This window comes from Candoia aspera, chromosome 1, assembly GCF_035149785.1.
Source record: "Candoia aspera isolate rCanAsp1 chromosome 1, rCanAsp1.hap2, whole genome shotgun sequence".
In the NCBI taxonomy this organism is placed as follows: Eukaryota; Metazoa; Chordata; class Lepidosauria; order Squamata; family Boidae; genus Candoia; species Candoia aspera.
The window spans coordinates 210386694-210458782 of record NC_086153.1 but is presented as its reverse complement, the minus strand read 5'-3'; the positions used below and the strand labels follow the sequence as shown (position 1 = coordinate 210458782).

Here is a 72089-nt window from a genome sequence, read left to right as displayed (position 1 = left end):
TATACATGGACTTCACCAGATGGACAACACCGAAATCAGATTGATTACATCCTTTGCAGCCAAAGGTGGCGGACATCTGTACAGTCGGTAAAAACAAGGCCTGGAGCTGATTGTAGTTCCGATCACGAACTTCTTCTTGCACAATTTAGGATCAGACTCAAGAGATTAGGGAAGACCCACAGATCAGCTAGATATGAGCTCACTAATATTCCTAAGGAATATGCAGTGGAGGTGAAAAATAGATTTAAGGGATTGGACTTAGTAGATAGGGTCCCGGAAGAACTCTGGACAGAGGTTGGCAGCATTGTTCAGGAGGCGGCAACAAAATACATCCCAAAGAAAGAGAAAACCAAGAAGGCAAAATGGCTGTCTGCTGAGACACTAGAAGTAGCCCAAGAAAGAAGGAAAGCAAAAGGCAACAGTGATAGTGGGAGATATGCCGAATTGAATGCAAAATTCCAGAGGTTAGCCAGAAGAGATAAGGAATTATTTTTAAACAAGCAATGCGCAGAAGTGGAAGAAGACAATAGAATAGGAAGGACAAGAGACCTCTTCCAGAAAATTAGAAACATTGGAGGCAAATTCCAGGCAAAAATGGGCATGATCAAAAACAAAGATGGCAAGGACCTAACAGAAGAAGAAGAGATCAAGAAAAGGTGGCAAGAATATACAGAAGACCTGTATAGGAAGGATAACAATATCAGGGATAGCTTTCACGGTGTGGTCAGTGAGCTAGAGCCAGACATCCTGAAGAGTGAGGTTGAGTGGGCCTTAAGAAGCATTGCTAATAACAAGGCAGCAGGAGACGACGACATCCCAGCTGAACTGTTCAAAATCTTGCAAGATGATGCTGTCAAGGTAATGCATGCTATATGCCAGCAAATTTGGAAAACACAAGAATGGCCATCAGACTGGAAAAAATCAACTTATATCCCCATACCAAAAAAGGGAAACACTAAAGGATGTTCAAACTATCGAACAGTGGCACTCATTTCACATGCCAGTAAGGTAATGCTCAAGATCCTGCAAGGTAGACTTCAGCAGTTCATGGAGCGAGAATTGCCAGATGTACAAGCTGGGTTTAGAAAAGGCAGAGGAACTAGAGACCAAATCGCCAATATCCGCTGGATAATGGAAAAAGCCAGGGAGTTTCAGAAAAACATCTATTTCTGTTTTATTGACTATTCTAAAGCCTTTGACTGTGTGGACCATAACAAATTGTGGCAAGTTCTTAGCGGTATGGGGATACCAAGTCATCTTGTATGCCTCCTGAAGAATCTGTATAACGACCAAATAGCAACAGTAAGAACAGACCACGGAACAACGGACTGGTTTAAGATTGGGAAAGGAGTACGGCAGGGCTGTATACTCTCACCCTACCTATTCAACTTGTATGCAGAACACATCATGCGACAAGCTGGCCTTGAGGAATCCAAGGCTGGAGTTAAAATCTCTGGAAGAAACATTAACAATCTCAGATATGCAGATGATACCACTTTGATGGCTGAAAGTGAAGAGGAACTGAGGAGCCTTATGATGAAGGTGAAAGAAGAAAGTGCAAAAGCTGGCTTGCAGCTAAACCTCAAAAAAACCAAGATTATGGCAACCCGCTTGATTGATAACTGGCAAATAGAGGGAGAAAATGTAGAAGCAGTGAAAGACTTTGTATTCCTAGGTGCAAAGATTACTGCAGATGCTGACTGCAGTCAGGAAATCAGAAGACACTTAATCCTTGGGAGAAGAGCAATGACAAATCTCAATAAAATAGTTAAGAGCAGAGACATCACACTGACAACAAAGGTCCGCATAGTTAAAGCAATGGTGTTTCCCGTAGTAACATATGGCTGAGAGAGCTGGACCATAAGGAAGGCTGAGAGAAGGAAGATTGATGCTTTTGAACTGTGGTGTTGGAGGAAGATTCTGAGAGTGCCTTGGACTGCAAGAAGATCAGACCAGTCCATCCTCCAGGAAATAAAGCCTGACTGCTCACTTGAGGGAATGATATTAAAGGCAAAACTGAAATACTTTGGCCACATAATGAGAAGACAGGACACCCTGGAGAAGATGCTGATGCTAGGGAGAGTGGAGGGCAAAAGGAAGAGGGGCCGACCAAGGGCAAGGTGGATGGATGATATTCTAGAGGTGACGGACTCGTCCCTGGGGGAGCTGGGGGTGTTGACGACTGACAGGAAGCTCTGGCGTGGGCTGGTCCATGAAGTCACGAAGAGTCAGAAGCGACTAAACGAATAAACAACAACAAACATTATTATAACAAACAGGAATTTTAGCAGATAACACTATTGTAGGAAGAAAACCTTTCTTCTCCAGGACCCAAAACGGGCATACATTATTTTGTCTACCATCTTAACACTGTTTCTGACAGCTATATTATGGATTTGATGTAAGTGACCATTTGTGTTCATGCCCCAGCTCCCAAAGAAAGAAAACCAGATTGATTGCTGTAAGAGCTGATGAATTGGGACAGACTGGTTGGACAAGTTTAGCTTAGCAGGTTCCATTTTGTTAATCACATTATAAAAGAGCATGCCTTTTTTTCTTTCCACCTTCTTTCTTCAAGTATGTGTTAGACAGCAATTTGTGTAATAACATGCAGTCTGTCATTCTGGAGAAGTGAGACAGAGAATGTATTACCATAACACTGTCACATGGAAGGTCTTTATAACACTTCCAAAGTTGTTAATTCTTGTTTATTTAGAGACTCAAGTTACATAGAAACAAATGTAGGTTTACAGTTGCTATTGTTCATACTTTCTGAATTAAAAGCTTCATTCGTACATACATGTATACATCCATGCATACTTATCCAACTCAAAATTTAGCTGGTCAGACTAGATTTGAGCTCCAGAAGAATCGAGGCAGATGCCTAGCATGCCCAGTATCTTCTTTGGTGTGGTAGCTCCAAAGTACTACTGTTTCCACCCATTTTTATAACTTCCAGCATGACTTGATGGGTTGTAGCTTGTTACTTTTCGCTGGAAAAAGTTGCCTCATCTAGTTAACATGTGAACTGTCTCTTGTTCTGAGAACCACTCTGTGTTTTGAGAGCAGTCTCTTCTGTTCTCTTAGACAAGTCTTCATTCTGGCATTTTCTGACATGGTAAGTTAAAATCTTCTAGAACAAGTTCTTATAGCATTATGGACTCCTTTGAGTAGGTCTCATGTTCTCCATTTTTTATACATACCCACTGTGGTGTAGTGATTAAGATAGTAGACTTGGGTCAAGGAGATCCAAATTAAAGTCCTCTCTCAAGTCACTCTCATCCTAGCCTATCTCACAGGGTTGTTGTAGGGTAAAATTAATGGGAGATTTCTATGAAAGCCACCTTGAGTTCCTGGAGGAAAGGTGGGATACAAATCTAACAAACAGCATTCATACCTTCACATATACGTATATGTAGGTCTGTATGAAGCAGACAGCTACAGACCAATATACAGGATGTACCAAAAGTCAGGTCCTATGGATAATTTATTATATAAATTTCCTTAAATGTTGTAATTGATTGCCATTTTCTTCTAAACACTTCCTTAATAAAACACATTGTGGTTGTTCTATGGGGCCTGACTTTGATACATCCTGTATATTGATCTGTAGCTGTCTGTATATAATAAACTACAACTTGATATTAGTAACAATATGACAACAGTTGGACTTCAGTCACTTTTATATAACTTTTAGTAAATGCTAATGAATAATGAAAATACCAAATGCATTCAGGTATTGTACTAAGGAAGTAGACAGAGTCCTTAGGGCTTTGAGTTCTGCTCCCTGTGTTTTAGACCTACATAGGAGATGGCATACAATTGGATTCAAGTGGTGGTGAATGCATCTTTGAGGGACAGGATGTTACTGCTTGCTTTGAAGGAAGTGGTGGTTCACCGCTCTTCAAGAAACCACTGCTAGATTCAATGGTGCTGGACACTTTTTGTCCAGTCTCCAATCTTCCCTTTTTAGGGAGGTTTGTTGTTGAGAAGGTGATAGACTAGCAGTTCCAAAGGGCTCTGGAGGAATCTGGATTTCTTTCAGTCACATTTCAAGCCAGTTTATAGCGTTAAGGCAGCTGGTTGCACTTCTTGATAACCTGTGATGGGCTTAGGATAGGCATCCATCCTGGCCCTCCTTGATTTTTCAGTAGCCTTCAATACCCTCAATCATGGTATCCTTCTGGATTGGGAGGGGTTTGGGAGTGGCAGGCATGGTTTTTCAGTGGTTCTCCTTCCTCCAAGGCTGGTTCCAGGGTGTAATTCTCTCCCTGCACTTTCATAGATTTCTAGGTTGCTACCTTTATTCTAGGATCATAAAGCTTAATGTGATAGTAGAAAAGATCAAACTGCAGCAAAACTATGTACACATCAGGTATGCATTCTTATAGGAGTTTTACTAAACCAGGACTAATTGCCATCTGTGACATCTGTGAAAGAAACAGAAATGGGAGAGTGAATTTTGCAATTTCTATTAGAAATATACAGTTTCCACCTATTTGTCTACCTTATCTATGCTGAATGTGTACAATTGTAAATAAATTCAAATACTACAAGTAGCAGAAATACTCTAGTGACTTAATTGAAAAGGAAAGCCCAAGGCATGCACCAGATACTGAAAACCCATTATAGAGTTTATACATTATAAAAAGTATAACAGTATAATATATTTCAATGTATTTCTGCATGTAGTAGAAATATGTTGAAATATAAAATTGATTTTTCTTTTTACAAAATTGGTATAGAAAGTGATTTAGAACAGAAGAGGGCAATCTTTTGGAAGAGGAGTATAAATGTTTAACAAGTAGCTTCTATAAAGTCTTATAGCAGGTGGTAAAATCATGTTTATTTGATCAGAAGTGGCCTAATCTTTTCTACAATTTATTTATTCCTCATTTACTTAGAGAAAAACTTCATTTAACAATAGCAATGTATGAACAGATACTATAGGCTATAAATTATTTCTGTTTAAAATTGCATCTACAGAAGCTCTTACTGCTTAATCATAGAATGGTTGCCACAAGAATTACCAGTGGCATTTTTTTTTTCCTTTCATTTTCTATTATACAGGTTATTCAGTGATTTCTGGCATCTCTTATCTATTACTCCTTCTTTAGCCAAATTCTGTTAGTGGTTTGACTCCTTTCCTCATAAAGAAGAGTTCAGTTAACCATTTACTTTCATTCTTGGATTATTTATCACAGAGGATATAATTCATATCAGAATCTTTCTTTCTTTCTTTCTTTCTTTCTTTCTTTCTTTCTTTCTTTCTTTCTTTCTTTCTTTCTCCTTTTTGAAAGTATCTTACTTTCTTCCCCTATTACTTGCTTGCTGTTCAATATCCATGTAGTTCTTCAATTAAAATGTATTTTTTTCCACAACTAGTCATTCAGCAGAATCATTTTCATAGATGTATAAGGTATCTAAACTAGAGTAGTATTCTGTGACCTACTTCCTCAGTTATCTTTTTAAATCCAGAACTTAGAATGGAATAAGTTGCCAGTGCAGGGAGTTAATTTATATATTTTTTTCATAGAAGTGCTGAAATTGTTATAAATGCAGTATTTATCATTTAGTGCAATTATGTGTAATTTCCTTTGTTAAACAATTCATTTCTTTGACCCTTTTTTAATGGCTAAAGCAATGAATAACTTTCTACTCCTGGTATAAATAGGGAGAAAATTAGAGGAGACACATAGAGTGTTTATGCAAGGAAATGTATCATTTAGACAAGAGAATTAATATGGACCTAGATTACACAAGAGTTAGTTCTGTCTTGAGAGGTATGTATAATGTGTTCATAAAACAATGAAGAAAAACATCCGCTGAGCAGACTCTTTAAAAAGAAAGAAATCTGTAAGTTTCCATTGTGGTACACAATAGCCAAAGAATGTAGGGTAATCTATCCTAAGTACAGAATGCTGATTTTCTCAGAACTGGTGGCTACACAATTGTGTAACATTGTGGTTACACAATTGCAGTTGTACAGATTTCATGTACCAATGCTATCTATATACCAGCAACAGACATATTACTGCTTTATGGTGCTTAGGAACCACATAAATTCTTATAAGGAGAGATAAACTAATGTGTGGTTCAGATTGTACAAAATAACATGCATTACTACTATAGAACATATTATCTTTTTTTTTTTTAATCCATTCAATCTTGTCTGATTCTCAGACTGCCTGGACAAGTCCCTGCAGTTTTCTTGGCAAAATTTTTGGAAATGGTTTGCCATTGTCTTCTTCCTAGGGTTGAGAGACAGCGACTGGGCCAAGGTCACCCAACTGGCTTTGTGCCTAAGGCAGGACTAGAACCCTTGGTCTCCTGGTTTCTAGCCCAGTTAAAAAGTAAAACCTAATAGCCCCTCCAGAATGGACCAACATTCTATATAAAACAAGGCAATATATGGATAGTCACTTGCTTCTTGAAACTTTATTTTTTATTTATTACAGGAATGTTTCTACTACCCTTTACATATTTTCATGGCAGTTGTAATATTAATCAAATAACTGTAAGAGGAATTAAAACATGAAAACAATTCTCAACAAGTTCTACAAAAGAAAAGTATAAAATCATTAGCAGAGATAAAACTAATTACCATTTAATGAGCAATAAATCCTATTCTATCCATGGAAAGTCAAAATAGATCCTAAGGAAATGTACACAGTATTGGAGGCATTTAAGATTGCAACTTTAAATATTTGTGAAATTCTCTTGAAAGAGGATTCCACAAAAGTGGAGAAGGGATACTCTTTCTATGATTTCCTTGAATGGAGGAAGACTCTAAGCAGTGACATCTGCTGATGATCCTAGTACATTCAGCCTGCAGTGAGAATTCTCAATTCTCACTTTTTTTTCCCGTTCTCTCACCCCAACCCCCAACCACATTTTTTTGTGTTAGGAGAAATCAGTCTACTGTTCCTTTCCTCCAGGCAGAAAAAGACAGTCTTCTCTCTAGAATAAAGCATGAGTGATGTCTCACTTTTAAGTAAAAAGATAAGAATTGAATAATATCCACGTACTGATAAATCCCTAGATGACCATAGTAAGTTGGTTTGTGAAGACACTAAAAACATTTGGGACAAGAGGGAATCTTGCCAAATACTTCTTGTATAAGGAAATGAAAAATAATCCGTGAGTACCACATTTTAGAATTAGCTATCCAGATAAAAAGGAATCACTTGCCAGATGCAAGGCCAACATGTCTAGAGCTTATAGACATCTTCTATTTAAATGTGTGGATTTTATTATGTTACTTTGACTAAGGATTATTGGATTGATTATGTGCCATCAAGCTGGTGCCATCTCTTAGTGACCACATATATCATCTCTAGAATGATCTGTCCCCAACCTGGACTTTTGGGTCTTCTAATGGTGCACCCGTCACTATATATTTGTTCTGGTGGTCCTTTTTTAATCTTTCTATCTTTCCCAGTATTAATGAACTTCACAAGGGAGCTGGGTCTTTGCATAATGTATCTAAAATATAGTAAGTTGAGCCTGGTTATTTGTGCCTTGAATGAGAACTCTGGATTAGTTTGTTCCATGATCAATTTGTTTACTTTCCTGGCTATCCACAGTATTCTCAAAAGCCTTCTCCAATACCGAAGTTCAAAAGCATCAATAATTTTTCTGTCCTGCTTTTTCAAAGCCCAACTTTCTTTTCCACAAAGTGTAACAGGAAACTTCACTAAGAAGCATGGTTAAAACTATTATATTTGTGATTTTCAAAATCTGACTAAGCCAGGAGTCATACTTTATGAAAGTGAATTTTAAAAGTTAATTATGTATTGTGTGAAAAAAAAAAATCCTATATTCAGAAAGTTGTAAAAATTAAGAATAACAAGAGCAAACAGTTGGGAAAGGAAAGCCAATAGGAAATAGAAAATAGAAAGCACATGAGCTAATCCAGATACCTGTGAGATAATTTACTATTTTCAGAAACCATTCTTTGAATAGTTGTGGCTGTTTACTTCGGGTGGGGAAAATGGCAGACTGAACATGTCTGAAGGTGCGGAGACAACATTGAGGGTGGAATTGTGATTGGGTGAGGTACCCAGTCTTGTGCAGCTTCTCCGGGGAAAGGAGAAGACGAAGAGATTGCCCACATGTGCTCTGGATGGCCGCTCCTCAAAAGGAAGCCTGCAGGATCTGAAAGGACTCTGTAGGCACCTTGTAAGTAAGAGCAGCTGGGAGATGAGGAGGAGGATCAGACTTGCAACCTCAGCAGAGCCTTTTAAAGGACACTGGGTTGGACCAAACCACACTTCTTAAATCACTTTGGATTACAACTAGTTAAATGCTAAAAGAGGTCTTCAGAGTAGCAGTTTAACTGGACCATCCAGTGAGTGTTTCTACAGCCCATAATGTACTTAACAGAAAAAGAACAAGACTTAAAAAAAAATAACTTGCAACAAAAAGCACAGTAAGAATCTGGATTACAAAAGTTTCAAACATATAAAGGGTCCAGGGGAGGTTTTTGGACTTTGTTTACTTTAGGTTCCTGGGAATTAATGAAATAAATAGCACATACCTTCATGGGAAAGTTTTTTGTTATGGCTCACCAAGGAAAATGACTGGTCAGCTTTCTTAAACAAAAGGGACAAGGGGAGGAGGACTGAGACTACTTGATTTTAAACTGTATTTTGCTGCCTGCTGTTGGTTTGGATGAAGAAATTGCTGTTGTTAAGAAATAAAACTCTTATATTTAGAAGATCACGGTCTGAGGTTTGGGTGGCATGGTTACTTATGGTATGCTAAAGTTAAAGTAAATGTAGATTTTAAAAATCATTATATTAGGAATGCCATACTATGAATATCATATAGATACAAACCTTGGCTATGCCCAAAAATACCTTTTGTTGTCCTAAGCCCAAGAAACATTTACAGAAAAGAAACAGCAGGCAAAGACAAAGGGTTAACATGTGAAGACTTGGTAGCACAGGAAACTGGGGAGCTTAAGATGAAATCAAGAGAAGAATTGACTCCAGAGGGATTTAGTTTTCAATGGTTCTCATATTCACAGATTTAATACAGATAAAAAAAAAATATCAGGAATAAAATATGATAAAATGGAATTTGAAAATGAATTATGTACAAATGATGAATGTGTGCTAAATGTACAAACTTTTGCTAATATTTGAAATGGAGAAAGAGAAAGTTAAAGAATACATGGTAAATGGGCCAAGAATTTTGGTTATAATATTCAAATAGATGAATGGGAGAGAATGTGGTTAAATGTCTGAAATTCACATTGTCTTAAAATTTAAAAGAAAACTTTTTAAAAATAATGTACCATTGGTATATGACACCAGAGAAATTGTCCAGGATGTATAAAGGTACTTCTAATCACTTTTGGAAATGTAAAAAACATGAAGGGACATTTTATCATGCATGGTGGATTTGTGAAAAAGCTAACAGATACTGGATACAAATACATATGGTGACGCAGAGAGTTCTAAAAATTAACTTGCGGATGAAACCAGAACTTTTCTTATTAGGACTTATGGACAATCAATTAAAAAGGCTCGGGTTGATTGGTTTTATATATGGTAACTGCAGTGAGGCTATTGTATCCAGAAATAGTTAAATTCTTTTTTGATTAAGGAGGGAACTACAACTACTTTTATAAAAGACTGGAAACCCTTTATGGACTTTTTGCTGAAAATGGATAAACATGAACTGCTGATTTTGAGATTTACTGATTAAAAAGGTTTGTTTATGGAAGAAGTGAACTATGATGTGCAATATGGGAGGGTGAAGATGGTAATTGCTATATTTGTAACTGCTGCAAAGAAGATTGGAAGTCACTTCTTTAGATATTTTTTTTTCTTTCCTTTTTGTTATACTTCACTTTTTTCTTTTACCATTTTACAATTTCTTTCCTTTTCTACGTCTTCTTTTATGTTTGTGTAGTTTTTAAAACCTTTGTAAAATTTTCTTTTAATGTATATTTTTAAAACATAAATAGTTACAGATATTGTTCCTAAGTTAGGAGGCTTAGAAAGTGACCTCAGGAAAATAGAATATCTGTGTTGTCAGCTTTTAACAATTACCCCACTGATGATCAATAATAACTGATTTATTGTGGAGGATGGATTCTGGTCCAACTGTACAAAAATGTCTCTCTCCTTGTCAACTCTTTCAGGAGGAGCAGTGTTGGGGGGAGCGTCTATCTTACTTACGATAACTTGATAGAGTAGATGGTTCTGGTGAATCCAAACAAAATTCTACGTTCAGTTGACCAAATGAGGAAGCAAGTGAATATTATAGCCTGGGCAAAGAAATGCAGGAAAGCTTTGTGTAAGAGCAAGTGATTGGGAAGCCAGGAAAAGTTGTTTTCTTTCCTATGATTCAGATCACCAAAAGAAACTCTTGCTGATAAATATTGACTATTCACACCATTTTTTTAATTTAAAAGCAAAAGCAGTGCTTCACCTAAGATTGTAAAATTCTTACATAGATACTAATATTCTGCAGCTTAAATAACAAACTTATAAATTTTAGTGCTTTTAAGAATCTTGCTCTTGCTACTGATTTCTGCAATAATGCTCTAATTCAGTTGTCCCATACTGGTATATTGTTGTGTTCATATGTCTCTTTATCTTACATATATATACATACATACATACATACATACATACATACATACACACCTTTAAGAGGCCTACCTGTCCCTAAACAGCAGTCATTCTGTCAGAGCACACCATCTGTCAAACATTCCACTGAAAAAATATCTTGGATCCAGTATGAACTTCATATTTCTATAATAGATCTGGAATTTTTAGCAGCAGCTTCCTTGAGATTGTAAGATATTTTGAATAATTATTTTAAAGTGCAAAAATCATAAAATGGAAAGGCACTAGATGTATAAATGCAGAACATGGAATGAAGAATTCAGTTCAAATTTGACCATTCTGTACTGATCAATTTCCTGTTAATTATCTTAATTACTAACTTCATGAAATGGCTTTTATTTGTTAGATTTATATCCTCCACTTAGCTGCAGCTCTTTAATCTGTTTCCAGCTTAACCAGTGAAGGGCCTTAAGAGTTCATGTAACTAAGCTAGGGAGTATGCTACTCATTACTTGTATTTTTTGTATTTTTTCTTAGGGAGAAAAAAAAACTTGCATTGAATTTTGTGTATGACATAATAGGTTTTTTTCTACACTAACAACATTGAAAGGGAAAATAGTAATGCATGAAACACCTCTCATTTTTATTGTTACAGGTAGTCCTTGGGTTACGACCACTCATTCAGCGATTGTTCAAAGTTATGATAGCGCTGAATGAGGGAGACTTACCAGTCCTCAAAGTTGCAGCCATTGCAGAGTCCTGGTGGTCACGTGGTCACAATTCAGGCACTTGGCAACTGGCTTGCAGTTACAATGGTTCCAGCATCCCACGGTCACGTGATCACCATTTGCAACCTTCCCTGCTGATTTCCCACAAGCAAAGTCAGTGGGGAAGCTGGTAGGAGGCCACAAGTTGTTCCTGCAAGTCGCTCCCACTCCCACTGTTTTTTGCCTACTTGCCCACCCCTACTCCATAGCACCTGCCTGCAGCACCCACCCACCCACACTCTGTAGTGCCCACACTCCCTAGTGCCTGCCTGCAGCAGCTGCCCACCCACCCACACTCCGTAGTACCTGCCCACCTGCACACCATAGTGCCTGCCCGGGGCAGCCACAAACCCACCTGTACTCCCTAGCACCTGCCCACGGCATCTGCCGCCCTGCCCATAGTTCACCCCCAGGGCTCTTGCCTTAACCAGCCTGCTTGCCTGGATTCCTGCCTTTTGCCACGTTGTGGACATGCGAGGTTCTCACTTAATGACCCATGCAGTCCAGAAGAGTCTGAGAAGCACCGCACCTGTTGTTACAGGCAAGAGCAAATGCTTATCTAATGGACAGAAACTGAGACACGAGCGTAGCTGTTAGTCACCTGGTGCCAGAAGTGGAAGGAAAGAGCAGTGTCACTGAGATACATTTGCAGTTTCAATAACTGCAGAAAAAAATAGACTTACAAGTGAAACTATTTCCAGCAAGGAGAAAGGCTGGTAACGTTCATGGTTTAAGATACATTGGTGTTCCTCAAGATGGATCATTGTGGCTACAGCTTCTGGTATATCACTTGCTGTGGTTAAGCCTTCTCCATCCTGGTGCCTTCCATCTGTGTTAGGACTACAATTCCTATATGGTTTTTTAATGTCCTCCTAGAACAGAATATGATCATTTTCTTCTTCCACATCTATCCCAATGTATGGGGACTGTAATTGCAAAAATTTCCAGCCCCAGCAAATCTGGAGAGTGTCAGACTGAGAAAGGCTGTCCTTTTCATCTTTTTTTTTTTTTAGTTTTCACAAATATGTACATACAGTTGGCAAGAGCCATTGCAATATTACATGTGATACAGCAGATAATTTGATGCTCAATGGATGTTATAAATATTGGAGAAGGGGATAATTTTTCATATCTTGCCTGTCATGTCAGAAATAATTTATCCCTTGTTTTATTCCATCATTACATGCTGTACACCTGCAAAAAGATCCCAAGATAACAGTGTGCTTAATGGTTACTCTTGTTTGTCAGTTCCAACTGCTCATTTATTTTTAAAATTTATTAAACATTATTTTTATTCTGCCTTTAGTAATGGGGCCTTCCAAAGCTGCATGCATTATGAAGAAATACAATAAAGCAATAAAAGTAAAAATGTTACAGTATGATGTTCATTTATATAGTTGTTATATTTCACAAGATCCTCGCTGATATCCTACTATATCAGAATATTATTACAAAAATGTAAGATTCAGATATGCTGTTGGAAGATTAGGTATACTGCAGTTGATACATGAGATGCTACTTAAAAAGAATTATCATTGACCATTATAATAATAAGTATTAGTTTGATTTTGATAGAAGAATTGAGCACTGTTGTTTATAAATATAAAGTGGAAATAACTACCATCATGTTTATGAATCATGTCAATAGAGCACAACAGTTAGTGCCAGTAAAATGTCAAACCTACTTGGAAACAACCACAGCAGTACCTTTGTGAGTCCAAGAAGATTTTTCCAGATGAACCCCTACACTTACAAACAGTATGGTATAATGGTTAGAGGATAAGATTAGGGGAAGCCAGTATGAAATCTCAACTTGTTTATGAAGCTCACGTCATAAACAAAACTTTCATTTTGTGATTATCTGAATAAAAAAGGATAGAGACTTTCTATGGCATGTTGAGCTCTTTGGATGAATGGGGAATAGAAATGTAATTAAACGCACTGTTTTTTTTTTTCATTGAAATGTGACCCAAATCCTTAAATAATTCTTCTCACCACCCACCGCCCTTCAACAACAGTAAAGCATCCTATGGCACTTTAGAAAATAAAGTTATTTTCACATAAGCTTTTGTGTATTATGATCAACTCATCAGATGGTCACAGCAAAGTCCTCTGAGACATTCTTTATGTATGTAGAGTCAGAGGATAGAGTTAGATGCTACGAGAATCAGGAAAAAAAAGTCCCCAAAGTAGCTAGACAGTGGTTCTTTACAAACTGCAGAGAGTTCAGTGCTGTTTCAGAATGTTGCAGATCCACTAGACAATGCGTGACCCATTGGGTCATCCTTTCAGAGATACTTCCTTGCCAAGCCCTACATGGCATGGGTCCAGGTTACCTGAGGGACTGTCTCATCCCCATTACATCGACCCGTCCCACCTGGTCATGCAGACAGGGCATGCTACGGACCCTGTCTACAAGGGACAGCTGTCTGGCACGGTCCAGGAAGTGGGCCTTCTCTGCCATGGCCCCTGCCCTTTGGAACACTCTTCCCCCAGAGGTGAGGCAAGCCCCCTCTCTCCTGGCCTTCCAGAAGAAGTTAAAGACCTGGCTCTGCCATCTCATCTGGGGCAGGAAGGAGGGTAGTTAATCCTGGGGGTGGCTAGCGCCTTAAAGTGGTCCCCATGTATTTATGAATCTGAATCAGAACTTTTAATTGCCATCTTGGGTGCTATTTTTTATATTTATATGTTATATAATATATCTTGTTTTTATTGTATTTTAATTTTTTAGCTTTATTGTAAACTGCCCAGAGTCCCTATCTTGGGGGGAGAAGGGCGGTGGCAAAATTTGATGAATAAATAAATACAAATAAACAGAAACAGAATGACCACAGGTGTCCTAACAACCAGGAAACACACTGAGACAAGGAACTGGTCTCTAATATTTATTGCTAGTACTTAACAGGAATCCTAACAAACTGAAGAAGCGTGGGAAAACCCAGACATATAACCCCCAAGGGTTAAGGCGGTCCCGATCTGTGTCTCTTTGAATGGCTGAACAGTTCCTCAGTGCTACGCATGCGCTTGACAGTCTGGGTGGGAGCCCCCTGCTCGCCATCCTTAATCATGACAGCAGGGGTGCAAAAAAGCAGCGGGAGTGGGAGTGGCTTCTGACTTCCTGCTGGCTTCCCCATTGAGTTTGCTTGTGGGAAGCTGGCAGGGAGTGTCGGAAATCACTCCTTCTCCTCCTCTTTGGCTGGCCCGTGGAACTGCCTGCCACTTTGCTGGGGGTTGGGGGAATAAAGGGAGCCATGGACCGTGAGGAAAACTGCACCCCTGCTCCCCATCCCAGCGTGTCCCCAAAGGCCCCCTCCCTTCAGGGCGCCCCCCAGCCAGCCCTACCTCACAGCAGGCATCCACTAGAGTTGTGGTTCCAGAATAGCCAATCGTCACTTGCCCATCAGGCCTTGCCACCAGCCAATTAGGTGCAGGGGCCGGAGGGAGGTGGAAAAGAGGGCAGGGATACATCCCTCTCATCTTCCCTTGTGCCACTAAACCTACAGGTTTTTGGGAAGTGTAGTCGGAAGGTGTGGTGGCGCTGAAGCAGCCACAACTTTGCCAAATTTCAATCTCACAACAGTAATGGGTCCCAGATTTTGGACACATTCTGTAAGTTAGCCCATTTGAGGTACTGTACCTTGGTTCAAAAATTGTTGCCCTATGAGGCACCATTTCAGCCAATTGAAGGTTAAAGACAAACAGATGCAAGTGTTTTAGTTGTGTATAGGTTACTGCATGTGTACTTTCTGAAAAGGGGAATTTCTTTAAACAAATGATAGCTTGGGGAATAGAAATGAAGGAGGAAAAGTGAAATATAGGATAAAAAAAGCCATCAGGGAAAATAAAGGTACTAAATTGAGTTGGACTATTTTACAGAATAATGTGATGAAATGTCCTCCTCATTTTTTTGATTCATGAGAAATAGTGTTAAATCTGGCTTTATAGTTCCATTTCCCCCCCCTCTTTTAGTACAATTACTTCCACATTATATCTTAGGGATTTGAAACGTTCCTCACTGGTTCGAGTGTATTATCAATTATAATATTTCATGATTTGTGACTATTTATTTCGTTGTGGCGACATATAACAGATCTTGAACAGGACACCACCACTGGGCCATAGGCCTCACTGGAAAGTCCAAAACACATCCCAACCAGAAGAAGGCAATAGAAAACCACTTCTACATGGTTACCAAGAAAACTACACAAATGTTTCCAAATAGGTACCAGGAGTCAAGGTGGATTGAGAGATTTTTCCTTTATCTTGTTCTTATTCAGACTGTCTGGTTTGGCAATAGAAAGTTCGGGGCTTTGTTGACAGAGTATGGTACAGGTAGTCCTCACTTAGTGACCACCTGTTCAGCACCCTTCAAAGTTACAACAGCACTGAATGAGGAGACTTATAACTGGTCCTCAAAGTTGCAGCTGTTGCAATCACATGATCACAAGTCAGGTGCTTGGTAATAGCCTCGCAATTACAATGTTGCAGCATCCTGTGGTCACATGATCACCATTTGTAACCTTCACTGCTGGCTTCAGACAAGCAGAGTCAGTGGGGAAGCTGGCAGGAAGTCACAGGTCATGGTCATGTGGCATTGTGCTTAATGACCGTGCGCTTAATGACGATGTGCAACTGCTGCAACTGCTGTTGTAAGTCAGCACATTCATGTAATTTTTCGCTTTATGACCGCATTGCTTAGTGATGGAGTTGCTGGTCCAAATTGTGGTTGTTAACTAAGGACTACCTGTATTTTATTTGTGTGTGCACATGTACATATATTATCTTCACAGGACCAATTACAAGTAAAAAAATACTATGATAAAGTAGTACACTATCTAAGCATTTCTCTGAATTGCAATATGTAACTTGTGACAATTGTACATGTTACTTGAACCAATAGTGAAATAATCTATTTCAGCAGTAATAGAAGAAAGTGACTGTAAAATCATATGATAAACATAACAATGTGTTCCTTTATATCGAAACAATTTACAATGCACTCTGTCCTTAAATCTGCTAAGAACGAATAAATGTGACTGATAGAAATCTAATAGCAAATGAGCAGTAATCCTGACCTTTTTCCTCTTGTTCTAAATCCAAATAGCTTGAGCGCCATCTTCTGTACAAAAGCAGAATTGCATGATATAGAGCGAAAACTGCCAGCTTATTGTTGATGAATTGCTGTTTCCAAAACAGCAGGCAGGATTTATAGCATAATATGCAATTAGAAAGGGAATTTATACAGGCTAAAATTAGGTGATGCATTTAGTTGGAGAATGTTTTTAAAAGAAACTTTCTTGTGCTATAAACTAAACAAAACCTGAATTCCAATCATTTATCTTTTTAGAAAAGAAAAACAAGATTTAAAGCTATGAATGAAAAAATATTTTATTAAACCTGATCATCTTTAATTTAAATGGCATTAGTTTTGTCACTCTAGAGATCAACATTTAGATTAAAATCATGCTTTCAAAAATTAAGATATGAAGCTCTTTAAAATATAAAGCTGCTTAAAATTTAAATTTCATAGTATTAGAAGATGTTGATTGTGCTATATGTCAAATTTTAATAATTTTGCCCTCAAATGCAGATCCACTTTTACATAAATCATATACATTTGTACAAAGACATCCTTCTTCCATCACCTGCTACTGAAAGACACACAATGATAGTGGATGTAATGCAATTTACTTCATTTAGGGATCATATTTTTTATTTCCAAAATGCAATGCATGAATATTGTTTTATGCTACTGAAAAGTACTCTAGTTCAGGAATGGCCAACCATTCAGGGAAATTACACTTTGGAAAATGTTATTTCTTTATTTTGGCAGGTGGATCTCCCTTGAGATACTACCAAAGTGCTGGGGTTGTCATTTTCAGTTTAGTCTCAATTTTTGGATATGTTTTTATTGTTACTGTAATTTATATCCTACTGTGCTGTCCATAGCAAAGACCATGTATGCTTTTTTTCTTTCTCTTTTCATAGAAAATTGTAGGAACTTGTGTCCCCATTTCTTCTGAGGTAGCCAGCAAAATATGTGGGTGTGATTTTTGTGCACTTAGGAGCTGCAAAAAATGATTTGGAGCCCACACATCAACTTCAATTTTTTGTATCAACAACACTGGGATATATAAGTGGGGGGGAATACATAAATGGGTGGGGGTGGGGGGAACCCAAAATAGTTCAGTTAACACCATTCTATATTAATTGACTATAAGGAAGGCACTGGAAATATGAATGGAAAGTGGATTGGAATGAAATGTCATTGGAGTTGGAAGTGCCCTCAGAATGGACAAAATGGTCATTGACTGGATCACCAAACAATAACATTTCACTATACAATATTTTAACCAGCAGATTCTTGTTTGAATGTATCTACCTCTTACATGTAGAGTTTTAAAAGTCGAACACATGTTGCTATTCCAGTCTTTGTGGTAAAAATTCCTTTCTTTTCTCTGGCATCTAGTGATTGCTTGTATTTTAAAGTTTTTTAAACTAGCTGTTGCAACTTATAAATATTTAGGATGCAATAAGAAGACTTGTTAGTGGTCCTGTGAAGGAAAAATGCAGCTTGAAATCTGGAGACAAAATATGCAACCAGACACTGCTTTATTAGCAAATTAAACCCTTTGAAAACACAAACTTTCTACCAGATGCTGACCTAGCTTTAGGCAAAGTGGTTAGAATAGGATCCTAATTAAAAGTGGAATGGATTCAATAATGGTAATCAATGCATTCAAAGCCTTTCTATGAACATGAAAGGAGAATAAAAAGAGAGGCAGAGGAAAGGTAATGAACGCTCAGCTGAATCTTAATATTGATTGATTCAGGAGTATTTTAAGGCCAGTAGATGACCAATATGCAGACCTGGATTCAAAAGAACAGGATCAGTAGGACCTAAGAGTCTGTCCTTCATTGCTAGTTGACTTGGCCTGAGAATCTTTCACAATGGAAACTATGTTTTCATCATATTCAAGTGTTCTATTCGCTATCATTCTTCTGAGCAAGGAGACTTAGGATCAGACCCTGATAAAGAAAAAAAAATATTGTCTGCATTTTACATTTGTATTCCAGTTATAGTTTTAAATTATAATTTTGACATAACATTGAATTATGTTTAGTAGAAAAAGGGGCTGGACTTTTCTATCAGCTTAATTTTATACTCTTCAGAGAAAGAAAGAAAATGAGTTTCTATCAGAGGTGTTCAAGAGTGTTAAAATGTGGGTGTGTCTTGGGTGATTGACGCCCTTCCCCTTTTTCCATATATGTGATGTGTATGGCGTACCTAAATTTTTTGACCACAAATGTTTTAAAAGTTTTAAATTCCATTTACTGACTTAATTTGGGTTAAATATCTGTTAAACAATAAGTCTCTCCTAGATCAGCCTTTAGAAAAATTGGGATTAACTTGCTAAAGGTTTTGAAGCATCAAACTTCTCTATTTAATGTTGTTGTTGCTCATTCCATTGATGGTTCACAGATCCTCTCGTGGGCTGGAACCCAGTGTTCTGTAGACAGCCTAGGTTGAATGCAGAGGATAATTTCCTACCGCTATACCTAGCAGATACTGCATTCTTTCAACAGATGGGATGCTACAGTAATACAAAGACTGGACAGCCAGTATGAAATAGTCTGTAGCAGTCTTCATCAGGCTGTCAAAGTTAACATTGTGAAGGTGAGGAGGCTTTCTTGAGCTAAAAGTCTGGTCTTTTTTTTTTTTTAAATGAGTGACAGTATGAGCATAAAACAAGCCAGCTGCTGTATAGTAGGTTTACCAGTAAACCTACATTAATACAGCCATGTTCTCTCAAGTATTTCCCAAGATTGCAGAGCAAGTGAATGTGGGAAGGGAGGCACCAGGTTTGTATGAACTGTTTATGCCTCTTGGTGGTTACTTGTTTGATGTTAGTAGATAGCATTGTTTAATGGAAACCAATGTACACATATTAAGCATGGATTTTCTTAAACTCAGATTGGACAAGTTTCCATCACAAATAAGAGCCAGTTGTGTATTCATCAGATTTTTCCCATTAATGTTGAGGACATAATATATCTTCAACAAAATAGATGACAAAATGTACAATTACATTCTGATGAGCCACAAGCTAAGTATGGTCTTGAGGGCATGATAATAGTTGGCTTTAAACATCATCCTCAGTTTTTTATCAACTGGAAGGAGATGTTGAGTAGAAAACCATAAGTTCAAGATAACATACAAGTGGGCCCTGCATTATTTTATCATTTGTATTAATTATTTGGATGAAGAGATAGAAGAAATGCTTATCAGATTTGCAGGTAACACAGAATGGGATGGGATAGCTAATATCCCCCAAAATAAAAATAAAATGCAAAACAATTTTGATAGGTTATAGAAATGGTCAACAAATAACAGCACAAAATGTAATGGACAAATGCAGTGTCCATGACTTAGGAAACAGAAATCAAATGCCCAGATGTAAGATGAATGTGATATGATTAGGTTGCTGTAGGGAAAAATAGGAGGAAGGAGTATTATGTATATTTTCTTGAGCTCCTGAATGAAAGTCAGGCAAATGCAATTTAGGCTTGATCAAAATAAATATAGTTTCTAAATAAATGGAAATAACAATTCCACTCTATTTTAGTCAGGCCCACCTTGAGTACTGTGCCCAGGTCCAGGCACTCTGCTTGAAGAAGGATTTTGGTGAAACTGGAACAGATTCCAAGAAGAGCAACGAGGATGATCGGGACAAGAAACTAAGTCTTACTAGGAGAGATTGAAGTTGCTGAGCAGACTAAGGAAAGATGATTAAGGAGAATATGGGACAATTCTCAAGCTCTTAAAAAAATGTCACCCAGGAGAAGGTCAGAGTCTATTCTCTGTTTTTTCCAAAATGGAGATCATGGAATAATGAATAAAAGTTACAGGAAGGCAGACTCTAAATGAATATTAAAAAAGCTTGCTAAGTGTAAGAGCAGTTCAGCAGTAGACCAATCACTTACAGAGGTGTGAGGCTCCTCTTCACTGGATGTGTTTAAGCAGGAGCTAGACAGCTACCTTGGAAGGAGGACTTAATGTGGATTCCTACACTAAGCAGGAGATTGCCAAAATGCCCTATTCTGGTTCTGTGATTCTGTGAATAGTTTGACTCTTTGCTTCAACTCTTGACACTTGCTTTATTGCACGTAAAACAGGAATGTCCTGACTCCTAAGTCATTATCTAATACATTTCTGGACGTCTACTGTACCCTGTTGGATTTCTCCTCCAGTCTCAATATCAAGGAGACCGTGTGTCTGAAGACTTTGCTTTCTCTGTTTTGTTTTTTCAGGCCCGTAGCAGCACACAGATGACTACTAAAACAGCTGTCTAGCTCTCACACAGTTTCTGGACAGCAGAAAGTAAGTTCTCTCATCTTAAAAGTTGGAACCTTCATTTTGCGCTTTTTTTCTACTATAATACTGGGAGCCAATTAAGTTTTCATTCACACCAGGAGCATATAAGCTTGTATGATGTGGTTTACCAGCAGGGAAGTTACAAATTAGCAGTTCGGTTTGACTGCAAAAATCAAGAAGATATTTTTAAACGGCATGGTTTTTACTGGTACCTGCTGGGCTTAAATATTCTCCTCCTCACATTGTTCATCAAAAGTCACTATAAGCACTTTGATACCATTATATACAGAGAATTAATTAATATAAAAGAGAACATGCAAACTGACAGAATTAAAGTACTTCAAAGTTGCACTTCATACCCTACTGATAAATTGCATTGCTGCAGATGCATCTACTTGTGTTAAGTATGACTATTTAAACTTTTTGAGAGTTGAAAAATGAAAGAAATAGAAACAAAAAAGGATATCCTTAAAAGCCCTACTTCTAAAACTTTATCAAAGCAAGAGTTTTCTTCAAGTTATATCTCTGTAAGGAAAACTCTTTAAAAGTAACATGTCTGAAAAATTTTGGTATAATATTGTAAAATGTTGTTTGATGGGAAAATGCAGCACTAATGAAACTCTGACCATAAATTCTATTAAATTTCTACCAGGCATTCTCCTCCTCCCCAGTTTACAAGGGATTTTGGTATATAATATGCATAAATCTCCATTAATTAAATGTTTTATTCTATACAGATATATAATAGTGCACTTCAAGATATTATCTATAAAAATAAAAATTGAGGATTAAAAACTCCTTCAAGTCAATCTCAACTCCTGATAATGATGTAGATATGTCAATGTTGGTTTGTTTGCAATACTTTGAAATGATTTCCATTTTTTTTCCCATCCCAGTTTATTTATTTATTTATTTATTTATTTATTGCTCACATTTATTGCTGATTTATTTCTGGCTCTTTCCCTTCCTTGAAGAAATTCAATAGTATTGTGCCCAGACACTAATATTTCACAGGCATTATAAATACTATAGAGGGATGGTGCTGTGGTGGCTTTGCAGCTCCCACTCACAGCTTTTTTTTAAAAAAAAATTTCCAGTCAAGCACAGTCAGGATGAATTGAAAACATAGTGTAGGAGTGCTTTATAAGTATTTTTTTTTGTTTTTTGTTTTTTTACAAAGTATGGTTATTCCACAATAAATGCCCAATGTGGGAGCAGCCCCCACCATAGACAGAACTATTGATAAGTATCAGATCTAGTTAGCCCTGTGATATAAGATTGCATATGCAAGGCTTTTAAGATTTTCCTTAAAGAGTAAACATGCAGCCTGCAAGTATTTCTTGATCTATATTTGCTTTAGGGGCCATGGGTGACAGATGGTTCAGAAGTTCTTGGAAGACAGGATCTTGATCACTATTGTGCATTCTCTGATTCTGTTCAGATTCCCCCAAGATGCTGAATTTGAGCTACTCTTGAAACTGATTCAGAGCCCTTAGGTAGGAAAGAACACACACACACACCCCCATTTATTAATAAAGGACAATACAGGGGGCATATCTACTCATAGTGTTTAAGATGTTCCTGCCCTGTGCTCATGCTGACTCTACACCAGCTTAAGAAAAGTGCTGTCCAGACTGAGACATATTGGCACTAGCTTGCAAGGTATTCAGTCTGGATAGGTAACTACTACAACTCGTCATTTTCCATCCTGTGGATGGGTCTTCCTGGATATACTGTATATACTTTTATATGTGTATGTTTCTGTGTGTAATATATATACTACGTGTGGGTGAATAATATATATCTATCCAAAGTTAAGTTGAATTTATATATACAAAGTTAAAGCATCAAACTGCACATACATGCACAGCCAATACCTTTATAAACAATCTTCTCTTATTGCCCTATTGCTTTCTCATGTATTTTAGAACTGCCTTACTCATAAGCGCTCTAACAGCACAACGGCTACAACTCTTGCTCTGTAAGTAAAAGGCAGTGCTAGAAGAGAGCATGGTAAGCACTAACTCAGTGGAAGAGGCATTTCTGCCTCTGCAAAGTACACTGAATTGCTGGGGTGAGCCTGCAACAAACTGAAGTGCACTGTTTGAAACTGATAGGAGTCTCAGGTGGGTGGGGCATAAAAATGCACCCTGAGTAGGGGATTTGTAGACAGCAACATGCTCTCCAGAAACAGCTGACAGCCCATTCTGGTGATGGGGCAACTGGGCTGTGCAGATAAGTCCAGAGATCAGTATTGTGGTTCCTTAAAGAATTCATTAGAAAAAGTAGATTGTTCAATTGTGTTTAGTATTGCAATGGCTTAATTCATAGGCCTGCATGCCCTCAGATGAAAAGAGTATGGAAGATTGCTTTGTATTTTTGCAAATGTAATGTCTTAGAAAATGGGTGTCATCTTGTGAAAATCACAGTTTGGGCAATTTCCTCACACCATTTCCAGTTGGGTTCACTAGTGACCAGGGTCAGTCAGCATATTGTCCTTGCTACTCTGCTAACATCCATATATTTGAGGAAGCACATTCATTTGCAGATGTTTCTATAAGCTCCCTCTGTGGTGTACAGCCCAGCATTCCACATCAGGGAGGAAAGCTATGGGCACACAGCCTGTTCTCTAAATGACATGCCCCTCTAAATGACACATGAGTGGCATTGTAGGGGCAGAAGGGCCTTTTCTTTTCTGCAATTTTTTTCCCTCCTCCTACAGTTATTTTGGATCATCTAAATACAGCTGAAGCAGGATTTACATTTCTCAATTCCTTATTTTTGTATAAAATTAATAATGTGTTACTGATGTGTATTCCTAGTTTTAGCTATCAATGATCATTCTAGTGAACTAAATAAGCTAGGTAGTGATATTTTGAAAAACCGTATTGCTAGTTTAAAAGAGAATTCTAGACTCGCCACATTTTATTCACCAATTTCTCATAGAACTTACTGTACAAAACACGATGGCTTGTGATCATTTTATTTTCTGTTGTTCTCAAGATCCAGAGAATACTATAAAACACTCCAGGCTTTCTTCAGCTAACCAATAAGACAGTGTGATTAATTCAATCAGGGCAATTTTGCAACTAGGCGCTTTACCGATAGGCACCATAGTTACATACTGCAATGGCTGTCAGAGTGCAAAGAGGGGAGATAGGTTTAAATAATCCATACAATAAACGAGGGGAAAGAGAAGAAAGAATAGTGGTTGGCTTGACCCCAGTATCCCAGCAGCAATCCCAGAAGTAATGAAGAGCTCCAGCTAATGCTTTGCTGCAGAAATGGAAGTCAGAAATCAAATGACTCAGTCCCTAAAACTTGGCTCCTAAAACTACAGATCAAGCAGATCAGAGAACAGAACTGCAGCATCTGGTCTGCAAAAGTCTGGATGACCACTAGATGGCAGCAAAGAGATAGGGTTTTTTGTTTGCTTGTTTGTTTTCTATCTCTTTCCTGTCATCTAGTGGTCATCCAGACTTTTGCATCCCAAATCTGGTGGATCTACCAGAACTGATCCTGATGTGACACAAATCACTCATGTGGAAAAGCCCTAAGAAATCATAGCTATTTTGAGAACAAGATAGAAGCTTCCTTGTTATTTCTGTGAACTCTTAATGGCAATTCACACTGTAACAAAATGAATCAATGCAAAGCTTTTATCTTTTAGGTGGTAATTAGGAAACTGTGATCATCAGTCCAGTATGTTCTACTGATTTCCTATATGTTTAGCTAAAGAGGTAAGATGAAAGAATTATAGCCGATAACGTAGGTTTGCAGATGCTACATTTGTTGTAGGCACTTAAGGTTTCTATTCAGTCACTGTCTTTGTGATGCACATTTTGTGACTGACTGCTTTTCATTTGAAAGAAAGTTTAGCCATACAGTACTAGAATGTGGCTGTTGCTGTTTAAGGGGAGCAAGCACGAGACATTTAAAAATCTGTGGTTGTGCCAAATTGCTAATTATGCTAACAACATTTTAAGTGAGTCTTTCCCTACCTGGTGCACTCCAGATTCATTGAAGTTTATGGGAACTGAAGTATAGCAGTCCTGGGAAGGCAGCCTTTAGATCATTTCATTTGATTTCTCTACTTCAGTAAGGCAGTAGAAACATCAGCAGTAATCATGCTGAAAACCATATGCTGGTGAAGGCTCAGGAAAAGTATATTCTTTTAGCACAGGGTCAGCATGGGAAATGTGAGAATTAGTTCTCATACTGATAAGAGGAAAGCAGTTACAAAAGAGTGAAGAGATGTATTCTTTCCCACCTTCCCAAAAGACGTAAGTCTCCTCCCTTCTACATCAAAAAAGTTGGAAAGAACAGACAAGAGTTTTGCTGCTGTAGGTTGCCTATATACTCTATATTGGCATTTCATTTGAAAGTAGAGTACTTGCTGGATTTTTTTTGTCACAACTTAACCTTCCTTTTAATAAATACTAGTCATCAGAATTCTTAAATTGTTTTCCTTGGATTAACTATTTCCAGTCTACACTAAAAGGACAAGTGGCAGAAGGCTGAGCCTGACCCTCTACTTTTGTTCAGTACACAACACATTAGCAAATCCACTGCACTCTTTTCTCTTACTCCTCCCCATGCAACTTCAGCAAACCTCATTTTTCTTCTGCAAATTTTAAGTTCTCTTGTTTATACCTTTTTCTTTATTCTCTGTGGTTATCCTCACATTCGGGGTTTGAATTCAGTTTTTGTACATGTGATGAAGAGAGTTACTTGAAGCCTCAAGGCAGATGTGTCTCCTGAACCTCTTTTTTTGTGACACAGAACTCCCTCTGACCATCAGTGACAACTGCCTGTGCTGTAGCTTTCTGCCATGTTAAAAAACAAAATACATAACAACTGTATCAACCTTCACACTCCACTGAAAATCCAGGAGGAAGGAGAAAAAAAGAAGAAGACTGAAGCTCACCCATGTGGGCTTGGTGGCCCTGTCTACTTTGTATCATCTCTTTGCCTGCTGCAATCTTTCATTGCCAAAAAACACATCCCCCAGTTGCCTATCTCTGGTACATGGAATATTAGGTTATATTCATTTAGACACTTAATGACACAGAAGAGGAAGACGTTAACTCACCCTTCATGTTGTCACCCTTTTGATATCTCAGGACTGCAAATTCCAGAATTTTCCAGCTAACTTTGCTAGATATATATATGTAGTTGAGCATGGGGAAGCCTATTCTGAATGACAGAAGGATCATAGTGAGTAAATAATGTTCTCTGATGCTTCATTTTTTCTCCAGTTGAGGAAATTATTGGTTGCTAGTTGCTTTTTTGGGAAAAAATGAGCATACATTGGGTAGACCATCTTCTATCCACCACGAAGCTGTGTGTTGTGGATTTATTTTCCCAGATGGTTTCTGAAATCTGTGTTTTCTTCTTTCACTGGTAAAGATGCCCATATTGTTAGGATGTAAAATACATCTCAGTTGAGGTAAATTTGTTTTGTTTTCTGGTGGATTGAAAGGATGAAGTCAAAATCTGAAGAACTGTGTAGTCAGGTACATAGATAAATCAGTACCAAGATGTTTTACGGCCATGTATCTTTTCAGGTGTATTTTTTCGTGTTTCTCATTCTCAATTGTTTAAATAAATCCCAGCCATCCTGAAATTCATGATTAGAGGTGGCATTGCATTGCAATAGCTTTGTAATTGAGAGTTTTGGTCTGGAGAAAAGAGGATCATGCACATTAAAACCAACACATTTACATGATGCATTTTTCCAGCTCTTGTACCATTTTACTTCCTTTAACAAAGCATGCATATAATTATTTATTAACTGAAACCATTTCTTTTTATAGGTTCTTTGTCAGAGTTGCATTCATTTTCCATTTGCATTTTTTAAATTGATTTTAGATGCCCTTCCTTCCCTCCTTCCTTCCTTCCCTCCGTCCGTCTGTCCGTCATCAAAAAGCAGGAAGCAGGAAAACTGATATCTTGGTACCTGCTTCTGCTGGCTGTCATTGCCTATGCCCATGTTTAGCATACTGGAGGTGATTGGGGCTGAGAGGAGGAAATGGGAGTTGCTGCTGTTAGCTGGTCCTTTTCATTGTTCCTGTTGAAGTTGGTGTTGTTATTTCAGTGGTTTCCCCCATTCTTTCTGTAATGTCCAGAAACGATGGGATGTGCCTAGGGTGCCAAATTTTAGGGAGTTAGGAAAAGTAATATTCTAGGCTCTCCCATGGTTTGGCTTATCTTCTAATTTTGTTAGGAATTTCAAAAAAGGCACCCTCTCATTTCTTTTCTTCTTTGAATTTTTGAGCTTTACGCTTACAATTTTCAACCCCAATTTTTTTATTTTCTTGGACATTTTCAGCCTATTTACCGTAAATCACAGTAATTCTACAAAATTATATTTAACCCTCGATTGGGTGTGCCGTTATTGCTTATAGCATGCAAGCTGGCTGGGTGACCTTTTTTGAAATTCCTAACAAAATTAGAAGATGAGCCAAACCATGGGAGAGCCTAGAATATTACTTTTCCTAGAGCACCAAAATGTCTAGAGCTGGCCCTGCATAGGTCATTTATTTGGAATGAATAAGAACTAAACATTGGCTCAGTTATTTATTAGTTCTGAACTGAATGTACACCCATCAGTTGAATATTTAAATAATTTTGGATTAGATATGCTGGTTTGCTTCTAGTCTTGCGAACATATTGTGTTCATAAATCAAGATCAACCAGGCTTTGAACATTTTTCTAGGAATTTGGGAATTATCTTGAAATAAGAGTCAAGAGCTCAAAGGTAGTTACTGGATTCATGGATTTCTCCATTCATTGCGGTATTTGAGCTACCAATTAAAGATGCTTACATTGAATAATTTCCAGTTTTGAAGTATATATGAAACAACCTGTACACAAAATATTGAGATAAGCATATCAAAGTTTCCAGATATAGAATGAGTTGTTAGACTGGAAAAATGTATATCAACAACATCTGTCACTGTTGTAATTATTTATTTATTTATTGTTCACATTTCTATCACTGCCCATCTCCCCTTAAAAGGGGTATTATACTAATTGGTATTAACGTAGTATATACCAATTTATGCTTAACATTCACCTGTCTTTTGTAAGAGACTTACAGCTTTAATAGGTAATAGCTTCTCAGGGCTCTAGATTAGCCTGGGAAGTTAAAAAAAAAAACACATCTCAAAGAAGGAAATGGCAAAACACTTCTATAGTGTTTCAAAGAAAGCCACAGGAATGTGTCCATGAGATCACCAGGAGCTGAACTTGACTTAAAGGAGATTTACTTTTCCCATTATAGCTTCATAAGCAGATTTGTAGCAATCTTGCAGAATGACCTCCCAAATTAGAAGAAAAATACTTTCACTATGGGTTTTTTAATTGGATCTTGAATGAGATTTTTATCTGCTTGTTTTGTCAAGAGGCAGAAAATGTTTTAAAGGCAAGAGATCCAAAGGTGTTTTTTTAAAAAACAAAACACCAAACAAACTTCAACTGCTGCAGAGATTGAACTGAGCTAGGATGGGTGGTGATAGAAACTTGGCATTCACCTTAAGTAACAGCTGGTAGAATCTGGCATGTTTCCTTTTGGACTGTTAAGAACATTTAAATGGGCTATTATTCAAATGCCTGCTGCTACTCCTTTACCTATTTGTTTTAAAATGTGAACTTCAGAAAGACTTTTCCCTTTTGGAGGGAGGGAGAAACCAAGATTTTTTTTTAAGTCAGAAAATGAAGAGGTGAGTAGGCAGGAAGCCTTAGAAAAGGAAAGTGTAAAACTAGGCAAATCATTTGGCCAGGATAGCTGACTTGCAGTTTATGATACATTATTTGAAGCCAGAAAAACCAGTATGTCACCTTTCCTTAGGTAAATGTAAAGATTTCCCTTGACATTAAGTCCAGTTGTTACCGACTCTAGGGGGTGATGCTCATGTCCGATTCAAAGCCGAAGAGCCGGCGTTTGTCTGTAGACACTTCCGTGGTCATGTGGCCGGCATGACTAAATGGAACACCGTTACCTGCCTGCCAAAGTGGTACCTATTAATCTACTCACATTTGCATGTTTTCGAACTGCTGGGTTGGCAGGAGCTGGGACTAGCAACGGGAGCTCACCCCGTCACGTGGATTCAAACTTCCAACCTTCTGATCAGCAAGCTCAGCAGCTCAGCGATTTAACCCGCAGCACCACCGCATCCCTTCACCTTTCCTTAGGAGCTCTGAAAACTAAAACTGGGAAAGGAACAAAGGGAATGTGGTGTATGCTGTCATGGAGCAGCATGGAATGCTTAGGAGCACAGCTAAGGAAGATGAGATGTAGGTTGAGGGAAATGGGACTGCATTTCTTTGGGCAAAATTCTGTTAATTTAAAAGCATTTTTACTGATTTCTTTAGCCTCAAAGATTATAACTTAAAAGATTATTTCCAAAACAATATAAAAGACATGCAATAAAAGAAAAATGGAAGGCAGGAGGAGAGCAAACTCAGACCCAAATTTTTGGTTACAAAGTTGTTAGCAACCAGCTGGAATTAAAAAAACTGTTCAAGTTTTTGTTCTTGCTTTCATAGGCAGTTGTGATTGCTGAGAGATGGGCCACAGGGGGCTGGAAGTATGTTGCAGTCGGCTGTGACTGTTGAGGTGGACTAAGAAGAATTCGGAGGTCCCTCAGTTGCCTTCTGAGCTGCGGACTGGTGTGGTAGGGCTCTGCAGCAGTGGTGAGAGATGAGGCACAGAGTCGTTGGAGCATTTCCTTGCCGAGCCCAAAGCACCAGGGAGAAAGGTGGTTTAGGAGGACAGCTCTAGGCCTCTTGTCACCAAGGCCATCCAAAGTTTTGATGACAGAACTGTGGTAGAGTTGGCACCATCAATCAACTGATTAGTGGCCCTCAGTGCTGAGCTGAAAGAGATACTGTTCAGCTGTTAAAGATCAGGCAGCACAGCAGTGCTAGTGAAACTGCCGACTTTTGGCCAGATTGTGGTGGTGACTGTGTTACCAGTGGAGGCCTTTTCTCTCTCAGCACCATCCCCAGTTCAGGGGAAATGGCAGTGTTAACTGAGTGATGTCAGAAGTTAGTATTTTGGGATGCCTGGGCACCTGGATGTTTATTTTTTATTTTTATTTATTTATAAATTTATTCACCGCCCATCTCCCCCTCGTGTTAGTGGTGAGTGGTGCAGGATCAGACCAGCAAGTGTGTTGGAGTACTGGTCTGAGTGTGGTGACTACTGTGGTATTTGTCTCATAGTCTGGGGCCACCCAGAGTCAATTTAGAGGTGGTGCCCAAGTTGAATAAAATAAACAAACAAACAAACAAACAACCTTTTCTTTTTAGAGAGGGGGTTGAGAAGGTGGTTGGGCTGCAGCTTCAGAGAGCCCTGGAGGAAGGGGATTCTCTAGGTATAGTCCTGATACACCATTGATCTCATTTGTGGATTATCTCAGCTGGATCAGGATGGTGGTGGTACATCCATCCTGACCCTCTTTGGTCTCTCAGTGGCATTTGATACCACTGATGGTGCAATCCTTCTATACCAGCTTTGGGGGATGGGAGTGGAAGGCATGAGTGGTGTTATGGTGGTTCTCCTCCTTCCTCTGGGGCTGGTTCTGGTCAGTATTGGTAGGAGGGGAGACATCTAGTACTAAATGCCTGCTTTGTGGATCCCCTCAGGACTCTGTTTTCTCTCCACTCCTATGTAACATCTACATGACGTCACTGGGTGAGGTCATGCTGATGATATCCACTTATATATCTCTACCCTGGCTGACCAAGTGATGTTGTCATGGTTCTTTTTCAGTATCTTTCTCACACTCACTCTTGGTATCTTTTGTTCTTTCTTCAGTTCTTCTTTCCATGAAAATTGCCAGCCCATGTAGGAGAGTCTCTGGGTGCCTTCTGATTACACTGCAGCAGTTCAGATGCCTGATGTTTAAAATGATGTCATGATGCTAGCAAAACTCTTGAATTTTAATGCCAAACCGTTCTGGCCTTGTTATGGCAGCCATCACCATGAGAATGCTCTGAGTAAGGATGTCACTCCTTGCTCTGCTCAAATAGCAATGTGTTCCATCATGGAAAGATGGTGGGAAGCGAGAAACAGAAAGTGGAGGCATTTCTGGCTGTCAAAGGGTGGGAATGGATAGGAAAAAAGCCACACACACACACCACTAACAAGTGAATACAGTGCTACTAATTGCTATATGAGCTTAGTACAAAGTGTATGTACTAGACTTTTAGTGAGTGTTTATGTCTATCTATCTAGAGTGACAAAACATAAATATAATATACTGTACTAATACATCTAACTATACCATATACCAATGAAACTTAATTAAATGGCTTAAATTTTACTCCTTTATAAGCTGCTGGTTTCTGTTTCCTCCTACACTTACTTATCTTTAGCACAGGCCTAGGAAGACCAACCACTTCTCTCCCGAACACCCTCTTGCCCAGTTGTCTGGCACCCAAACCACTCAGGGTTTGCTCTCCACCATCAACCTTTGCATCTTCCTTTCTGCTGGCTCTTTTTGCAGATCCTTTCCTTGGCTTCAGCTGCCTCCGGCCCCTTTCCGGTTCTCCTCCCTGGTCTTGAGTCCTCTGGCTCCTGGTTCTCGGTGTCTGACCTCTCCTCACTCCAGCAGCCTCACCTGCCAAACCGAGAGGAAAACCCCTCTCCTTCTGCCTAGATGTATAAACTTCTTTTATACAGTACTTCTTCCTTTTGAAACCTACATGTCAGTTTGCAAGCAATTCTAAAGAGTTTAAATTTTCCCCCTTTTCTGCAAATAGCTACATGCCCAAGCTGTGCATCTGACAGTCAGATCACTGCAAAGAAAAAAACATTGACCTTGACAGTTGCATGCAACATTTTTTGTTTCAGGGCAGTTCATCCTTCCACACTGGCTTTCCTTCTTTTTCAAAATGTTATGGAACTTTTGCTAGTCTATGTACTAGTAGTGACTTCAGTTCTCCAAGGATGGATTCGGATTCAGGCAAAACAGCATCAGCATGTACCAAAGGGAGAAAACCAGCCAACTTGAACACCAAGATTTGCAGATGTAGAGGAAATGTTTTAAAAACCCTGAGCAGTTCGCTGGCTATAGAATGCTTATTGATTGAGAGTGCAGGTCAAAATTAGAGGGAAGGAAAGAGAGTAAAATGAAACTTCTTGGAAGAAAGCCTGGCTGACTTGCCAGGATCCTGAATATGAAGGGGAAAATCCCCTGACTCAATTTACCAGTAGAGACCACACAATCTTCTTGAGCCAAGTTTACTGAAACTGACAGGGGACAGAATACAAGGTTCTGGCCCTTGGGGGTGGGGGGCAAGGCAGAAGCTTATATAGTGATCTTGTTTACATGAACAAATCAGTAACATTCCTTGGCAAAATACCCTACTGTTATGTGTGTGTGTGTACCTTTGAGTCAGTGTTGACTCATGGCAACTGCCTGGACTAGACCCTGCAGTTTTCTTGGCAAGATTTCAGAAGTGGTTTGCCTGCTTCCACTGGCTGAGAGAGAGTGACTGGCCAAAGGTCACCGAGGCAGCTTCGGGCCTCAGGTGGGACTAGAACTCATGGTCTCCTGGTTTCTAGCCCAGGGCTTAACCACTGCACCAAACTGGCTGTCACCCACCCTCCTAGCAACCCTGTATTTTTAGCTTTTGACTTTATTTAGTCAGCAAGCCTTGGGTCACCTTCTTCTTTTCCAGTAAGTAGTCCCTGAGTTTGCAGTTTCAGACCCTTAGTGAGCTATTTGATTCTTGTATTTTTTTAAGCATTTTGCTAAGCATTAAAACTTGCCCAAAGCCATTTTGTTAGGCCAAGCTGTTTCCAAGTTAATTTTCTCTCAAAGAGAATATCCCACATTGTAGCATTTTGTTTCAGGTCCTTCGTACTACCTTTTAAAGATCACCTCCTTATATTTCATTGCAAGATCTTCGAATCCAAACCTTTGGCTGTTAAAAAGAAATCAGACCCAGAGTTATATGAAAAGTGTATTGAAAACTGCAGTAAATCATCATCATCATCATCATCATCATCATCATCATCATCATCATCATCATCATCTGCCATCTTTATCTACAGGCTAGCTTTTACTGATGAAAACAAAATGCCCTGTTCAAAGGAGTTACACCTTTGAAGACCACATGTGGTATCCTCATACTGATTGGGTAAAAGAATGCACACCTGAACATTCCAGTGCCACACCCCGTTGCCTTGGAAACAGATTGCCTTTCCCTTTGTCAGTCAGTGGAAATTCTGTAATGGATCAGAAGTTCTCTCTGGATGGAAGAGGACCACAAGATCCTCTTTCTGACAACTGGAATACAATCAGTTATCAGTCAATGCCTATTTGGGGTAAATCTGGTGACAAATCTTCCTTTTCCAAAGATGAACATAGAATAACATTAAATACTTGAATCATTAAAGCACAGCTATTTAAGGCTTTAAATGTCTATGCATTATTTTATTGTTTCTATTACATTAATTTCCACTATCAGAGCATTTTCCCTGCAGTATCCCTTGTAAGCCCAATTCAATTAACTCCATCCTTATTTTCAGAAAACTTCAACTAAACAATATGAAGGCATGCTAGATATAAAGCCCCAAACTGTTGTCATCAGTAATTGTTTTCTCACCTGTTTGCTTTGGATGCCATATAATTTTAACAATAACTAGTAAAATAGCTTCATGCTGCCATCTTCTGGTTTACTTTCATATAATGTTTGTGAGTGCATATATATCATGAATTAGAAATCTGAAAACTTTACAGTATATTGCACATGCATGACAAACAAACAATAGAAAGACTGTTTTGAGTTAAAATGGTGACAGTATGTAAGGAAAAATATATTTTTCTCAGAATGGTATATATAATGAAGATAAAATTATAGAAAACTTCATCCAAATTTTACAGCAGAGGAATAAAATGTTTAAAAAAAGAATATAAAATCATATCATGTTTAAATATATAATCCATAGTAAGACTGATGTTTATCTGTTTACCTGGCAATAAGCATCATTATGTTTAAATGGAATTTGCATGTTAAACCTATATCAAGTTGCGTTCTAAAAACCAAGAGATGGCATCTTTTTGATTGTTCATTCTAACTGTAGGATGGGATTTTAATATTATTTTGCTTCTTCCTTTGACAATTGGTATGTCCTTATCCCAGATTAGCCCAAGTATCCATGTTATTATTTCCTGTACTTTAAATTCTGAAGTGGTTTTGTCTGGAAATCATTGTAAAAGAAGATAGCATCAACCATTACTAAACACTAGCCTTCTAAGAAAAGGGATACTAATCAAAGAAAGGCAAGTATGCATTTCTTCGATTAGTATCCCTTTTCTTAGAAGATAGGCACTGCTAGCCCAGGTTGTAGAACTCTCTGATAACATTCATTTATGAGTAGATGCCCACCTAGACATGTTTCCTTATTAACTGCTCAAGCCAGAAGCTCTGTGGGCTAAGCCCACTGAAACCATGTTAGAAAAAGTTCTCTGAAGTAGGTGTTTCCCATTGTTATCTCTGGGTGCAAACTTACAAGGAACTTTTGAAGACAACTACCAGAAAAGTGCATATAGAACACATGTGGGCACCCATGCACACAACACAGCGCACACAGAGAGAACAAGATACCAAATATAACATCTTTCTCAACTTTTCTTTCCAGCTATGCTCCAAAGTGGGTAAGATTATGCATATATTGGTATGGAATTAGATTGAAATGTAAGACTTAAAAATTAGTGTGTGGTATCGATGCTTTTTAATTGTAATAATATGTATTATTTATTTTACTTTCTTGGCTACTCATGGTCCTTATAGTCAAGTTTTTACTAAAGAAGTAAATGTTTTTTCTGCTCTCAAATGAACTTTATCTCATGACTTTTTCTAAATATGTACACCACTTACTCCATACATTGAAAGAAATAGAAACTAAGCCCACCAGGTCTCCTAACAAAACTTCCAATATGAATTGTATGCAGTAAGACTTACCTATGGGATTCCCTGATCCTCAGTGATCACTCCGATTGGAGACTGAGTAGAAGTATATTGTGGAGTTCTTGATGCTCTCTGAGCTTGGTTGTTAGCTTGCAGATGTCTCATTACTCAATTAGGTAACATCATCAGTGCCATAAGAAGTATATTGGCTGGCTTGTAACCTGACAATTTCATATTCCTTCAGGCCTTTCAAAACAATAACACTGTGGTATTTGTTTATGGACATGCATTCTCCTTCCCAGTCACCCTTTCCAGCTAAAGACATATTTCATGGCACTTAGTATCAGTGCCAAACCTGGCAAGGTATTTCTGAGAGGATGAATGGAGGGAGGGCTCATGATACCTACCTGACTTCTTATTTAACAAGGTAATCCTTGACATGTACAATTATAATAAACCATCTACTGAGTGTATATTCATTAAAGACCCATGAATAAACCTTAACTCTCTCACAAGTCTAAAATACCATACACATTTAAACCTGGATATCTAATGCTATGGATAAGAATTCGCTTACATTTCCTACAGAATCAGAGATAGATATTGCAGGATACCAAAGATGGATTCCAGAATACCATGTAATTCCATTTGTGCAACTTTTCAGGTAGACCAATGTGTTGGAAGAGTTAGGTTGGAAACTTTCCTACCTTGGCTGAGGAGAAGTAGGAGTTTAGACTTCAAAATTAATAAATAGCTGTTGAAGGAAGGGAAGGGCAATTGTACATAAACAAACAGGAATCTTTAGACCATTCCTTGGGGGGAAAAAACTTTATTTAGATCAATAATTATTATTTGAAACCTTCCATTTTTGTAGAAATTAAAGTTTCCAAGAATATGTAGTTTTGGATGATGCTGATTATTTGGAGTAGTTCCAGTCTAGTTCCAGTTTTAGTCTTATGACAAATAAGGCTTTGCCCTGATAAACAACATGCAAAGGAATGGAAGAGATTGGGAGGGAAGAATGAGAATGTTGCTTTCCCTGGATCTCTCAGCATTTTTCAATACATTGGCCATGATATCCTTCTGGACTGCTGGACTGGTTTTGTCTTAGGCAGCATCATTATACAATGGCTCAATCCTATCTGGTGGGTTAATATCAAGAGGTGCTGCTGTGGAATTTGAGCTCAGCCTCATTGTATGACACAGTAAGTATAGCTGTATGCAGGCATTGGTGGACCTATTGCAATACCTCCATTTTCCAGACTTCACATGCAGTAATGATGTCATTGCACAAATGATGCAATTTATGTCATTCGTATGATGACATCTTTACACAGATGATACAAATTGTACCATTTGTGCTAATTTATGTCATTTATGGTACCATGGTGCAAATGTAATGGCATGAAGTGATCATGTAAGTGACATAATTTGTGTCATTTGCATCACTGCAATGATGTGCTCGTCAGTTCAATGGACTGTAGGGAATAATTCACAACTCAACTAGTTCATTAAAATGAAGTTTCACTATATTTCAGTTGGATATATTATCTAGACTGGACTACTACAATGTACTTTACATGGCACCATCTTTGAAGATGTATCAGAAACATCAGTTGGTGCAGAATGCAATGCCTCAGGTTTTATGCCAGCTACATTGGTTGCTGCTTTATATCTGGCCCAATTTGAAATGTTGATTTTGACCCTTAATGTTCTCTATTATGGGGTCCCACTTATAAGGACACTCTTATACAATAAATCTGCCCATGATTTACGATAACTTTCATAGCCTTGCTTCTACCCTGCAGTTGTGAGATATCAGAAGAAGGGCTTTAGTGATGATGGCCTATGGGGGCCTCACAGGTTATCGTTTTTTCTCTTGTTTGAAGTTTTAAATTGTTCATTGGCTTTAAGTTTTCTGGGATATAATGTCTGGCTTATCTTAAGTGGTTTGTAAAAGATCAATTCTATTTTTAATTATCTAAAATTCAGTGGTAATCTATTGTTGCAGCTCACCTTGGAAAAGGTGCACTTACAATATTTACAATAAATAAATAAAAAATAATATCTTCTTGGAGAAGAAAAGCAAAACTGATAATGTTTGAATTGGCATTAATATTTCTCTCTTTCTGTGTGACATTAAAATCATTCAACAATTTTTCCTCTTGTAAGATGCTGGTAGACAATTGCTTTATAAACATGAAAACTAGTGAATGGCAGGTAGTAATAGGGAAATTGCTCTATAACAAAACAGAGAGAGAAAAGGAATGGAAGGAAAAATTGGATTTGGGATGTTACTGATAACTCATCACTCAAAGTATGGGAGCAGTACCTCAGTGTTAAAATAGGGATTGCTCTTATCATCGTAGTGACAGACACATTTTAGCTAAAATATAACTCTTTTCTCTGCTGTTTAAATACACCTTGAGCTTCCATTATATCTTTCAAACAACCTATTCCACTCTGTGTAAAATACCTTCAGGGATTGCAGCATGCATTTTGAATTCCATTTGACAATTTTGGCAAATATTTTCAATTTGCTTAAGGATAAAAGCATGGATTTACTTTACTATTTCACTGTGGTATTTTATATTCTACAATTAGCTAGTTGCTTAAAACCTTCAGTACTAGAAGAAGGTGTGCATTTTTTTTTTCACATAGGTCCATTCCTCTCCTGATAGTTCTCATTTTGCTTTTCTCCTTTTCTAGCTTTTGTTGGAAAAGCTCTTCATGCCTTTTGGAAAATCAGTGCCTTGTCATTAGGCTGAGTGGAAACCATTTCTGGAAATCCATTTTGGGTGTTACTCAAAAACAACACATGGTTAAATACTTGATTTGTTGATTTGGGATTTTCACTACCAGGGAGTAAAGTGAGATGATTAAGGGATTTTCCAGCCCATGTGCCAGAGTAACATGTCTGACTTTGATTTTTGTGCAGATAAATTTCTGAGTCATGCGCATATGCCATTTGCTACTCTTCCCCAGGCAACATCCTGTCTTGGCTCTGGAGAATACTTATGGGATTGTTGGAGCTGAATAGGGAGCTCTCTGTTCAGTGCTTATCTTGTCTTTCAGTCTTGTATGGAGGACAAAGTACATATGAATCATGCATTCATGTATTTTTTGAGATTAATACGGACTTTTATTCTGCCAAGAATTATTGAATAAGAGACTAGGACTGCACATATTGGAGGGGGATTGAGTGCAGCACTTGATCTTTGAGTATCATCCCATGGCTCCCCAGATAGGTGAAGGATAAGGAAGTGTGCAGGCCCAGGATACCCCAAATTTCATTTCACGTATTTAAAATTAATAACATTGGTCAAATACAATTAATACACTAGTCATGCATTTAATAATCCCCCCCTTCTGTCATTCAATTCAGTTCAGTGACAGAAGAATTGTGGGGCATGAGATTTTGGTGGCTTCATGTGACCCCAAGACCGAAGTGATGCCTCCCTCCTCTTGTCATAGACAACAGCTCAAAAACTTGTGACAATGCTGGAGTAGCATTTTGGGAAGAAATGCTAGTATAGAAAAAAAAAAGAGCTATAATTGTAGCAGTTCAACATGTGTATCTGCAATGGATCAGTGATAAAGAGGTGTAATCAGCCTCTTGTTTACGAAACCCATCACATTCCTCTGCTTGTCTTAAAAAAAGGTATTACAACATTTATGTAATATAAAAGATTATTTTTGCTTAACAAAGTCAGTTTTCCTCAAAAGTTTTAGAATTACTGCAAAACTTCAGAGTTTGAAGTCATGTACATTCAGATACATGACTTTTAAAATGTGTTTTAAGTGTGAATATTTTAATAATAGTAGTCTGTGTTTAAAAATGACAACTTTTATTTGATTAGGCATACAAGTTTTAAAAAAAGAGCAAGCGCAAGAGAGAGTGAGTCTTAAAATTTGAGTAATGCAAACTCCTGTTTTCTGGAGAGCGAATTAGAATTGCCAGCAGACATTTGATCGTATTAAGTGCCTTTCAAATAGATGCCTCTCATTTATAATAAAAAGCCATGCAAAGATCAGAGGAACTTGCTGGTTATCTCACTATTTGTCTTTTAAAACCCCACTTCCATATATTTGCATTTTCCATACATTATGAAATTTAAGTGTCAGGGGATGGGCACCAAGCTATTAGTCCATGTGAATTGCTTGTAGATATATACATATACATATATAGAGTTATATGGAACTGATGGCTGTCATCCACTCAACTTCTTACCTATTTAGCTTACAATATTTTTTTTTAAAAAAAAAATCCTACTGTGAGTGCTATTTTCTATAACTGGGTTGTTTCGACAAAAGCCATTTTGTGTGGAATTGGTAATGGACAAAAGCAGCCTACTTTTGAACATAATAAAGAACTCTCTTGCATTCTTGTAGAAATTCTCTTAGTCAGCCAGAATTGGCTGCTTTCTGAGATGATTCAAATAGTATGCTTGAAAAATCATTATTTAGTGCAATGCATAGAAGAATACACAGAATATAAATAAAAAAAGTGCTTACACTCTCCATTTGTTCTCCACTCTTCTGCACAAAATTTTTTGCTTTAAATAGCTTTCTTCCTGTGTAGGTTATGAATAGTCTCCTTTTACATTAGCTCTACAAACATCATGTCTGTGTCTCTCCTCCTTCCCCTTCCCCTTTTTTCCAGTCAGCCATGTAGCATATTGCCAAGGAAGCTCTCACCCTCATCCGTTGTTGCATTTATGTGTGCCACGGCATAGCTGTGTCAAAAAGAAAAGGGGGATTGGATTAGACTAGACACGGGCCCAGATACTGTCTTGGTCCATCAAAAACCTTGATCTAATCAATCAGATGTTGATCCAGGAATGGGCCATTTCCCACATACTCTTTCTGCACTTGGCTTCAGTAAACATATCTTGGTTTCTACTAACAAACAGATCAAAGGAATCCTTTGAAATAGGACATGAAACCAGTATCTGATTTATTGGCAGTAAGCATGATAGATATATGGAATTCAGGGCTCATGATGTGATGATGGCTAGTAGTGTAGATCATTTAAAAGAGCCTTAGATAAAATTCATAGGTAATTGATCTCACAATGCAATCATGGTTGTATTGTCACTGTCTCCTGTTTATGGGGTTTCTGGATTGATCTGTTCAGCCATTAAATGAAAACATTTGAAATCACGTTGATATTTCCAAAAAAGCCTGCTTTATACCGAACAGTTCTATTTTGTATACTATGTGCACATTCAGTTAAGTATATAAGAAACTGGTATGTAGTTGATTTATAAGCATTGTACAACTTTAAGTAATCAGGCATTCCTCATATGACACTGTTGATCATTATTATATTACAGATTATTAAAATTTAGCTTCTGAAGTATATTGAGTGATTAATAAAGCCTATTCTACTAGATTTCATGCATCCCCCAATTCCTTGCTTATTATACTTATTTTCCCTCCCAAGATTTACTTGGCCTTCAAAGGGCATCTTTCATTCAGTTTCTGTTTATTGTGCAGCTCCCCAGGAGATACATTCTTGCATTCAATAAACATGGAAATCAACAGCTTCTTTTGGTTTGATTTTCTCCCACACATTTTCCTTCAGATAGAAGTAGAGAGCTAACCTAGCCAGGGAATTCAGTATGAAGGCAACAGATTGGCTCCTAAAACCAGCATGATTGTTTACTGTTGGTATTTGTCTCCAAGGTACTTCAGAATAACAGGAGCATGACTTGAAAGGAGAATTAGTTGTTCTCCAGACTCCTGGAGAATTTTGAAGAACATCATGTCTAAAAGTGCTGATTAGGGACTGGGCTACAGATAGAATAAGGCATATGAAGAAAAGAAGATGTCACCATCTGTATATCCAGTGACTTCAAAACTTCTCATTTTGTCCTGTAACATTTCTCTCTCCCACTAGCTTTCATCTGTCTGTATAACTTGCTTGTCTTTCATTCTCATTCCTCATTCATTTTAAATAATGGCGAAAAATGCAGTCAGGAAAGTAAGCACTTTGCAGTTGCAGAAACAAGAGGAAAGGGAAGCTTTATCTTGTCTCCTTTGCCCCCTGAAAATATATATAAAGACCTGTATACTTCTGACCATAGCGCATCACAAGACCTTGGAGAAAAGGAAGGGAAAAGGGAAACAGGAACATTTAAATTCACAATCTGACTCTGAATGGAAATTGTCATCATCATTTTTCTTTCAGGTATGAGTTGTCTGAAGAAAAGTACATTTTCTCAGATAGCATAGAACTACTTCAAGAAAGATATGTAAGTCCAATTTAAGCATACATTTTAAACTAAGCATATTATATATCTCATATATGTCAGAGTGTGCTGGAAAGCGTTTGGCCCGAGAGATCAGAAAAATCACACACACCAGCCATTTCTATAAAAATAAATTTATTTACAGAAAGCACAAAAACATTTTCAAGCTGCGCATTCACATGCGCTCAGAGAGGACCAAGCTGAGAGGCTGCAAAAGCGAAACTAAACAAGCCCAGGCAAGCTGCCCTCCCTCAGGCAATGCAGCTATTAACACCCAAACTGAGGACAATTAAGTTCGACCTCTTCACCCTGCCAATACTTAAGGAAGTACTCAATTACCATGGTAACCTTAATGACTTTACAGCCAAAAGCAGAAAAAAACAAATACCAACAATATAGTCCTGTGATCTATAAAGACCAGCCACAACTTTTGTTTCACAGATGTGTGACTTAGTGTTCTCTCTCTCGCATGCAGTCAAAGATCACAAATCTTTGATAAATAAAAATCTTCCTGTGGTGTTAGGCCTAAGAAGGCCAGTTCATATATTCCAGTCATCACATAATGCTGCAGCATATGGACCAGCTAGTAAACATATGCTTAAAAGCATGTGAACAAAGCACAGTAATCCCACCATAAGTGCCTAGTGAAGAAACAGCCTTCTTCATACAAGCATCTACCTACCTGTAAGTTCTCATGCCCGGGCAGTTCTATTCTCAAATAGTTGCAGATAAAGGAAGCTATCATAAACATACTGAAGATTTCCTTATAGATGCAGTGTAGAGATATTGAAATGGTTCTGAAACTTTTGTCTAATAAAGTTGAGCTAGCATTCCATGAGGAAGCAGGGGAGGGATAGGGGGGCGGATTTACTTAATTAAGGTGGAATTCCATGGTCCTTTTCTTTGACCTTCAAAATGCCCCACTTGTCTAGGCTGTGTTGAAGGGAAGAACCAGCCTCCTTGTGAGTATGCCACAGCACTAGACAATGAGTGCCTGCAGGCACAGTGCTTGCTAAGCATAAAGGCTACTCTGAAGAAAGGGGGGTGAGGTGGAGTGGAGAAGAAGGTTGAGGGAGGCAGCAGAAGATGACAAAGAGAAGCCTGCAGAGAAAGCACCTGCTGGATTAGTCTTATCAGGCCTGTATAAACCAGCTCCCCTACTCTTCTATGCTGCCTGGCTGGGACTCAGCTCATTGCCCAGGCAGAGAGGAGAGCTGGTTCCTCATGCTGGAAAGTCTTATACAGAGGGAAGGAAGGGGCCAGAGACTACTCAAGTAAGGAATTGCTTATATGTTCATAACCAAGGCTGGAAGGCTTATGAGACTGTTGATGCGATGGCAGGAAAAAAGCCTCAAACTGCTCCTGCCATTTTTATTTACTCCCTTGATTAGATACTTTATTTTGAAAGTTACTTTGAGTTCTTGGTTTGCACTGCTGAGGCTCCAGAGAGTGCTTTTGTTGTCAACCCCTGTCCCTGAACGCTCATGGGACTAAGAATAAACTTCAGAGGGTTTTCTACATCTTTGGAGAGTCCAGTGTTTGCTTTCAGTTACTCGCTAGTCAGCTCCCCACCTCTCTGTCTACAAGAGTCTCTGCCACAAGGGCAGTGTGGAGCCTCACAGAGGTTGCTTTCTTTTTGTGGCTCATCCTGGAAGATATATGTGGCCATGAAGGCCCCTATGGGCTGAAAAGGAAGTACTACAAAGGAGAAGCAGTGCAAGGTAAATTCCTGTAGAGCAGAGCTTTCCAAATTGTGTGTTGTGACATGTTACTATGTCGGCTGCAGTGTGTAGGTGTGTTGCACGGTTGAGGGATCATACAGGTACTTCGCGTTCGCAGTACGCGTAATCGCGTTGAAACAGCTGATTCCGCGTGACTTCCCATGATGCGGCTGCACCTGCAGTCTGTTAGTGTGTCACCAACATGAAAAGTTTGGAAAGCTCTGCTGTAGAGATTAAAAAGGAAAAAAAAAACTGGGAAGAAACCCAGTCATGTTGGTCCCTTCAAAAGGTAAGCCCAGTATTGAATGATTCCATGATTTTTTAATATAGTTGGGCCAAAAATCTGTCCTGCAAGAAGAACAGTAAAACAGAAACTATTTCCACTGATGCATACATTCCTACTCTTATCATTTATTTATTTATTTATTTTAATTTATTAAATTTCTGTGCCGCCCATCTCGTACACGACTCTAGGTGGCTTACAAAGAATAAAAATAAATATAAAAGCATACAAATATAAATATTGAATATAGAATATAAAATTCAAAATGGGAAATAAGATCTTATCCTGGCACCCTTACAGGGCCAACCACCCCCATGAATAGCTGTCGCCCCCCCATCCCAGGCTAGGTGGCATAGCCATGTTTTTACTGCCTTTCAAAAGGCCGGGAGAGTGGGGGCCGGTCTTACCCCAGGGGGTAGCTTGTTCCAGAGAGCGGGTACCACGGCAGAGAAAGCCCTCCTCCTGGACCCTGCCAATCTGCATCCCTCATGGACAGGGTCCGTAGCATGCCCTCTCTGCCTGACTGGGTGGGAAGGGTCGATGTACTGGGGGTGAAGTGGTCCCTCAGGTAACCTGGACCCATGCCATGTAGGGCTTTAAAGGTGATAATCAACACCTTGAGTTGGATCTGGAAGCAAACTGGCACCCAATGCAGCTCACGCAGCAATGGTGTTATGTGTGCCCTCCTTGGGACTCCCAAGACTGTTCACGCAACTGCATTCTGCACTAGCTATAGCTTCTGGATACTCTTCAAGGGTAGCCCCATGTAGAGTGCGTTACAGTAGTCTATACGGGAGATGACCAGGACATGAGTGACTGACTAGAGGGACTCTTGATCCAGGAAAGGGCGTAGCTGGTGCACAACACAAAGCCGTGCAAAGGCTCCCCTGGCCACGGCTGCCATCTGCTTTCGAGCATGAGCCATGAGTTCAGGAGAACCCCCAGGTTCCTCACCGGATCTGTCTGGGGCAGTGAAACCCCATCCAGAGTCAAGGATGGCAAATTCCCGGGTAGTCAGGAGCTCCCAACCCACAGTCACTCATGATGATATATTTTAAAAAATAAAACATTGTTAGCCTGAATTTGTATTTCTGCAAATAGGACACAAGAGATCACAATAATATTTTCCAAATATATCTATTGTAGCCTGAAATGCTTTTTTCTCCTCCGCATGGCATGGTTTATTGTTTTCAGGTAGGTAGTTTGACAATATCTAATGAAAACTTCAGATGGAATGTCGTTGCATCACAACACAATAAAGGACAATTAAATATATGATACTGCCCCTCTGCATCATGGACATGTTCAGCTGCGATTTCTGTAATGCTCTAATATCCCCCATTTGTTTCCTTATTTCTTTTATTAATATATTGATCAACTTTTAGTTGAGTCTAGCATGGAGTGGGTTTGTGTGTGTCCCATTTGTAATGACCTTAGAAGGCTAACGCACATCACCTGTTCATGCAGAATGATCATTTTACCCTCTATTTATACCTCTTCATACTTGAACAAAATGTTGGACTTAACTTTTGACTTTTACAGGGTTACACTTGTGTAAAACTGAGCAACATTTAGTTGGGTGTTACATCTGATAGAACCTGACATTTTAGAAAGAATAAACAATCTCAACATTAGGAAGCATAAAGCTGAAGTAGATTAATGCAGCAACTTACTGAGAAGTCACTACCAAACAGCAGAAGAGTTTACTTTACAAATAGTGATATTTCAGTTTTCAATCTGTTTAATTACAGTATTCATGACCATTAAAAACAATAATAAAAAACTAGAATAGTAATCAGTTATTAGGCTAGCCAAATATAGTTCCCATGCAGTGAACGTTGAAGGGTCCTGCAGATGGTATTTGGACCTAATGGCTAGATGACTACAGATTTATAATTAAATTCCTGAAGGTCAATATATAAGTTTACATTAATAGAAGGAAATGTTCAGATCATACCTTGTTAGTAACTTCATTCTAAATCTATAGAGATAGATAGAAATAATTGTTTCTGGAAAGAATGAATGTAAATATTGCAAGTTGTGATGCAATCCAAATGTAACAATTGTAAAATCTTAGATTAAACTTCTCCTAATTTGAGCTGGATTGTGCCCATTAAAGCAATAGGAAAAAGGAATATAAACCATTTTTATGTTAAATTTAGCCACAAATAGCCCATTCTGCACTGAATTAAGTATAAGACCACCTTCTTTACATGACAATTAAGTTGGTGTTCTATTTTTCACAGTAGGTAACTCAAATACACAGGCTATTTTGGCTGGAAAGTACATTTAAAAATTACTCATTTCTGCATGCTATTCCACATTAATATTTATTTATTTATTCATTCACTCACTTTAATTCATTTGGAAACTGCCTCACTTCCCAAAGACTCTGGGTGGGTTACAATCCACACAGGAGAAAAAAAAAAGCACATCTGGAAGAGTGAAGCAACCAAACATACCTAAAACCAACAAAAACTAACAAAACCACCCTAACCCCAGGACTGGGAACAGAGCCATGTTTTTAATGATTTCTGGAACAGTTGTAGGTTGCGGTGGGGGGCGGTGGGGAATTACTATCCCAGAGGGAGGTGCCACAACTGAGAAGGGGCACTGCCTAGGTCCTGATATGAATTACAACTGCACATTTATCAAGATCAAGGGTCAGCCCTGGTTAGTACTTTAGTGGGAGATTACTAAAAAATTCCAGGACTGTAGGCTAGACTATGAAATAAAAATAAAAATAAGCAATAGTAAACCACTTCTGTATTATTGCCAAGAAAAGAAAATTACATAGATGTGTCTATGAAGTCACAAGGAGATAAGTGACTTGGTTCAAGGCAGTCTTTACCTACCTTATATGATAAAAAAATGCTGCTAGTTCTATTACAGTCTGTTGTTTATCTCAGAGACTGTTCCAAATAATTCACAATCTAGACATTACACTACAAATATGATAGTGACTTCAAGGATGATTGCATGTCAAAAAACCCCTCACAAATCTACAACATCAATAATGTATACTAATCTGGAGATTAAAAAATCATCCTTGATTCGACAGCTACATTGTCAAAAATCCAGTGGAATATTCACTGCACTTGTAAATGTAAATTAACCATTAATTTATTATAATGAATTATAATTTAATAAACTGGTCTGACTGTTTTTAGGGATTCTTATTGCATTATTTATGTTTTAGCTGATTTTTAATTTATTGTAGAACACTTATTTCTTACTTTAAGATCTATGTTTTTAATATTTAAAAGCAGGTTAAAATGTTCATATGTAAACTAAAGATATTACTTTCTCACTGATTCATTTCCATGCCATCCATAAGTTTCTCTAAATTTCAGAAAACAAAAGGTTAAACCCTGTCAAAGAAAAATAGAAGAAAACATGAGAAAATAGCATCCTTTCTTTTCTTCTCTCCCCCCCCCCCCACCACCAAGATGGTGATGTGAAAGATTGCTGCCCTCAGCTGTCTGGAGCTGCGAGAAGGGGCCAAACATACATGCTAGATGTCCACTGCTTGCTGCATTGTACTGAGATTTTTTTTTAAAAAAAAATTAAGCCTAAAAAAAGAGAATAACTTCCATCAGGACTGCAGGATACAGAGCAGAGACATTAAAGAGTTTTTTTCTATGACTGTGATCCAGAAGAAAACATTGGTTTTAGGGAGTAAAGAGTTGAGAAGTAGTTGTATGTCTAAAATGTAACAGCAGCTTTTTGATGGTAGGCAGTTGCTTAAATACAGGTTTTAGTTTAGTCCCAATCCAGATCCTCTCAGATGTTCTACATTAAAAGTTCTTGTGTCTTGGGAAAGTGAGCTAGCTCATACATGTACATTTTTTAAAATCTGTTCAGTTGTGTCCGATTCTTCAAGACTGCCTGGAGAAATCCCTGCAGTTTCCTTGGCAAGGTTTTTCACAAGTGGTTTGCCCTTGCCTGCTTCCTAGGGCTGAGAGAGAGTGACTGGCCCAAGGTCACCCAGCTGGCTTTGGGCCTAAGATGGGACTAGAACTCACAGTCTCCTGGTTTCTAGCCTGATGCCTTAACCACTACACCAAAGTGGCTCTCACATATACATATATATATACAGTACATATACATAGGTATACACACATACGTATACGTATACACATACACATACACATACATACACATACACATACACATACACATACACATACACATAGCATTTTGCATTACCCTGCTATCGATGCATCTATCCAATTAGAAAATGCTTTCTGATGTCTGGCAGTTTTTGTATTTGCTTTATTGGCTCTGTGCCCATGTGCCTTTGCTGCTCCTCATTCTGGACATTATGTTTCTTTCCTTGGAAGGCTCAACTTCAAAGTCCTTGTTCAGGTGGAGGCACAGCTGCCTCATCCCATCTCAACTGAAAACTGTCTGGCCTTTCCCTCAGGCAACTGTTTTCATTTGACATCATTGTTCTTTATTAGGCCAGTGTCATGGTGGGTGGCTTGAAGATGTTGGCCTGACATAGTAATTGTGGCTTGAAGAATATAGAATGTTTGGGCACATTCTTGTGTTGACAAGGAAGTATGCATCCATCAAGGTCAGAGAAGCTGGATGATCATAGAAATGTTTGTGCTTACAAAATGTAATTTAAACCATCTGAGGAAGGATAGAGAGCTAGATCATGGCTCCATTTTCTCACTTAGTGACTTATTTTTTCTCTAACTCTAAAATTTCTACTCTAGCGATAAGGAATCATCAGACTGTGTTCAACTCCTGGTGACTACAGTATCAACCCTTAGCTTTTCCAAGGATATCCCAGTACAGTAATCTCCTTTAATCCTGAACTTCTCATTGTAGGCATTGCAGGAGGAGAGACATGTTAGTGTATGGTAGTCAAATATCAGGATTCTGGTAGCACCTTTTCAGACTAACAAATATTATTGAAAGGCATATGCTTTCACTAACGACAGCTCACTTCTACGTCCCTCAACTTTTCCAAGTGCAAATATGTTCTTTAGTCTCCAGTAGAAGAGAATATCTGTAGCTCAGGGCTGAACTGGGGAGTTCTTGGTGCTCTCTGAGCTTGATTGTTTGCTTGCAGACATTTGATTACCCACCTGGGTAATATCATCATTATGAGTGAGTGTGGGGTTTGCTGCCTGTTCTTATTCAATAGCTTGCCCTGCCAGTTTTGTGGGGTGTAGTTTCCTTTCCCTATGTTGACATGCCATATATTAAGGTATCTTTCCTTGTCTTTGTTTAACTTTGTTTGAAGTCTACATTCAGAACAACACACACACACAACTTTCTCTGTGTATTTGTCTGAGTGTGTGTGTGTGTGTGAGAAAGAGAGAGAGAGAGAGAAAGGGGGAGAGAGAGATATCATATGTTGGTTTGGCCTACCTTATAGTCTTGGTGCTTAATGATGAATTTTATTTATCTATTTATTTTACATTATTTGTATACCACCCACTTTACGAATTTCACCACTAAAAATGATAAAACATCTCCATAAACAAAATCATAAATCAGATTAAATGCCTGATTGAACACCTGGAAAGCATTAAAAGTGCATTCAGCAAGGACAATATATTCCTATCACCTTTTCTCCAAAGAGAAACCTGTCCTTAAAGTGTGATATTCAGTGGTGTACCAAGGGTGGGTGGGTGAGTCCATCCCAGGTCCAGGCAATAAGGGGAGTGCTGCTGATAATCCATTACCTTGTGGTCTTGTCCATTATTGTAACTTTTCTACATTGCAAGAACATCCCCCACAACTAATTTTTCCTTCAGGGAAACGCAAAGAGGCCTTGGAGATCTTCAAGTATTATCCTTTATTCCTCTACTGGACTACTTTGTGAGTCCATTTTTTTCCCTTCTTCCAATAGATGGTCATGATCCTCAACCACAGTACTCCGTTGTCTGAATTCTAGCTAATAGAACACTTCCAACATCAAAGTGAATATGGAGAGAAAACAAGTCTTAAAAATGATTTTAATATTAATCTATGTTACAAAAATACATTTTAAGATAAATTATCAAATTAGAATATAAACAGATTTTTAATGCAGATATTATAATTAATGCCAAATGTTATAATAAATGCCAGAGGTTTTCATTGAAGCACAATACAAGTAATTGTATTTGAACTATTACAAATAATTACAACTGAGCCATTACAAGTAATCATGTAGCATGTTTTAAAACTGATGTAGCATATTAAAAACACAGACCTTCTTTCCTAATTGGTAGGATCCAGGATAATATTGTAATAACATACTATTCATAAACTTTCTTAGTTAACTGGATCTAATGTGCTTTCGAATGATGTTAGTTACTTACATGAGCTTAACAAAAACAGATGAAATGGGATGGGTGTTAATACATTTACCCCCTCAGAATACAACATACCCTGTAACTAACATCATTCGAAAGCACATTAGAGCCAGTTAACTAAGAATGTTTATGGATAGTATGTTATTACAATATTATCCTGGATCCTACCAATTACAAGAGGCTGTTCAGTTCTATTTTTATATGCTTACTGAAGGAAGCTTAAAGTGATAGTACCCAGGTGAATATAAGCACTAGAGGAGAGAATCCTTTTGGATATTCTCCTGTTCAAGACAACACTGTTTTGTATCGCTCCATTTATTACGCATGGGCTTATGCAGGAGGTGTCCTAAAACGTTATGTTCTTAGATAAGAGAGCTCCATAGGCAGCACTGAAAGGCCAAACTGAACAGACAGCTGGAAGACTTTGCACAAAGGATGCCTCTGACTTCCTTTTTCTACACATATGATAAAACACACAAATATTCTGTGGCAATATAATGTGTACCCTCCATTATGTAGAGTAGGAAATAGTAACATTCAGAGATAATATGTTCAACGTAGATATAAAATTCACAGTGACCAGTATGTGCTTTGAGAAGGATGCCTCATACTTCTTCCAACTTCTAAGCTTTTTCTTTTTTCAATCTTCTTCTAAGTCCAGAGGAGGGGTTCATCAATAAAACACCTTGCTTTTTCTTTTAAAAAAAATCCTATGCCCACCTGAGAAGGCTAATTTATTTATTTATTTTTTCAGGATATTTTTTTTTCTCCCTGCATGTGGTAGCCACGAGCCAGACTGCATTTACATCAGGGGTCCCCAACCCCCAGGCCGTGGACCGGTACCAGTCCGTGGCCTGTTAAGAACTGGGCCGCACAGCAGGAGGTGAGCGGTGGGTGAGCGAGCAAATTTACAGTCTGAGTATTTACAGCTGCTCCCCATCGCTCGCATTACCGCCTGAGCTCCACCTCCTGTCAGAGAAAGCAAGCCCATTGGCTGCTATCTCCAAACTGAGTGAAGAAAAAAGAATAAAAGGTCAGGAAAAAGAGGAAGCGCTTGAATCATCCAAAAACCACCACTCCCTGGTCTGTGGAAAAATTGTCTTCCATGAAACCAGTCCCTGGTGCCAAAAAGGTTGGGAGCCACTGATTTACATAATTGAAAAATATACGATCACAGATTGGAGTAGGATGATGCCAACATTTCATTTTCGCCAGCAGTTATCAGAATGAAGAGCCATGTTGTACCAGAGTACAGAGAACTATAAAATACAGATGTTATTTCTTTGGAAGGCTGTATCCAACTAATAGGATAGGTTGCCCCAGTTTATAAATGGTGACAGCATGTGAAATACCAAAATGTATTGTAACTAAAGGCTATTCATTTTCAGACTGATTCAAGCAATGCATATTTGCAGTAACTGTAAAAATTTACAGTATTTTAGCCTTATCAATAGTTTGGCCATAGTCTCTAAAAGGGTGATCTGATAGTGATTCAGTTGGATCATCCCACTGAAGCTGATTCACAAAATAATGTGTGTCTCTACCCCCACTTCTAAAAGCAAAGCAAACAAGCCATGTTGTTCCACTTTCCTCAAAGCATCCATCTGGGTCTTTCTGTAGACAGAAGGAAAAGCCTCTTCTGGCTATGGGCAGTGTCTGGACCAGGCTGTGAGGCAACATGAAGCACCTCATTATAATCAATGGGGTCACTGCTCTTCCTCATTAAGGAGAATCGCATCACTTCCATGCCACAAAGCATTCTACTAAGGCAAACCCATAAAATTCAGGACTCTTGAACAGAGTGTAATTAACAGTTTTCTTTAAAAATTGTCACCCTGGTCAGACATGGAAGCAAGATAAATACTCCACCTTCATCCTTTCTGCCTTTGAGCTCATCATGTTAAGATTAAAGGTGAAGTATATTCCCTCACACTTCCTATTTCATAATGCTCAAAGAGACTTTCTAAATATACTGTATAACAATCCTACCCTTTCTCTTACATTATGGTCACCCTATCATGTTGAAAACACCCATATATGAATATGAAAAAGAGGTAGATGACCAGACTATCATTCCATTAATTGGTACACAAAGGTATGTTCTATGTAATAGCTTTTTTTCTTTGCTTTTATTATGTGAATAGTCAATATATGACTTGTAGAGATTAAAAAGACTTTTGGCTCAGATCCTGCTGGATAACAAATGCAGTTATATCTCTGCCAGTGCATCCATGACCTTTCTGATACTTTGCACATCTTAGAAAGTATATTCAACCTCCTGTCTAGTCTCTGGAGACAGAAAATTTGCTGGATCAGAAACATGCCACCAGAAGTAGAGAGTTAAACAATGCAGGTCTATCCTTGTCCACCAATTCTGAATGACCATCATAAGCATGCAGATATCACACAAGTTACATTGTGTGATGGCGTACACACTTGCTGAGTATTCTCACATAAGGCTACTGACTTGACCATGGGGGGGCGGGGGGGGGGGCAGGGGGAGAAACACCTAAGCTTTCATAAAGAAAAATCAGGGTATCATCATGACCATCTGTGGGGCGGGTGGGGGGGCGGTAAACAATACAGTTTGTGACAATATCATGCAAATGCCATAACTTGCATATTTGCATCACATGTTGAGTCGCAATATACTGTATAAAAGTGGCATTTGAGTGATGATGCCATTGCATGTGTGTCCGTGTGTGTTGACATTCCGGGATCATTATAGCTTGCTGAGAATGCTACTGGATGTAATTAGTCTGAATTCAAACTATTTATTAATGCATATAGACTGTATATAAATGTATATTGTTTTCAAAATTGGCAGTTTATTTAATATAATGATGGGAATAGTCAGAGAAATTTGAATGCATGTTATTCACATTAGCTTTTGAGTTACGAATACCTCTATATCTCTTTTATATTGTCCTTTGGAAATAGGACAGTTAAATATTCAATTAGATTTTTAAATACATGTCACAGCGTATTACTTTTATGTGTATCCACTTGTAAAATATTGATCAGGATGATTAAAAATTTAGGAATGCTGTGAAATTGTAATTGGTGGATTGTTAATCTTGACTGAAGTAAGAGACCAGGTGTTAAAATATATCATGGGACATCCGATCATTGCTGCTGTATGCATACATATGTCCCACATATTCAGAGGCTCATTTAGAAACTTTCTTATGTAATATTTTCCACTTTATTTTGGTTATTCTGCCTGTATTTGAAACTGTGAAACATATTTTACAGATTTGTCTTAATTCAAAACAAAGACTGCATGCCTACACAACAAGCAGGAAAGAGATGGCATCAAGTATAATGTATAGCAACAGTATGGGAGTAACCTAGAAGTACAGATAAATTTAGAGAGCCCTTGGGAACTTTCTCTGCTCCACACTTCAATGATGAACTAATTTAGAAAGATCCTACACTCTTTCAAGAATTGGCGTGACTCACTGCGCAGTCCTTCTCAAGTTTCAAATCTGAGAACCTGCCCTCGTCTGGCTATATCTTCCACAACAGCTACTTCGTAAGCCAGATTCTCAAGGGATCTGTGGTACAAGTCTTTGGGTCCAGCCTCATGGCTCAAGATAGCTTTGTTCTAAGGTGGAAACTGACCTGCTTGGCTTGTTTCAGTATGAGGGCGCCTATTGGATGAAGGCTGTTGTGACAGTCTCAGAAAGGTGCACATATGTTACTGCCACATTTAATGGAGAATCTGGAGAAGCAATAACTTAATGTTTGATATATAAGCTGCTAGAAATGTATAAATCAGCTCCAAGAGTGAAGTGCCCATATATTAGAGAGTTACCAGGGCCTTTTAAGAAGGCTATTAGAATTCCATTTGATTAATTTATCCATTCCTGGCCTGGACCATTTCATAATGCATATAGGGACAAGTATCAACATTTAAATATTTCCCCATATAAAATATTTCCTACACAAGAATGCTAGCAAACCAGTGGCTTGTGGGGGAAGGAGGTAGAGAGCTGGGTGTTGCATTATAGCGGGGGGAGGGGGAGAGAAGCTCTGACCATTTCCATTACCAGACTGGAATGGGGACAACAGCACAGGCACCCATGATATCATCATCTTTGAAGCATAATGAGGACATTGTTGGCTCACCTACAATGGGTCATCCTAAGGTCTTTCCTACTCCAGTGCTACAGGGAGCACAAAGTGGCCTGGCTAATGTAAAGAGTGTTGTAGGAGGTGAGAAACTGTTACTTTAAAACAGCAATGAAGCTTGTGTTTCCAAGCCATTGGTAGAAGACCCTCCCGTCTAACAGAAATGCACCAGCTGGGATTTCTACTTACATAAGACTGGAGCCATATAAACTGCCAGATCTTCTGACTGGATAGTGTAAAAGGTTTAAATAAGACTTTCAACAGGGAATAAGCAAGTGGAAGAAAGGGAGAACATGGGTGAATATAAAAATATAAAATGCTTGCTGTATCTGCATAGATTGCTGTTGATACATATTTATATGCATATTCTCTGTGTATCTGTGCATCTACATGTGGATGTACAAGCACATACATTTTGCTCCATCCACTGGAAAAATTATTGTGGAGACCCAAGTGTGAGGCACTACACTTGGGGGGTGGGGAAAGGAATCACTATGGAAATTGTCACACTAGCCCCTGTACTTTAAACATTATCCCAATATGACAGATTTCCAGAGTTTTCTCTTAGCTCTGGAAAGCCTCAACAGACAAGCCAATAACCAGATTCTTTGTATAAATCCTCTGTGTCTTGGGCAGAGGAAACCCATATCTTCTAATTCTGATGATGATGGGGGGGGGGGGGACCTCCTACAGTTGGAGCCTCAGCCTGGCTGAGATACCATCAGAGATGGTTGAGAAATATTCTTCCCAAAAAGGAGGAGGAGGAGGACGAGAAAGAGGAGGAGAGGGAAGAAAGGATGGAGCAGCTTGCAAAGCACTTGAACAACAGCTTCGTTTACAGTTTGGCTATCATCACATTTCTATAAAGAAGATCTCAACATTATGTCTCAGCTTCACAAAACTCTCTATCTCTTTAAATATATCTGGATGCTGTTTGCTACTGATCTTCAAGTGTTCATGCCAAATTTTGTAAATGGGTCAAGTAGTTTGTCAGAACTAGCCATGGAGCCATTATGTAACCAGTTTCTCCTGTCATTAATGGGGGAAAGGAGGAAACCTCATTAAGTGGTATTTCCCAAGGGACAAGGCTTGGGAAGAGTGGGTAATTAACCCTAAGGTTCCTTCTGCTTACCATGGCCAATGTATCATCTAGCCCTAGCTCTAAAGAGCAAATTATTGTCTGAATTATGCTGTCCAAAAGAACCCTATTGTTCTTTGTTTCTTAGATAACAGTCTGAATATACATGACACACAGTTAACCTAAAGAAAATCATGCTGGTTAGCTCCATTTTCAACCTGTGAAATTAATAATGGAACCAACTATCATGGTTTGGTGATCACCAGTAAAAAGAAAGGGTTCATTTTTGGCACTGGAAAGTCCCACATTTTTACACAGGGACCAGCTAGGGCAGCCTTTTCTAATCTGATGCTTTCTGGAGGTGTTTGGACTACTTAGTTGGATAGAAACAGGATCATGTGCTTAAGAAGGAACTAATTGTTTCCTAGGATCAGAACAGCAACTTAAGGGCTGTTCAATGGCTAGCATCATTTTCTCACTGAGATTGGATAAACTGGGACATCATGTGCATTCTTGCTATCTTTTGGATATATAGATCTTCCATCTCAGTGGAAACCTTTAGTTTGCTGGCAGAAGCCAGTGAGTCTTTGAAAAAAGAGAAACGTGCCATTCCTTGGTGTGTTCAGTTGTGGTTAGAAGCTCTGATGCACTGAAATCTCCATGATAAGGAGATGCTAGATGTTGGGAAGCTCAGGTTCCACCATGTGACATCAGTTTGGGAGGCATCAGTATCACAGCTTGGCTGCTTAGGGTTAGCATTTCTTGCACAAAAATAGCTGCCGCACCAGGTGCAACTTTCCCCACCGTGTTCAATTTCATCTGCAAAAAGCCCTTGGAACCAGTCTGCTGCAATGGAAAACAAAGCGCAAATCATGGTTACTGTTTTGCCCCTGCCTTTTAAAATGAGATCAAAATAAGTGCACAATTTCAACGTGAATATTATGGCATGAGTGCCAAGCCATTACCTACAGCTGTTCTGTAACCAGTCCAGCATTTATGCAAGCAGCTCATCTGAATCAACATCCATAAAACTTTTAAAGCGACAAGTGTTTGTCCCGTTCTCTGTGCTGCAAATAGGACCAAAAGCATCCATTATTAAACAGCAGGACACATAAACACGCACACTGATGTTTGTTTCATCTCTGTTGCCAGTGGCCAGTGAAAATTTCACTTGCTGTCTCAGAGACGGAGCAAATCAGGCAGGTGTTGCACATATATATTTTGAGGGTGGTTAATTTTACTTATAGCTTCAAACAGACATGCTCATTTTCAGTGCTAAGTATGCTGTTTTCACTTTGTTTGTTTAGTGCTAAACTGTGAGATGGAACAGTTTTATTTTTATTCTTTTTGAATAGTTCTCTTAAGGGAAGGGTAAGTTAAAACAACCTTTGTGAGAAATACAATTAAAAGAGTGCTACTCAAAGACCTGAGAAATGTAAGGGTTGATAATAATACAAAGGAAAAAAAATGGTAAAAGTTATTTTTCCAGCTACAAAATGAAGCAAATGCAGCTTTTGTTCATTTATGTATGCAAGGCTCACATGAAAAAGTACATAAGGGTCTTTAAAAAGAGCTCGGAAGAACCTCCTTTTCAAGGAGGAGAAGGCACCCTAAGACACTTAGAGAAGGATTGTCTGTGATATAATATTTGGCATGCTGCTAATACAAAGATTAAGTTCTACCTTCACAAATGCCTCATGTTCCCACTCATGCCAATTCAGGTATTCTTTTTCTGCCTTTGCAAAGCACAGAATCTGAATCAAATGGGTTGGTTTAAAATATGAAACAAGTCAAAGGCCTATGATGCTATAGACCAGCCCTTCTCAACCTTTTGACCCTGGAGGAGCCCTTGAAATATTTTTCAGGCCTCGGGGAACTCCTGCACATTCAGGCTCAAATATAGGCCAGAAGTTATAAAACTATTATATTTGTTTCATTTGTAGGCCTGTATATATGCATTAACAGTATTCTTAAACTAAAAATAAAGAATGAAACTTAACTCTTTAATGTAAGTTGCCTGAATTTGAAATATTTTTTTTAAATAAACAGTGATCTCCCAGGGAACCCCAAGTGACCTCTTGCGGAAGCCTAGGGTTCCATGGAACCCTGGTTGAGAAACCCTGCTCTAGATATTGCCACCTTCTAGATCCAAGTTTGTAGATCAGTGGCCATTTCCATGTGGGGCATGATTTGAAAGCCAGGGAGGGCCTGATGCCAACCTTACCAGTTTCCTCTGGTTGCTCAGACAGAAGGTGCAGATCGGTCTCAGGCTCCCGGTAGCACTGCTGCCTTGCAGGAGAGGCTGATACTGCAGGCAGGGCTGCCTCACAAGCAAGGACTCCTCAGCCAAGTTCCCACTGGATTGCTGCTGCTGCTGCTGCTGCTGCTGCTGTAGGAGCAGCATATTCTCCAGGTGCGAGATGTAGCTCGTGGCCAGACGCAGGGTCTCTATCTTGGACAGCTTACGGTCTGCAGGCTCGGTGGGGATGAGTGTGCGGAGAGCACTGAAAGCAGTGTTGACACTGTGGGTTCGGTCCCTTTCCCGAGCATTGGCCGCCTGCCTCTGCTTGTTCCGACCGCTCAGCCGAGCGCTCTTGTGTCTGCGTTTGCTTTGGGCCCCGAGGCAAGGCAAGGACCGCCCGGAGCTGCTCTCGCTGCTGCCACTCTCCAGCTCCTCCAGATCGGATGCAGCACCCCTGCCCGACTTCATGGTCAAGCCGGCAGCCCCTCAACTCCATCACTTTTATGCCCAGCAGCTGCCACCTTGCTCCTGTTAGCATCAGCCGCTGCTCTACCAACTCCCCTCCAGCAGCAGGGTCATTTTTTGAATGGTTGCTCCTTTTAGATCTAACAGATGGTTGCTCTGTAAATAAGGCAAGGGAGGTGGAGCTGCCCCTCACAGGAGCTATTGCAAGCCCTGCAGCTGTCTCCCCCTTGTCATGTCAAGATGTGCAAAGGCTTGGGCAGCCACCATGTGCATGGGCAGAGGGGAAATGAAGCCCTTGCCCTCCCCTTTCCCCTCAATTTCAGGAACAGTTTCATGCCTCTCTCAAACGCTCCAGGAAGACAGACATTTCCCCTTTCCTCTCAGCATGGTCGTAAGTCAGGAATCGCTTGAATATCTTGGCTACTGAAAACAGAACCAATTGTTAGATGCAGAGAGATAAAATCAGCCTCCCCTCCCTCCCTCCCTCCCTCCCTCCCTCCTTCCTTCCTTCCTTCCTTCCTTCCTTCCTTCCTTCCTTCCTTCCTTCCTTCCTTCCTTCCTTCCTTCCTTCCAGTTGGTTTGTATGAACCATTCTCAGTGGAGTGTCAGGATCATTGTATTGCTAGGACTGCCAATTATTTTCTCATCACTAACATATAGACAAATGCTCTGAGATAATGTACTGATCAAGCATTTACAAACAATTCCCACAATACTATTTAGACTGTGGGCATCCTACCTCATTTGGTATGTTCTAGCATGTCTCAGAATTATAACAAGACATTTCAGCTATGCCACACTGCAAACCATTTGAAAAAAATAAATTTAAAAAACTGTCTAGATTCCATGGAGAGTGAAATGATCTAAGATGCCAAAACAGCCCCTGCCTCAGCATGGATTAGCATCAGTGCACAGTGTCTTCTCACACCTTACATTCTGTGCTGTAAATTTGCTCCAAATATGGTAAATCTCTGAAAAGTGCATCCAAAATGATGTGCATTTGCGAACGTCACTGCCCTACAAAAGTTTGTGCTACATAGGGGAAATTGCCTACCGAACTACGTTTATTGTCTTGTAAACTGCAAAGCATGGTGGTTATGAAAAGGGGCAACTATATAAGTTAAATAAATAAATGTGCAAGTTGTTCAACTTATTAGTGAAAGTTGCAAGCAACAAAAGCTGCATTTCTAGAAAGCTTGATTCCCCCCCCCCAAAAATATGGCAGTATGCAGTCATTTCTGAAAATGGGTGACACAGATCAAAATTACAGCTATGCACAGCCTTTATTCCCTCATCAATGTGCTCCTTCACATGTGGGAGAAATGGCATTACCAGAATTTGCAGTGGGGTAGCCAGGTGAAATCTCAGCAGGTGGCAACAAATGGCTGGGCTTGGAAGCTTTCTCTTTGGATGGGAGACTACCCGGCCATCCCAGGGTGGCAAACTGAACTGGGAATGTTGTAAAACCTTCTATAGTGTAGTCAAGAAAACTACACAAATGTGTCCTTGAGATAGTCAGAAGTTGAACTCAGCTCAAAGGAGACTTTATTTTTTCTTGGCAATGTAGCTTTATGTTAAGCAAGACATTCTTATAGTCCACCACCATTTTCCTTTCCTAAGCATTATTAGGTTTTTTAGGTACATATAATGTCATTTCCTAATGTTTTACTTATCAAATAACCCTCATTTGCAATCATCTATTATGCTTCTCTCAGGTTGGCAGCATTGCTGGACTCAGGCTCATATATACCTGGGAAGGGCACAGTTTAGGTTGCCCAACTAAGACCTCTGGCTAGCAGTCAAACTAATGAAATGGACTAAACAACCATTTCTAAGTGACCTCGGCAGAAGGATATTGCCAGTTTTAGCCTAAAAGCTCATCATCATTACTTTCTGTTTAATGTAGTGCAGAGTTGGAATACTGGAGATGACTCCCTTTTAGCACCAATGCAAGCACTCCAATACTGCCAGCTGCCTCAACATTCTTGGCTTTGAGTCCTCCTGTCCTCTCACCAACTCTGCTAGATCCTATTTGTGGTTTGTCGCCACAGTGCATTGCCTGTCACTCTCATTGACTCATTTATGCAGGGCAGAGATGTTCAGCAGTCTCTTCAGAGTTTGACTGAGAAGACTAAAAACGGGAATTTAAATTCCAATGTCCCCTGCACAGAGTCCTCACATGTGCATGACCATGACCATGAGATGTTCAGCAGTCTCTTCAGAGTTTGACTGAGAAGACTAAAAACGGGAATTTAAATTCCAATGTCCCCTGCACAGAGTCCTCACATGTGCATGACCATGACCATGCTTCTAGGCTACTGCAGCATTTCTGTTCACTGGTGGAATAATGAACATAATACATTCTGGATTTGGGGAGGACCTGATGAGCCATGTTGTTACTTACTGTATATCTATCAAAGATGGTTTGGTTCCTGCTTCTCAAAGAGCAGCAATCAGTGGTACTCCCTCCCTGTTGGCCACTGAAGACTGCAGTCTCCTTGGCTTAATTTGGAATCAATTTGATATTTGTGAGCTTTTCATGAGTCTTTATCCTGGTGGTAAAACTTCAGTTACAAGCCAAGCGAAAGGTCCCCAAAGGTAACCAGACAAAATCCACCAAAAGATTACAAATGTGACAAATGAAGATTTATTTACTTATTTATCATAATTCTATTGTGTGTGTGTGTGTAATGATTGCCCTAGCCCCAAATACTCAGACTCACAAGAGGATGCTGAATGAAATCTGATTTATTAAAGTACTAGAGACAAATACAGAGAAAGCTGAGAATGAGCAAAAGCGCGCCAAATACAAACTTAAACCCTTGCTTCAAACGTATCCCGCCTCCCTCGTAACAGCCCCGCCCGGCACAGGTGCTAGCAATCGTCAGAGTTGCTAGCCTGGGAAAGTAACCTTGAGCGCAGTAGATAATACAAATACATTCCAAAGCAAAGCCAAAAGATAATCGTTCCCATCCTCCCTAGACAACTGAAACACGCATCCAATTAATGACATGCGAAACGTTACGATGCATCAAAGACATTGAAACGGCGCACATGACATACCGCCTCCCTAAAAATACCCCTAGGGACCAGGTTTCGAGGGATAAGCCGAGTGGAAACGGGCCACTAGAACCGGGGAAGCCACATCTGGTGCAGCGACCCACTCAGGATGAGGGAAATGTTTCCAACGAACTAAATATTGCAAAGTATTGCGAAGGCGTCTAGAGTCGAGGATTTCTTTAACTTCGAAGTGTTGCTGACCATCAATCATGATGGGGGTGGGGGGTGGAGGTTGCCGATGCCAGCGATCAGAAGGAATAGTCGGTTTGAGTAAGCTGCAATGAAAAACAGGGTGTAAGCGTTTCAGGTTATGAGGCAAGTCAAGTTTAAAAGTCACAGGGTTAATCTGAGCAACGATCGGGAAAGGACCCACAAACTTAGGTGCCAGTTTCTTTGAAGGTTGTGCAGATTTGATAAACTTGGTAGAAAGGTAGACCGAGTCCCCAACTTGGAATGCAGGGTGTGGGGCACGCTTCCGATCAGCATAGAGTTTATAATCTGCTTGTGCATCAGCCAATGCCTGTTGAATCATTGGCCAAGAGTCAGCGAGTTGTGTTGACCAATCATCTGTAGTGACTGCACTGGCAGGAGGTTGTGGGAGATCAGTGATAGGTACAAAGTCTTTACCCAGAGCCACCCGAAACGGAGTTTGTCCAGTGCTTTGATGCACTGCATTGTTGTAAGCCACTTCAGCAAATGGTAAGAGGTCTACCCAATTGTCCTGCTGATAATTCACAAAAGCACGCAGGTATTGCTCCAGAGTAGAGTTAACAGCCTCAGTGGCCCCGTCCGTCTGAGGATGCCAAGCCGTGGACAGGGCTTGCTTCGTGCCTAACAGCTTGAGAAAAGCCCGCCAAAACTGTGAGGTAAATTGTGTACCCCTGTCCGAAATCAAGCGGGAGGGACATCCGTGTAGCCTGTACACGTGTACAAGGAACAGGCGGGCCAATTGACGTGCTGACGGAATGGACACGCAAGGAATAAAGTGAGCTTGTTTGGAAAAATAGTCTTTGACCACCCAAATGACCGTTTTGCGTTGGCTGGGTGGAAGCTCTACAATAAAGTCCATGGAAATTTCTTCCCAAGGGGAAGAGGGGGTTGCTACCGGCTGCAGCAGTCCCTGGGGTTTGCCCACCTTGCGCTTGGACATTGCACAGACAGTGCATGAAGCAATGTAGTCTTTGACATCTTTGCGTAATGTGGGCCACCAGAATTGCCTCCGAACGAGGTGCAGGGTTTTCACAAACCCAAAGTGACCTGCGAGTTTGTCATCGTGGGAACGTGTTAACACATCTTTCCTGAGGGTTTCAGGAACGTAGAGGCGGTCGGATTTCCAAGCGAAGCCTCTGTCAAAAGTAACAGTATCTTTATTCGCAAGCAACCAAGTATCAGTTTTTAGTTCTTTTAGAAACTTTTGTTGCAATTGGGAGGGAATTGACAAAGTGCTTGGCTGAGCAGCGCTTGTGGTAGGCGGTTGCTGTGCGCGTGTTTGGCTTCGCGTCACAGCCTGCATGCCCAATTGGGGCGCCGTCCAGAGGGTGCTCACCACATCTGGCGCCGCCCCAGAATCCTGAGGTTGCCTGGACAAGGCATCAGCCAAGAAGTTCTTTTTCCCTGGAATAAATTTGAACTGAAAGTTGAAGCGATTGAAAAATTGAGCCCAACGAACCTGTTTAGGGCTCAGTTTTCGAGGGGTACTAAGAGCCTCCAAGTTTTTATGATCAGTCCAGACCTCAAAGGGATGATTTGCCCCTTCCAATAGATGCCGCCAAGCTTCTAATGCAGCTTTCACTGCAAATGCCTCCTTTTCCCAAACATGCCAGCGTCTCTCAGTCTCGGAGAATTTGCGGGATAGATAGGCACAGGGTTTGAGGCATCCTGCCCCATCTTTTTGCATCAATAATGCCCCAATAGAATAATCGGAGGCATCTGCCTGTACCACGAAAGGCTTGGAGGGATCAGGATGTTGTAGAATGGGCTCTTTGACGAACGCTGCTTTCAGCCGCTCAAACGCCGTTTGACAAGCGGGCGTCCACCTCAACAGCGCTCCGGGATTTTTGACTCTCCTAGTATCTCCCACCCCTTTTGTTCGAAGCAGCTCCGTTAGGGGCAAGGCAATCTCAGCGAACCCCCTGATGAACAATCTGTAGTAGTTGCTGAACCCCAAGAAACTTTGAAGTTGCCTGCGGGTGCGGGGACTCTCCCAGTCCATGATAGCCTGCACCTTGGCAGGGTCCATTTCTATACCTTTATCAGAAATCCTATACCCCAAGTAGTCAATTTGGGTCTGATGAAAGGCACATTTTGATAGCTTTGCATACAATTCAGCAGATCTGAGTTTACACAAGACTTTCTTTACCAGAGCTACATGCTCTTTCATGGTTTCCGTATAAATCAATACATCATCCAAATACACCAATACACCTTTAAACAGATGTTCATGCAAAACTTCATTGATTAATTGCATAAATACCCCAGGGGCCCCAGCCAACCCAAACGGCAACACCTTATACTGGAAGGCTCCCAACGGGCAATTGAATGCAGTTTTCCACTCATCACCCTCCTTGATTCGTACACGATAGTAGGCTTCTCTTAAATCCAGTTTAGAGAAGATCTTGCCCTTGGCCAGATGTGACAACATGTCCTTTATCAATGGCAAGGGATATTTGTTGGAAATTGAGACGGCATTTAATCCGCGGAAATCCGTACAAAGTCTCAATGTGCCGTCCTTTTTTGGGCGAAAAAGAACCGGCGCCCCCACGGGTGAATTCGCCGGCTCAATAAATCCGCGCTCCAAATTTTTGTCCACAAATTCCCTCAACAGGGTCAGTTCCTTTTGCGTCATGGAATAAATTTTTGGTTTAGGCAATTGAGTGTTGGGTAGCAGTTCTATGGCACAGTCCGTTTTTCGATGGGGAGGCAACTGGTCAGCTTCCTTTTCACCAAATACATCAGCAAACATCCTGTACTCAGCCGGCAAGCCTTCCAGAGGAGAGGCCGGGTAAGGCGGAGTCGCAGCTGCCGCAACCCCCACCATCTCCTCTGGGGCACCCTTCCCCTCTGCCGCTTGATAAAATCCATCCCTAAACGTGATAGTTCGGTAGACCCAGTTTATTTGGGGATTTTGCTGCACCAACCAGGGTACCCCCAACACCACCAATGGTCCCCCAACCGGAGCCACTACAAAAGATAACCCTTCCTGGTGACTGCCCAGTTGCAAGGCTACATGCCCTGTAAAATGGGTGACCGGTTTGCCCCCTGCCACGGACCCATCCAATTGAGTAAAAGCGATGGGTCGCTGTAAAGGGAACGTGGGGAGCTCCAAAGCTGCCACCACGTCGGGGTGCATAAGACACCGGGAACACCCCGAATCAATCATGGCCCATACTTCCACAGTCTTGGATTGGGAGCCCAATTTCAATTTCACCATGAGTATGCGGTAAGTGCCACTCACCGATGGAGGCTCGCGCCCGTCCTCTACCACCTGCCCAGCGGCGCCCTTTAGAGCAGGTGGCTGGCGTTTCCCGCCGGCTGCGGGATTTCGGTCTCCCCCTCAATTTCGAAGAACATCACATCGTCTCCCTCGGTTTCAGCCACCGCAGCTTTCTGTTTCCTCGGCAATGCAGGGGACTTTCCTGGCGGTTTTCCGGGCCGTTCCTCTACCTTCGCTTTTGGGCATGCTGCCACTCGATGCCCCTCCTTACCACATCTCAGACACAAGCCTTTTGCGTATCGCTTCTCCCGCTCCTCGTCCCAGGGTCGTTGTCCCGGTTTCCCCCCGGTGGTCGATGGGCGGCTGGGCTTCACCTCCCGCCCCGACTTGGCGGTCTTCCGCTGGGCAAAGATCTCCTGGGCATGTTCAGCCCTCCCCGCCAGCAGGATCCACTCATACAGCGTGTATGGGTCGTCCCTCCCCAGGGACCAGCGTAGCACTTCTGTATTCAAGCCATCCTTGAAGAGCTCGATAATGGTTGCTTGGGACCAGTCATCCACCTTCCCAGCTAGCGCTTTAAACTCCAAAGCATAATCGGCCACTGATCTGAACCCCTGCTTGAGTTCCTTCAGGGCTCGCTTTGCTCTCTCCTTTGCTAAGGGGTCCTCGAAGTGTTGCTTCAACGCCCCGAGGAACTCCTCGAGACTCTCCAGTTCAGGCGCCTCCGACTGGCACATCTGGACATACCAGTCTGCCGCCCTCCCCTTCAGTTTGGTGGCAATGGTGATGATCCTTGCCTTTTCCGATTGGAAAAACGCCCCCCATTCTTCCATGTAGGCTTTCGCGTTCGTCAGGAAGAACGAGAGTTTGGTCGGATCCCCATCAAACTTGACAGGGAAGTCTCGCATGCCGCCTCCCGCCGCGCTGCGCCCCACCACCGGTGCTGCCGCGGCTCGTGTTTCCCTGGCTCGGGGCGGTACGGGGCCCCGGGGCGATCGCCCTGGCGATGCTGCGATTTCCATCTGGACCGACTGGTCCCCTTCGCGCCTCCGCACCACCCGTCGCCGTTCCGGGGACAGCCCCTGGGAAGAGGGGGTTGAATGCCTTTGGCTTGATTCTTCTCGGACCTCTCGCAACGAGGTCACATCCAAGCTCAGCTGTTTCAATATAGCTTCCAACGAATCCATTTTGGACTCCAACACTCGGATCCGATCCGGAGTGGGTGAGCCCTCCGTTGGCTGCACCTGCACCACGTTGGGGGATAATGGGTATCTCTGCCTCCAGGAGGGACCCCCCGTTGCCGTGGCATCTCCTTGTGTCTCATCCCAGGTGAGCAGCTCGCCCGGCGAAGTTACGGTGGTCTCTGGGGCCGTTTTCAGCCCCCCGGCTTCACTCTCCGACTCGGAGCTCGCCTCCTCTCGGATGGCTGACAGCTCCCCACCCTGGGACGGTCGGCCGGACTGCCTCACGGTCGAGTCCGGTTCCCCTTCCTCCATCATCATGATGTCGGGTTCAGTCATCGCGGGCTCTCTCCCTCACAGGGTTAGACGCTTGTCTTTCCTGGACAGGGGCCAGCGGAGTTAGGAACTTAGATTCTCAGCTTTATGTAATGATTGCCCTAGCCCCAAATACTCAGACTCACAAGAGGATGCTGAATGAAATCTGATTTATTAAAGTACTAGAGACAAATACAGAGAAAGCTGAGAATGAGCAAAAGCGCGCCAAATACAAACTTAAACCCTTGCTTCAAACGTATCCCGCCTCCCTCGTAACAGCCCCGCCCGGCACAGGTGCTAGCAATCGTCAGAGTTGCTAGCCTGGGAAAGTAACCTTGAGCGCAGTAGATAATACAAATACATTCCAAAGCAAAGCCAAAAGATAATCGTTCCCATCCTCCCTAGACAACTGAAACACGCATCCAATTAATGACATGCGAAACGTTACGATGCATCAAAGACATTGAAACGGCGCACATGACAGTGTGTGTGTGTGTGTACTTTGCACTGGGTTGAAAGCAGTGTTACAATATGTGAAGCTATCTAAACACACACACACACACAATCGTAGCATATTGCAGTATTGCCATAGGGAACAGTAGTTTGATTTTCATGGCCTTGAATACTCTCGTGATGCCAGCAACCTATTCCAAACACCCAAAGACACGGCCCCCATATAAAGATTTGAAGGACAAAACAGAAGCAATGGGCTGAACCAAAGAAAAGCAATTGTCAAACAAAAGTCTGCTTCATTGGTGGTCTTTTAATCAATGCCAGTGGATCAAATTTTACATCGTAGGAGTAAGAACCATTTAAGAACCAACAAAGGGGCCACAGTGGCTCAGTGGTTAAGACGCTGAGTCAGAGGACCATTAAGGTTGGCAGCTCGGCAGTTCGAAACCTTAGAGCACGAGCCGTATAATGGAGTGAGCTCCCATCAACTTGTCCCAGCTCCTGCTAACCTAGCAGTTCGAAAGCATGCAAATGCAAGTAGATAAATAGGTACCACTTCGGTGGGAAAATAACAGGGACATGAAAGGAGCCCCCTCAGGCGTCCCCTGGGCAATGGTGACATCACTGGCAAATCCTTTCAATACAGAAGTGCCTTGGCAGGTGCTTCTGACACACAAACACACACACACACACAACCAACAAAAAGATAGGTGGAAGCACTTATCTGAATACTAATAGCAGATGCAAAGAAGTTTATTTATGTTTCTGTATTAGAGAAAAACTTATAGAAAGGGTTTTGATTCTAATACAACTGAATATTAAGAAATGGAAAAAAAACAAAGTAGTTGTAGTTGCAAACTCTGGCAAGTCACAGAACCTACAGTACATGATGCGTTGATTTGGAATCTGTGTTGCAATATTTGAAGCTACCTGAATACCCAAATTCAGGTATATCCAGTAAAATAAATTGAGGGAATTCTGAATTTCTGAAAATGTATAGTAGTTAATGTTCTCAGAGGTGAAGTGAGATTCTCCCTCCAGCTTTCTTTTCTTCAAGTGGATTCCTCTTATTTGTTGTAGTCTAGTTATCTTATCATAGCAATCTTTATATTCTTGTAAGAAATTTCAAGTGACCCTGGAACTAAAGAAACCTCTAGTTTTGGGGGGATGATTTTATACCTACTTAGGCACTTGGGAAGGGTTAATTTCCCCTTTCCTGTCCATCTTTCCTGTCCATGCCAATGAAACAATTTAAAAGACATCCACATATATGGCACAACTACCTACACCTCAAAGAGAGACTGTGCCTGCCTTTTCACTGACAACCTGTCTTGACATAATTGGGGGAACAGACTAGACAGGAAGCCAGAGAAGAACCTTGTTTTAAGTAAACAAAGACTTCTCCACCAGGACACAAATAAGTTCAGCACCACCAACAGCCTAAAGTATTTAATAACACAGTCCATCCATCTTTAGGCTTTCTTGATCTTTGGCAGCTCTGTGTTAAGAAAATTAAAAGTAAAGCCGTGTAGCTGATACAATGACAAGTTAATCCAGTGATTAAGGACCCCCACAAAAAAGATTAAATGTTGTTGTTTTTAGCTGTAAGATTCCTTGAAAGTTCAGTACAAAATGGCTATTCAGCTTAAAAATGCTTGTAAAACGTTCAAAATATTGCTGGTGTTAATTGCTTAATTATTGACTGGAATAACATTTAGGCAAACACTGGATGGAATTAATTCCTTAAGGAAAGTTTAATAGCTAGAATTGGCATTGTAAGCCCCCTGCACCCAATACTAATATATGTCACCATTAACAGTCAACAGTTTTACAAGCCCAATAAGATTATTGAATTAACAGAAAAGCCCAACGTTGACTCTAATTCCCTAAGTGGCAAGATTGCTTGTGTGCTAATTGTCACAGAATGCCCTAATATGCAATGCAGATCACTGATTTCCGAAAGCCAGAATCAGACTTGTGTTAAACAAGCACAAAATTTTATGATTACAGTGACTACAAATCAGGCAAAGCTAAGAGGCTGAACGCACCTTCCTCATGTCAGTTTATGAATAATGTACTGCTAATAGCAGAATCACTATAATCTCTCAGAATAACAAAATCATTGCTTGAACACATGCAATTCCTTGTGTTCGTTGTTCGTTGATAACAATTTTGTTGTTATCTTTGTTTCGTTTTGTATTTTTTAAACTCGGTACATGGTTTTGACTCTGCTGAAATCCTGGGCCTCTGGATTGCATTTCTGTAACCTTTTTAACAGCCACTGCTCTTTTTACAACTTGAAAACGAATGTGTCCCAAGAGGTTCAAATCAGATAAGCAGAGCAATTTCTTCCTTGCAATTCAATAATGTTGAAAACAGTAGTGTAAATGCGGTCAGTGCAGGCATGGAAGACACCAAGGTCTGTATTGACAAGGGAGTTCTGCCAAGCCTTCTATCTTTACCCCCTACCTCAGTCCTAGATATAGTCTGCTCCAGGGCCAGCATATGTTTTTTGAAAAACCTAAGCATTTGCCCAGGATGGCATGATCATTGAGGCTGGAGCAACTGGTAGAAGAGACTGGACACATGCAGCAGAGAGCCTAAATGTAATGAAGAGGAACCACCAGATGGCTCTTACTCTTTGTCGCCATCTCATGGCTGTCCAGTAGTTTTCAGCATGGACAGGCTATTTCTGGTTTCTCTGCCTCTGAGAAAGTGCCCCAAGCTACCATCTCTGCCATTCCTAGACAATGCTGGGCCCCAGAGTAGACCTGATTCCTTGGAAGGAGTCCTCTGGCTGTTTAACTGATGTCTAATGATATGATTGGGGTGGTGGGGACGCTTAGAGAGCTCCACCCACCCATCCCAGTTGAAATAAAAAACAAACAAAGCCTAGAATTTGGGAACTTAAATTTACTGGCTTTTTATTTTATCCAGACTCTAACAGGCCAAGCAAAAGTAATGATAGCATCTTTTGTAAATGTTGAATTTGATGCCCATCTACTGGGAAGGAAAGTTCTCAAGTATTTGATGTCATAAACAAGCGGTATGGTAAGAGGTTTTCTAAGGGACAATCTTCAATGCTTCTTTTCATGTTCTTTAAATCGTATGGTGTGAATGCAATAGGAGTCAATAAAGCATGAAAGAAGCATAATCCATTGGGTATAATTATTAGTCCTCTCAACAATTGTGTCTATGAATGTGTGAATAGGTCTCTTCCTCGGCCCTTCTGTTTGCTTGAGTGGCTTCCTTGGAGATACTCGAAAGGGCAGATGCCTTTGAGATACTTCAGCTCATTCTGCTTTTGCTTTACAGTGAGAAGGGTTTTTAATCCAGCTAAATAACTGGAACTATGACCTGGAGCTATCATTTGAATTTAACTTTTCAGTGAATTAGGTTGCTGTTGTGCTGGATTGAGATCTGCCTGCAGAGGAACTTCCTTGAAGTCTTATAATGACAAGCTGAATTTTCATCCTCTGTAATTCAAGGAATGTCAGGAGCACACCATTTTTCATCCCTTCATGTGATGCCACTCTCTCTCATTCATTCAAAATACATGGGATTGTAATACTATTCATTCTAAGATGAGCACTGTGTGTATCTCTCCGTGTGTATCTTTTCCTTTGCCAGACTTCGTTCTCTCTGGTTTGGTTTCAAAAATGGATTAGACTTCAGGAAGCTGGTTAAATTGTGCTGCAATGGAACATGACCCAATCGAGGTACTGTCTTTGGCATCAGGTTGTCACATTGGAAAACAATATGCCAGTATGCTTGAGGGCCATTTGATTACATCTGATTAATTCCTATTTGGGGAAGGTTTGTATATATTTGTAGAGTAAGGAAGAGGACCTTTACAGAGACATGCAAGCTTTGTTGCCAAAATGATGAGGAGTGAAAACATGTCTTAAGTCCACCATAGACAATATTTGGAAAAGGCTCAGACAGACACCTCCCTAATTTACAGGAGTATAAGAAGAGGGAGGAGTTATAACACAATCAGACTTGCAAGGTTCTGCTATTATAACCAATTTCAATAAAAGTAGTTTTAGTCTTTCTGTGGAGTTGATTGCCTGGTCTGGTCCACCTAGTGGGCCTGGCAATATTGTACTGACAAAAACAATGAGCAATGCCAGAAGAGTAATTTGTAAGAAAAAATTGAAATAAGTGGTTTTGAATAAAAAATATCACATATTTGCTAATAACATTTTAACAGGTATGAACACAAGGGACTTGCTTTTACTATGCCTGAGTATATTTGTTAAATTTATATCCTGCCTTTTCTCTGCAAGCTCAGAGAAGCTTAGACATGGATCTTTCTTCATTTAGGCTGGGCTCAGGGTAGACTGAATAGGCAAGGTCCCCATGGGAAGGGGACCCAAAAGGTACAGTTGTTGGGCACGACTGCATGATTGAGGCCCCACTCCCTTTTAAGGTGTGTGTCTTGCATGTGACAGATGCAAAACAGGGACAGGGATTCCATTGTGTCATTGTTCCTGTGTACTGGTGCATGACAGAATTAAATCCCATAAAAAGGCCCTGTTAAGAATTTGGAACATCTACCTTCTTGATTAAGATTCAGCATTATCTGGATACTTCTACAGAGGGGTGGACTGCATGTGCCCTTTTTTTGGCTCCCTTCTGACCAGAATTGATGAAAACGGTCCACAATATTTACTCTCATCTAGACTCAACGTTGCTTTAAAAACCAAGAAAATCCTCCTAAATCCCAGGGAAAAAAAAGTCCACTTTCATGAATAACATGGTGACAACCACAGCAGCCCTCAAATCCTCCATTAAGATCCTGTTTTACAGAATGAAATATAATTGTAGCTACAGAGTTGAAAACAGTTCCCCGCTTTGGAATGTCTGTCTGGGTTTTTAAGCTCTGAAAAAATTTGATCTTACTGAATATCAAGCATCTAACTATTCTTCATTCTGCTGTTGTCATTTTGATAGTGCTGCCCATGCTTGGTGCAGTTTTCAGCTCCATTTCCCTCTTTTCTTCACCTTTCAGGCAATTTACTCTGACAGGTTAGAGGTCATATTGATTGAAATGCTGATGGGATTATGCAATCATATCACAATGCCCTTTTGTGCTGCGATCTCATTAATGCATGCACATACATCAATGCACATCAGCAAACTCGAAGAATGAAAAGGCACCAATGGGCTGCTATAGCAAATGGCATTTGGATGTCACTCATTGCAGAAATACTGTAAGTCATCCTGAAGAATGAGCAGTGCAAAACCCCAAAGTGTCAATCAGGGAAAAGAAAACCTTTCTTTCTGTATTTATAACTTAAGTATATAATCTCTGTATGCTTAAACCTCCTTCCCAGAGCAAGGGATCAGCTGCTTTTTATGACTACCACTACTATGACAGAGGACTGTTTGATGCACTAGTCCCTGTCAATATACTGGCTTCCAATCCATCCAATTAGAAGTGAGGAGAAGGGATCAGGTGGATCAGAGTGAGAATGCCTTCCCGTTGATTCATGGATAAAATATGATGAAGGATTCCAGCCTGTCTTGCTGATAGCTGATTAACCTTTTTAGTTGTTAGAATCTGAATAAGCTAAGTTATTTAGGAATTCTGTCTTTCTCATAATAATTTCAGTCTGATACATAGCTATCTCTGCCATTGCTATAGGGCTGTTCTTGCTTCTGAATCACAGTTTGAATATCATCTGTTGATGGTGCTTGGAAGTCATCTAGCAGGAACCTGACTCCGGGGGTGGGGTGGGGAATTCTCTTTCAGACATATAAAATGGTCCATTTAACAGGTCTTTGGGAAAAACAATTATTCATTAGATTTATATCTCAATTTTCCTCCAGGAGCTCCAGATGGTGTATCTAGCACTCTCCTGTTCAGTTTCATCTTAACAACAATTATCTTGTAAAATAGGTTGGACTGAAAAGTACCTGGTTTAAAGTCAACCAGAGTGCTTCAGGTGCTAAACATGGACTTGAATCTGGAATTTCTTGTATAATCCAACATTCAAACTACTGTATCACTCTCATCTGGGTCTTTATTGGAAACATCTTTCTTGTGAAACAATTAAAATAAAATTCCAGGTGGACTTCTGGGTGAGGTATGGCGAATTGAAGACGGCCCTGCAAAAGCAGAGTCGACGACCATGGCAAAGACCAAGGAATTAGTGAGTAGACCAATTCCTTGGAACCTCTCTGCATAAGGAGAGGATGTGAGATTGCCCACATGTGCTCCAGACAGCTGTTCCTTGCAGGGTGACCACAGGACAGTGGTTTTCCACAGGTTTGAGCACTGGGAGACAGTAGGATCAGCCATCTTACTTGCAACCACGGCAGAGACTTTTAAAGGACAATAATTTCAGAAACCTTACTTTCCAATCTCTTTTGGAAATTGCCTATTAACCATTCTAAAGCTGTTAGAGACTTTCGGAATGACAGGTTTGAAAAGTCTTCATTGGGTGAGTTTATCTTCAACTCTGAACAAAAGAAAAACTAATTACAAGCTTAAGA

At 40.0% G+C, this 72089-nt stretch overlaps 1 protein-coding gene across 1 annotated transcript; it reads right to left on the bottom strand.

Moving 5' to 3' along the window:
* Positions 1 to 55126: 55126 nt before the first annotated feature.
* Positions 55127 to 57149, bottom strand: LOC134489608 (transcription factor 15-like). The gene is made up of 2 exons (XM_063292389.1): positions 56664 to 57149; positions 55127 to 55285 (listed from the first exon to the last, which is right to left on the bottom strand). Exons 1-2 carry the CDS (start codon positions 57147 to 57149, stop codon positions 55130 to 55132), a joined length of 642 nt encoding a protein of 213 aa, XP_063148459.1. The 3' UTR covers positions 55127 to 55129.
* Between the last annotated feature and the right edge of the window lie 14940 nt (positions 57150 to 72089).

What these genes read in the sequence shown, in the direction of transcription:
- LOC134489608 (XM_063292389.1), bottom strand. Translation starts at nt 57,149, where the DNA reads ATGAAGTCGGGCAGGGGTGCTGCATCCGATCTGGAGGAGCTGGAGAGT. An exon ending in TGAGCAACCAGAGGAAACTG is followed by an intron (nt 55,286 to 56,663) that starts GTAAGGTTGGCA and finishes TTTCCATTGCAG; the next exon opens with CAGACTGGTTCCAAGGGCTT.